The sequence below is a fragment of the Tenrec ecaudatus genome, chromosome 3, assembly GCF_050624435.1.
Source record: "Tenrec ecaudatus isolate mTenEca1 chromosome 3, mTenEca1.hap1, whole genome shotgun sequence".
Taxonomy (NCBI): domain Eukaryota; kingdom Metazoa; phylum Chordata; class Mammalia; order Afrosoricida; family Tenrecidae; genus Tenrec; species Tenrec ecaudatus.
In genome coordinates this window covers 215385635-215457104 of record NC_134532.1, presented here as the reverse complement: position 1 = coordinate 215457104, position 71470 = coordinate 215385635, and the positions used below count along the sequence as shown (strand labels likewise).

At 50.5% G+C, this 71470-nt stretch overlaps 1 protein-coding gene across 9 annotated transcripts; it reads right to left on the bottom strand.

Annotated features, from left to right (window-relative positions):
* Positions 1-28594: 28594 nt before the first annotated feature.
* ZNF518B (zinc finger protein 518B) lies at positions 28595-64334 on the bottom strand. Of its 9 annotated transcripts, XM_075544534.1 has the most exons (5): positions 64190-64334; positions 55286-55381; positions 51070-51154; positions 50890-50993; positions 28595-34483 (listed from the first exon to the last, which is right to left on the bottom strand). In XM_075544534.1, the coding sequence occupies exon 5, from the start codon at positions 34326-34328 to the stop codon at positions 31065-31067; it is 3264 nt and encodes a 1087-aa protein (XP_075400649.1). In that variant the 5' UTR covers positions 34329-34483; positions 50890-50993; positions 51070-51154; positions 55286-55381; positions 64190-64334; the 3' UTR covers positions 28595-31064. The 9 variants fall into 9 exon arrangements, with proteins under 9 accessions (XP_075400649.1, XP_075400645.1, XP_075400651.1 ...); XM_075544530.1 differs by having other exon boundaries at positions 50890-51154; XM_075544536.1 differs by lacking the exon at positions 50890-50993.
* Between the last annotated feature and the right edge of the window lie 7136 nt (positions 64335-71470).

The window sequence follows — 71470 nt, the reverse complement described above, 5'->3', positions numbered from 1 at the left end:
CAGCTTCTTCAGGGTCCAGGACAATGCTTTACTTTGAGTCAGGCTGATCATTCAGTCCGTACTTGTAAGTGCTGTCCAGTCGGTCCCAACTCATGGCAGCCTAATGTACCACAGGGCGAGCCCTGCCTGGACCGGCTCTGTCCTCTAATTGTTAGGTTGTAGCCACGGCGCCCATCCATCTCATCAAGTGCCTTCCTCTTTCTCATGCGGCCAGGAGCCAGCGTCCCCTGGGCAGTAACTGGCTGCCGAGGAGCTTCTCCAGTTCGCATCCCCCTACCCAGAGGATCTCCCCAGGGACTCGTGGTCTGTAGAAGGGAGAGGGAGGGCTACTAGAAAGGAGGGCTTCCTGCAGACCTTTGTAGTATGCTCAGACTATTGAACAGCTGTATTCTCAACCTCATCCTTTTTTTAAAAAAAAAAACCATTTATTGGAACATAATTCATCTAATAGTTCAATTATATCAAGAAGAGTTGTACAATCACTACCACAATTTTAGAACATCTTTCTTTTTAAAAGAATCACTTTATTAGGGACTCATACAACTCTTATCACAATCCATACATACATCAATTGTGTAAAGCACATTTGGACATTCATTACTGTCATCATTCTCAAAACATTTGCTCTCCACTTAAGCCCCTGACATCAGCTCCTCATTTCCCCCCTCATTCCCCGCTTCCCCCTCCCTCATAAGCCCTTAATAATTTGTAAATTATTATTTTGTCATATCTTGCACTGTCTGATGTCTCCCTTCACCCACTTTTCTGTTGTCCATCCCCCAGGGAGGACGTTATATGTAGATCCTTGTAATCAGTTCCCTTTTCCACCCCACTGTCCCTCCGCCCTCCCGTTATCACCACTCTCACCACTGGTCCAGAGGGTTTCCTTTGTCCTGGATTTCCCGTGTTTCCAGTTCCCGTCTGTACCTGTGTGTCCAGTTCCTATCTGTACCAGTGTACATCCTCTGGTCTAGCCAGATTTGTAAGGTAGAGTCGGGATCATGATAGTGGCAGGAAGGAGGGAGGGGGAGGAGGCATTTTGGAACTAGAGGAAAGTTGTATATTTAATCGTTGCTACATCACACCCTGACTGGCTCATCTCCGTGACCCTTCCGTAAGCAACCTCCTCTTTTTTCAGGATGCAGGTGACAGATAAGGAACCCAGATCAGGAGACTTGCTTTCCAAGCTTGATAGTAGGTAAGGAGACCCGGGTTATTTGTTTCCGTAAAGATCATTGATGTGAGATGCTATTGAGTCTGTTCCCACCCACAGTGACCTCATGCACAACAAGATGCAACTCGGCATGCTCCTGAGCCATCCTTACAATTGGTCCTATGTGTGCAGCCAGTGTTGCAGCCAGGAAGTCAGTCCATCTCATTCAGGGCCTGTGCATGAGGTTTTCAGTGGCCACTTTCTCTGCTCCAAGGCGCTGAGTTCTTCTTCATGTTCTTAGTCTGGAAGCTCTGTTGAAGCTGGCTCATGTTGGGTGACCCTGTTGACATTGAACTACCAGTGCATCGCTTCCAGCAGCACACAAGCCACAACAGTACGACAAACAAGGAGAAGTCCTAAAGATTACAGCCAAGAAAATGCTATGGGGCAGTTCTCCTCTGTCACTCTGTTGTCACTCTTTTGCTAGGAGTCAGAATTGACTCAATGGCACCGACAACAATAAGCATTGTTGGTGGTGCAGCTGTTAATAAATTGACTATTAAAGGAAAGAGTGGTGCTTTGTCCTTGTGATGGCTCAGTTTTATGTCAACGTGGGTAACTGGGTTAGTCTGGGTGGAATAGAGAAATTCATAGAGATACTCATATGTGTATAAGAAAGAGGTTTATATACAAGAGCAGTTGAATATTGAGAAAATGCCCCAGCCCAGTCCAGATCAAGTCCATAAGTCCAATATTAGTCCATATGTCTGACACTAATCCATAAATTCCTCTTCAGACTCATGAAACACATGCAATGATGCCAAATACAGGACGAGTGCAAGCCAGTGGGTAGAAAGTCTTTGGATCCAGTGGCATAAGCATCTCAGCGCTGGCAGGGGTTTCCACGTGGCTTCTCTGGCTTCAAGGTCTGGTTGCATCAGGGTAGGTCCATGTGGCTTCTCCAGCTCAGGCCTCTAGCATAGTTCCATGTGTCTTGTCAGCTGCAATGTGTCCCAGGGAGTGAGGAGAGAGAGAGGTGTCTTCCGCCTCTAAGAAGGAAATACTGGATTTCCCAGAATTCTCAGGAGAAGGCCATGCCCACACAGAGGCCTCATTGGCTATGATCTGATTGACAGACTAGACTCCACCCCTTCACTCATGATCCTCTCAAGTCCTAAACTGACGCCAGATTATGTAACTAGTGACCCAGGATAAAATTGAGGGAGGGGAGGTTACAATTGGGATGTGGTTTACTCTGAGTATAGATTGACTGTGGGGAAGCTAGCTTAGGGCTATTGCTGAATCTGCATCCTGCTCTGCTTCATCCACCTCCTATTTTGTCACCTGCTGATCCCAAGAGCCATCAGCAGCCTGCCGACCTTAGACTGATGCATTTGGTGCACATCAGATTCCTTCAGCTCTGCATCCACAAGTCTTTGGTCTTCTTGCTTTACCTCCCTGTTTCCTGTCCACCAGCTCCTGCATCTGCAGGATCTGAGGAAGTCTCCTGCTTGCATCTCACCCACAGTCTTGAACAGAACTGGGCTGACCCACTTCTACAACTGCATGAGCCACTTCCTTTGTTTTGTTTTGTTTGTCTTTTCTTATACATCAACCTTTCTATGTACATACGCAGACAACCTGCAACATGCCATGTGCAGATGACACAGCCTTGCTTGATGAAAGCGAGGAGGACTTGAAGCCCTTGCTCATGAAGGTCAAGGATGGTAGCCTTCAGGATGGATGACAACTCAGTGGGAGGAAGACCGAAATCATCACAACTGAATCAATGAGTTGGGCGGACACAGTGGCTGCATCAATGGGCTCAGGTCTAGGAACAATTCAGGCACAGGACTGTGCAGGGCTTCTTTCTGTTGTTCAGAGGGTCACTCTGAAAGGGAACCGAGCCAATGGCACCCAACAACGCAGCAACGACGACGTCTACACACACATGCAAGCGTCACTGGTTTTACTTCTCGAGAGAACACAGCCGAACACAGAACCCACCCCCAGCGCCCAGGAGCTCTGTGGGAGACAGACCTGGTAATGCGACTCTTCTGCAAAGATCACTGCCCAGAAAACCTCCTGGGGAGGTTCTACTGTGAAATGGGGTTCGTTTGAGTTGAAATCAATTCAGCAGCATCCAACAATATTGACAACAGTATTCAGAAGTGAATACAGTTAAATGAATTGCATCGTGTGTACCTAGCCCACCTTTTGACCTCCTTTTCCGTCTACAGCCACGGGGATCCTGGCGTTTGTGCCGCAGAGGCATCCGAGAGGCGGTGTTCGCAGGAGCTCCCTAAGTAAACAGCGGCACCGCGCCTTTGCTTTGTTGCTCCGAGCTTCATGATTGGGCTTTGCTCTTTGCTACGGTAGCCCTAGCCCTCAAGTCCTACAATCAAGGAGAAAAGGCAAAGAAAAAAGCATCTGGGGGGCTAATTGTGAAGGGAGTTTATACATGAAATGTTAGACTCTTCCCAGCAATGCAGTTATGAACATGCCGGACAGAGTTGGACCACTCTGGAGACGAATTCCTTCCTGGCAGCAGAAACAGCAGCTAGTTTGAAATACACGTCCAGATGGGTGTCTCTCACATCAGGCGTTCTTCACTCAAATGGTCTGACATTCTGATCTGGAAATAAACACACGTATGTAATATTGATCCAGGGAAAATATTTGTCCAATGACTCAATCTGCCCCAATGGATTACTCTGCTCTTCAAACATCAGACCAGGCTTCCCCCACTGGACAGTTTCCACATTTCTTCTGTGGAGAATGGGCCCCGCAACTCTGCCCTTCGTTGAGTGAATTCCCTCTTTCATACAGCCTCTCGGCACCACCTTCCCATTCACTGCCCGCTTTTATGTTGCTTTCACCTTCCTGCTTTCTCTGCACTCAACCAGAGGCAAGAAGAGGCTGCCGTCCTCTTTCTGCACATACTTTTCATGAACCTTCCCCATAGCTTACATGCACGATGGCATTTCTCTTTCCACTTGTCTCCCATAGAAACAGGTGAGCTCATCAGACCCTGCCCTTAAGCGCCCTCCAACATTCACAGCAAACAAATGAAGACAGCAGTCCCAAGGAGAGAAGACTGGAACCAACGTTTGCAGCAGTCCCGTGACCTTGAGGAAGGGCAGGCGCAGTCAGGCGTCCTTCGATTTAGGGATGGCTGCAATCCTGGTGCTCAATGACTAGAGGGGCCTCAGTACTCAGACCTGTGCAGTCACAGCTCCAGTCTAAATCCAGGGCTGAGCCGTGGAGCTGAGTGAAGGAGAAATGACACTGTCATTTAATGAGCTGGAAATCCCTCAGGAGGCGCCACAGGGATCAGCACAAAGAATGGTTTTATTTGGCAGGGCTTGTAAGGCTCTGAGAATAAGGACTACAAGCTACTCAGGTGTCTCCAAATTGGCTTTTCGCTGTAAATTTAAACACCCACCAGAACAAAACGACACTAAGTGAACTGACAGGTGAACCCATATTCACACAATGGAACCCATTTGGAAAATACCAGCGAAGAACTTTGGATCTGTCAGCTTAGGCTAAAAGAGTAGCTAAGCTGTATCACGGCCCTTGCAGACAAGTCCATCGCGTCTCAGCACAGGGCAGACAGGCTCTCGGAGGCCAAGAATGGGAAGGTATTTGTAAAGTCACACAGCTGTGACTGAGAGGTGGAGTGAAGCCCATCCTACTGAGCAAACTAAGAGGAGGGCAGAATTGCCCTAAACTGACTTCCCTGGGGGCATGGGCACAGTATCGCGAACAAGTGCACGTGATAATAGTGACTTAACAATTAACACAGAGCAGACATTTGAAATCAAATCTTCCAGGGAAGCACACCACTAACTCACCTGAACCACATGAATGAGAGAAAACGCACAGCAAACTCGGTGTGATCGTGAGGTTGTGTGTGACCGTGGCTAGGTCAGGAGTCTCAACCATGTGACGGCTGAGGCCTCCCCCTTGACGGGACCTGACAAATGTAATCAACTCCCTGATGGGATCTGCTCGGAGCAGCCAAGCGCTCCCGGGAAGATTCGGTGGAATGCTGGTGGTGTTGGTGCCGTCAAATCGAGTCTGACTCAGGGCAACCCAGTGCACAACAGAAGGAAGCCCTATCCGGCCCTGTGCCATCCTACAACTGTTCTTCTGTCGGAGCCCCTTGTTGTGGCCATCATGGCACCCATCTGGTCAAGGGCCTTCCTCTTTTTTTCTGTCCCTCTCCTTTACCATGCAGGTGTCCTGCAGGGACCGGTCTCCCCTGACAACCTGCCCAAAGTCCATGAGATTGTCTCAACATCCTTGTATAGGAGCATTCTGGCTACACTGCTGCCAGTACAGATGTGTTGTGCTCTGGGTAGCCTGTGGTACTTTCAGCCAGCACCGTAATGCAAAGCCGTCAGTTCTTCAGTCTTCCAAATTCCACGTCCATCTTCCACATGCATCTGTTTATCATGAAGTCCAGTTGTGGGGGTTTTGCTTTTCTTTCATCGGGCTACAGTCCACACTGAAGGCTACACGCCTTCATCTTCCTCAGCAAGTGCTTCAAGTCCTCCTCACTTTCAGTAGTATGGGGAGAAGATACAACCCTGACGCACACTTTTCCTGATTTTAAGGCATGCAATATGCCTCTGTTCTGTTCACATGACTGCCTCGATCCATGAACAAGTTCCAAACGAGCACATTGAAGTATTCTGGAGTTCCCATTCTTCTCAGGGTTACTCATAGTTTTTCTGATCCACACAGCAGAATGCTTTTGCATAATCAGTGAGACACAAGCCAATACATCTCTGGTATTAAAGGCTTTCAGCCAACATCCATCTGACATCAACAGTGATATCCCTTGTTCCATGTCCTCTTCTGAATCCAACCTGAGCCTCTGGCAGCTCCCTGTCCGTGTACTGCTGCAATTGGTGCTTGATGATCCCAAGCAAAATTTCACTTAAACGATATCAATGATATTCTCAAATTTGAATAAATTTTGGGTTGCCATATATACTCATATACTTGAGTATAAATCAACCCAAGTATCAGCTGAGGCTCCTAATTTTACCACAAAAACTGCATTAAAATGTGCTGAAAAACTCGACTTATACATGAATATATATGGTGTCTTTCTTTGGAAAAGGTAGGATGGGAATCTCTTACACTCAGTTGGCTGTCTTCCAAATTTCCTGCCATAACCGTGTGAGGGCGTCAAGGGCTTCGTCAGCGTGTCGAAACATCTCAGTGGATATTCCACCCATTCCTGGAGCCTTGTTTTTGGCTAATGCTTTCAAACACACAATGAGTAAGAAAAAAAGACCATCAATATTTAAAAAGCCAGGGAAGGAGTTTTTATCATGGACCAGTCAAGAGAATGGTTGGATTTCCTTGTATGTGAATCAATATTATCCCATCACAGATGACAGCATCATACTTCAAGATAGATGTTTGATGTCCTTTTTGATTCCTACAATGAATCTATTATTCCCTATGCAGTGGTAGTTGGCTATTCTGGCTCTTCTAGCCAGAGTTTCTAAGTCCTACCAAATGATCTTTTCCTGCATGGGAAGAAGGTGAGGGGAGATACTGATAGGATAGTGATAGGATTCATCTGTGAGCAATTGTGAACAGGATTCCCTGGAGGGCCATCTGCAGCGTATGAAACAAGCCCTCTTGGAAGCAGAAGAAAGGAATCTCACAAACCGCAAGAGCTGTGAGTGGAGTGAGTCCTCTGGACCTGAGGTCCCCTCTACAGTGAACCTCTTGGATCCCAAAGACATGGGTGGACCAGTAGCTGCTGTTCTGGAGGCCAGAGCAAGAGGAGTGATGACCTTCCCAACCCACAAAGCAAGTAACGCTGGGGGCTTTTGCGAGGAGGCTGGGTTGTGGAGTGGGGGGCTTCTTTCCGCTTAGTTGGGGAAATTGAGCTTGCTGCCCCTGAAAACGAAGATGGGTTCTCTTCGGCTGAGGCTTAGTGGATTAGGATGCCTCTGGGAATTTAATTTATGAAGCTGCGCGTGCTGATCCATGAAGCTTGAGCTGAATGCCTTCAGGTTGGGGCTGGCAGCAGCGTGGGCATTTATGAGCAGACCTGAAAGAACTTTGGAGCAGGTCCTGATAAACAACTCAACCCTGAGCATATCTCACTGGCATTACAGCTTGCTAACTTTCATAGTAAATCCTTTCATCGTAAGTGTGTCTATGAGTTCTGTGTAACCATTGTAAGGGACATTGGAACCTAGAGACAAAGAAAGACTGATAAGACAGCATGCCCCCAGCATAGACCATATGATTTTCTAATTAAGAAGGGCCAATATCAGTCTGTTTTAGCTCGTTCACACCAAAGGTATCCATCTTTCTGTTACTATTCCATATCTAAGGACTTTCACATTTTTAGATTCATACTCGGTGCATCTGAATTCTGTTGACTGGTGTTTACAGCAGTTTCTTCATTCTGAGTTGTGCCCCGTCAGTAGAGGAGGCTCTTCAAGGCTTTCCACATCCGTGTCATGATGGTTGACCCTACTTTGGGAAGGCAGCTCTCCCTCAGTCACATTCTGAGAGCCTTCTGACCTGAAGCACTCATCTTCTGGCACGATCTCTGACAGTGTTCTACTTCTATTCATGAGGTCTTCAGCTTCTGACAATATCTGGATGCTGTCCAAAGGTTTTCAGTCGCAGGGTCAGACCAGGCACAATTCCTGCACTGTGTCTCCAGTGCTGTCCCCTGAAGCGCTGTGGGTCAGTGAGGGGACATCAGGTCTCATGGTGGGGCTGGCCCTACTGTCCTCTCTGTGCCTTGGCTGCTCTGAGCAAGAGTGTTGCCCCTGGGGCTTGGTGGGCCAGTGTTTGGTCCACTCTCTCTCTCTTTTTCCCTCTTAGGTTGCTCCTCCCAAGGCTGTATCTTCAGTGCTGTTCTCTGCAGTGCAATTTTCTGGAGTTGGGGTCGATATAGCTGGGATTGGGGGCGGCCTGGCAGACCTCTCTATTACTTCGCTGCTTCCTGCTGGTATGTTTCTCTCAAGGCTTGGCACACCAGGTTGAAGTCTGGTCCCTCTCTCCCTTTCCTGTGGAGGCATAAACAATACCTTCCCCGTGGGTGGGTGGTTTGGTGCCCTGTTTCCCCACTACCCACATCTTCTTTTTGGGGTGGGGGCTCTCTTCTCCTCCTTTTCATTTGGCTGCCATATGCGTCCCTGGGTTGGGTCTGACCCCTGCCAGAGTGCCGGGGCCTCGCTCCAGAAATGTATGCCTTAGAGGCTTTCCCCCTAGGCCCCTTGTGCTAATTGAGCTTACTTCAGTGAACTCAGCTGTGCTTGCCCTTTTGTACTTGGCTTACTTCGCTTAGCATCATTTCCTCCAACTCTTCCCATGTGACGATGTGCTTCGTGAGCTCATCACTGCTTTTTAGGAACGTGTAGCTCTCCATTATATGTATGTACCAGAGTTTTTTAATCCATTCGTCTGTTGATGGAAATTTGGGTTGTTTCCAACTCTTTGTGATTGTGAACTGTGCCACAATGAACATTGGAGCACAGGTGTCTGACCTTGGTCTGTTTCTTACTCTTCTGGGTAGATGTCCAGTAGGGGGATTGATGGGTCATGTGGTAGATGGATTTCCATTTGTTTTAGGTATCAACAAATTGATTTCCATAATGGATGCACATACCTACAGGACCACCAGCCTGGATGAGAGTTCCTATCTCACCACACCCCCTCCAACACTTGCTTCTTTCTGATTTTTTGAACTGGGACATCTTTGAAGGTGTTAGGTGGCATCTCATAGTTGTTTTATTTGGCATTTCCTTCTGTCTAATGATTGGGAACATTTCCTCCTATGTTTATTGACCATTCAGATTTCTGCCCTTGTGAAACTTCTGTTCAGGTCCTTTGCCCACCTTCGTAATAGGCTATTATTATTATTACAGACTAGCAGAGTATTGTATATATTGGTAGTAAGGCCTTTGCATGATGCATCACTGCTAAATATGTTTTCCCAGTCTGTGGGTTCTCTTCTTACTCTCTTGGTGGCCGGGGAAAAACATGAAGGTCATACAACAAACCAGCAAGGGAACCAAAGCAACGTAGTTACCGAGGAATCCCCCAAAACAGACTTCAGACATAGAGGGCAGCACTTGGCACCTCATCAGACTCAATCGGAAAAACCTACAAAGGGTCAGCAGAAAGACCTGGAACTATTCATAGGCTTTTTTTCTTTTTTCCATGTCTATCTGTATAAGATAGGCAAGGTAAACAATCCCAAGGAGAAAACAACAGGACTCATGGTTCTGGAGCATGGAGAGGGTGGAGTGGGGCGAAGCAAATGGGGAGCCAACCAACCTAGGGACAAGGGAACAACAAGAGATCTAAATTCGATGGTGAGGAGAGTGTAGAATGCCTGGTGGGGTTCAGTCAAGGACAACGTAGCTGAAAGGAATTACTGAGAGCTGAATGAAGGTTGAATATGATAGTGGGACAGGAGGAAAGTAAAAGGAAGTAGAGGAAAGAACTAGGAGGCAAAAGACATTTATACAGATATAAATATATGCATGTACATATGTAAATCTATTAACATATAACAATAGGGACCCAGGCCCATTTACATGGTTTTTCTTGGCAAGGTAGCTGTACTTTATTGGCATACGACAGTGAGTGCTTCATCTGTTTGTAGAGACATTTCAGTTGGTATTCCATCAGTTCGTGGTGCTTTGTTTTTCACTGGTGCCCTCAGTAAAGCTGAAACTCTTCTTTCAATGCCATTGTTTTTTTCCCCTTTAAGAACCATTTTATTGGGGGCTTGTACAACTCTTATCACATCCATACATCCATCCATTGTGTCAAGCACATTTGTACATTTGTTGTCATCATTCTCAAAATATTTGCTTTCTGCTTGAGCCCTTAGTATCAGCTCTGCATTTTCCCCCTCCCTCCCTGCTCCCCTCTCCCTCAGGAACCCTTGATAATTTAGGGGGGTGGGAAACAGAAAATTGGGTGAGGGGAGACGTCGGACAGTGTAAGATACATAGTAAGTATTAAGGAAGCAGATGGACATTGGGTCTCTACTCAAGCCCTCCTTCAATATAAGAACCCTTTGTTCTAATAACCTCAACCTTTGTGATACTCACCTTCTCGACACGATCGCTGAACACAAAGCGGGTGCATAAACAAATGTGGTGAAGAAAGCTGATGGAGCCTGGCTATCAAAAGATATGGCATCTGGGGTCTTAAAGGCTGGAAGTTAAACAAGTGGCCATCTAGCTTGGAAGCAACAAAGCCCTCATGGAAGAAGCACATCAGCCTGTGTGATCACAAAGTGTCAATGGGAATCAGATATCAGGCATCAGAAGACCCCAAGAAATCATACTGATGTGAATGAGTAGGGTAGGAGTGGAGACCCAAAGCCCATCTGTAGACCATTGGACCTCCCCTCACAGAATGGTCACAAGGAAGGGCTGAGTAGGCCAGAGTGCAATAGAGCACTGATAAAACACATAACATTTCTCTGCTGCTTTAATGCTTCCTCCCTCCCCACTATCATGACCCCAGTAGTACCTTGCACACCCGGCTAGACTGGAACACGTACAATGGTACAGATAAGAGCTCCCGACACACGGAATCCAGGATACATAAACTCTCTATAAGACTAATGGGAATATCGATACCATTAGGGTATTGAGAAAGTTGGGGGAGAAAGGAGGAACTGATGGCAATGATTGACATATAAGCCCCCCTTCCCCCAAAGGGGATGAACAACAGAAACCTGGGTGGACAGAGACAGCAGACAATGTAAGATAAGAAAAAAGAATGATTTATAATTTATCAAGTGTATATGAGGGTAGGGGTGGGGGAAAGGGAAAAAAGAGGAGGTAATACCAAAGGCTCAAGTAGAAATAAAATGTTTCAAAAATGATGGCAATATATGTCCAAATGTGCATTATACAATTGATGTATGGATTGTTATAAGAACTTAAAGTATCCCCAATCAAGTGATCTTCAAAACAACAAGCCAGTTTATTGACAACAACCAAAAAAGGTTTTCCGTGGCTACTTCCTCACACGCACTGGTAGAGCGGACACAGGGTCAAGGGGATCTGATATGAAGACATTTCTAAACTTGTCATTGGTTATGATACAATAACCATTTCCTACAGTACTTACTGCCAGAGCTCTGTGGACAGTAAAAGGTTAGCCAGAAGCTAGAGACTGGTCTCTGGAAAAATCTTCCCATAAAATTCGTAAAATTGTAAGCACCAGGCTGCACACAGGACGAGGTCATGTTGTGTGCTAGGGTACATGGGATCATTATGGGTGGAAACTTACTAAAGGGACCAAAGACTAGCAATTTTCATGAGAGCAGACTGCCTCATCTCTCTGCACCGGAGCAGCTGGTGGCTTCAAACAGCTCACCTTTCTGTTACGCCCCGAGTTCCGGGGCTCCAACAAATGGGGAGTAGAATTTATCATTTCCCACAGTGGATGATGACCTCTTGGGGGTCGTTGGAAATATTGGGTGAGGGCGGGGGCAGGAAAGCAGATAGCACACTTTAACAACAGTGATTATGAGCTATGGTACACAAGTTTTTCATTGCCAGAGAGGATGCACTGGTAAACTAAGGGGGGAAGGGTGTCTGAAAAGGGGAATGTAGCTCAAATAAGTTGGGGAGTCAATAGTTTCTCAAAAAACTTTCACTACCATCAAGTCGATTCTGCTTATAGCGACCCGCTTGTCTGTCAGTCTGTCCCAGTGCGGTGGCTTGTGTGTTGCTGTGGTGCTGGAAGCCAGGTCACTGGTGTTTCAAACGCCAGCAGGGTCACCTGGAGTGAACAGGTGTCAGCAGAGCATGCAGACTAACAACAGACTACAAAGAAGGGATTGCCACCCACTTAGGGGGAAGAAGCCACAGAAAACCTTACGCGTAGCTTGGAAGCATTTTCAAATACTGAAAGCCTAAGCAAAGGAGGCTGACTTGGTCTGAGATACTGCCATCAGATGGGCCCCTCCAGGCCAAGGAGACTTGAAACGTGACTGAAGAAGAGCGGATTTCTTGGAAGGGGGTCGACGATGGGGACACGAGGCAGGTAAAGTCTGCGGGAGTGGATCCTTCGGAATCTTCATTTGCTGGCGGGACATGACTTGAGGTGAGGAGGAACCTCTGCAAAGATCTTCTAGTGATCAGAACTTGTAATGTGAAAAGTATGAATTTAGGAAAAGTGGAAGTGGTCAAAAATGATGGGGAACTCATGAAGATTGATAGCCTAGGCATTAGTGAGCTGAAATGGGCTGGTGTTAGCCATCTTGAATCAGAAAATCTTCTAATTTACTATGCCGAAATAACACAATCAATAGGAATGGCGGGGCATTCATTTTCAGAAAGGATCTCGCTAAATCCATCATGAAGTACGATGCGGTGTGTGATAGGATTACAGCTATCTGCCTTCAGGAAATCCAGTCAATGCAACTACTATTCAAATTTGTGCGCCAACCACAAAAACTAGTGATGAAGAATTTTACCAATAACTTCAGTTGGAAATCAATTAAATGTGCAATCAAAATGCATTGATAGTTATTGGTGATTAGAACACCTCCCCACTCCCACATTCATTGTTTGCTCCCCAGTTCTCCTTACCCTCTGTCCCCAATAAAATCATTTCACCGGTTAGTGTCTCTATGCGTCTACTTATTCTGTGCATCATAACCTGGGAAATTGAACAGAAACAATTGAAAAATGAAAGAGAAGAAGACAATGATAATATCAAGGTAAAAATACAGGTTAGGTCAAGAGGGAGCTCAGCTAACCAAGTATCATATTATATGATGAACCACCATAATCAAGTTTACAATAATTTGATAGTGAAGCTGTCCAGTCCCTTGCCTGTAGCCCGAGGGGATCTGCCAGAGGCTTGATCTGACTAGGTAACCTGAGATGGATTTGGGGTTCCCACTGTCTTCCCTGGCCTTCTACAAATTGGTATTCATAATTTAACCTCTGATACTTTTCTCTTGATCATATTTTCATTTTGTTATCTACATCTTTGGATCACATAGGCTGATGTGCTTCTTTTGGGTGGACTTTGTTGACACCTCACTTAGATGGCTGCTTGTTGGAATACAAGCCTTTTAAGATCCCAGACACGTTTCCAATCGATAGCCAGGCACCATCTGCTTTCTTCTCCACGCTTTGCTGTAACTCCTTGACCTTCAATGATCTCTTCAGGGCCACGTTATGAGAACTAACAGTGCTTGGATTGAGGGTAGAATTAAGCAGAAGCCTATGCATGGGTTACAAAGGACTCTGGTTTACATCAGTGGCCATTTTATGATAAAAATAAACACCACCAAAGGCAATAAAAACAAAACCCCCAAACACAAAAAGAAAGACATTGTCGGTCATCCCCCTGGGATGTAAGGCTATTGCATTGAAAGCATCAGTAATTGAATGGCATAGAATTTAAGGCACTGTTGACATGAGTTTATGTGAGTATGGTCCACTGTGAGCTGCACTCCAGGGTGTTGCTCTGTACAGATTGAGTTCTTATTTGATTGAGCTCTGTTTACATTGAGCATCGGGGTTGGTACTGGGGGGGGGGGGGATTTCCTGTAACATTCTTTACCAGGGCAGGTCATTGCCTACCAGATAGCTTCCTGTCATATGATGCAAGGGGAGCATTGAGATATTAAGTATATGGTGGTTCTGGTTCCCCTTTTATTGGACACCCACTAAACCAAAAGTCCAATGACCATGATTTCCACAGTCTTTTGCTTTCTCTCCCATTCGGGAATTTTAGTCCAAGTTCAAGGGTACAGGGCCCAGTTCATTTAGCCAGGCCTCCATGTGGAGTCCTTCTGGTGTGGTCCGCGAGGGATGCCACGGTTCCCTTCAGGCCAACATCTAAGGTTAACATAGTGCTTAGTCCATGGCATGCTTTACCAAGGGTAGAAACATTCGTCCGTAGTGTACCCAGGAACATAGGACCAGGTTAACTGTCTGTCCCCTTAGGCTCCCTGCAGTTACTGTTCTGCATACCTTCTCCGTGTGAAATTGCTCCTCCCCACTTACCCACCATATCCACCAACAGCGATATCCGTGTCTCCTCTGAGGTGTAGACGCCCTCCTTCCCGGGTTTGACTTCATTTTCCAGTGGGGCTCTCCTCTCATTCCCACGGAGGGCCTGCTGATTTGTCCCAGGTTGATGTCAGGGTTGTGGATGGTCTTTTCCCCACTCCCTGTCTGGAAGGAGTGGCCCCAGCCAATGTGAGGGCTCCTCTTTCGAGGAGGTTCTTATGAAGAGCACCTTAGGGGGGTGATGTGAGGGTCATGGCTCGGAGGCAGACTTTCTATCTCCTCGCTTGGGAATCGATCTCTCATACTTGTTTGATTGGTGTTTCTCCTTATGTTCGTGGACTCATACAACATTTGTCCTTTTGCGGTTGACTGCCCCATCCTGATGGCTCCCAGGACCTTCCTTATCATGCGGCGTTCCATGTCTCCATCCTCGGGACAACAGACGAGGCTGCAACCTCACCAGTTCAGCTTCCATCTCTTCAATTCTGCTTCTTTGTTCTTTCATAGGCGTGCGTCGTGCTGTGACTGCAGTGTTTGACTTTTTGTTGTTTCTGTTTGGAGCTTTTCTTGTAAGGCGTGTGGCGAGCTCTCCTATTGTGTCCCCTTTCCTCTCAGACTCTTCCCTCAGCTGTTACATGAGTGCAATCACCTCTTTGAGGTGCGTTGTATGGCAATTCCACCGCCTGTTTAATTTCAGGCATTTATTTCATTTAGGTCTGGTTGGTGTTCGGTTAGTTGTGTCTGTTTCTCTTGTCTTTTTTTTGGTACACCGATATCTTCTGTTGTGTTCTTGACATCTTGGTGTATCTCTTAGGCGTGTTAAGTGGGGTTCTGCGGGGATAGTTGACTCTGTTATGTGGGGCAGTCCAGGGGTGGTGGACATAATATTCACTATCTTAGGAAGTGTTGGGATAAGTGTTAGCAGGGAGACCTATGAGTGGAAGCGGAAGTGTTAGAGGAAAACGGAAACAGACATATGGAGGAAGCACATAGTGTTAACTGTTAGTTTGAAGGGAAGGAATCAGACCCCAAACATTGCCTTGTTTTGCAGTGGCGGAAGAATGACTAATACTATTTGAAAGGGAAAAAGAAAAAATCCTGCAATCGTAGTGTCGGCTTTGGCTTGATGAAGAAGAGAAGAAAGAGAAGGCTTGACAAGCAGAGAAGGAAAAGATGGGCAGAACTGGCTCTGAAGTGAAAGTGTCTATGTTAAAATCAAAGTAGGAAAGGGCCAGAGATAAAAGCATGTGCTAGACTGGGTCAACTAGAGAAACAAATCCAGAAACACTCGTATGTGTACTGTATAGGACAGAGCTTTATATCAAGAAGTAATTATGCATCAGTAAACAGCCCAGCCCAGGTCAAGGCCATATGTTCAATATTAGCCTATATGTCTGGTATTAGCACATGAATTCCTCTTCAGACTCACAAAACACGTGCAATGATGCCAAATGCAGGATGATCACAGGGCAGTGGGTGGAAAGTCCTGTGGATTCAATGGCAGGGGACGCATCTCCAGGACTTTGGCTGCCATCAGCGTGGCTCCATGTGCCCTGTCAACAGGGAGGTGTAGCCCAGAGCAAGCAATAGAGTGGTCTGTGTCTTCTGATGGCATAATTAATAGAGTTCCCAGAATCCTCATGAAAAGGCCACGCCCACTAGGAGGTCCCATCAGGCTGTGACCTGATTGACAGGCTAGATGCCCACCTTCATTCTCTGATCAAGATGCCCTGAATGTATGTAACTACCACTAAGTATTAAAAATAATCCCGGAAGATACAATAGTAAAGGAAGAAGTAGAGGAGCTGTCCAAGTCTGTTTGGACTCTCAGCTTTGTCCAGGAGCTTTGTGTCGGATGTGGGTGCTGACTTGAGGGAGGATTGATGTGTCGAGGGACTTCAGAAAACAAACAAGGAAGATTGAGAGCAACAATGTAAAACCCTATTTGTGTGCGTGTGTGCTGACATACACCAATCGATCCAGGGAAGTCCTGATAAGGATGAGTGTGCGGCTTTGTTTTAAAGAGGGGGTGGGAATATGAATGGCAGAACATGTAGCAACAACAATAGCAACAAGAGAGACCTTGTCCTGGGGGTGGGGAGGGGGGATCAGGACTGTGGGGAGCAGAGGCCCGTTGAGCAGTTGGGGACAGTGTCTAGCTCTAGTAGGATGTTGCTTTACTCCTTTATGGTCTTTCAGGATGTCAGGGTATGGCTGAGATTAAAGCTAGAGGAATGATTTCGGTGTCTAGTAGGGCTGAGTGTCTGTGTTCTTATGATTTAGGTTAATTATCTTATAAGAGCAGAGTTTTGGTGGATCAGATTGGAGGGAATGGGGTTCACTCTTGTTGGGTGATGGAGGTGACCAAGTGGGAGTGGAGGAGTGGAGGTCTATTATTGCCACCAACCCAGGTGGTCTAGGAAGGAGGGATGTAGTAACAGCCTACTCAGGTTGCCTCTCTGAGCGGCTCGGGAGGCTGACCAGGGCTGGTGCCCTGGGACAGCTGATACTTGCTCAGTCTATACAGTACCTCAGCCTGGAACAGCCTCTGGGCCCTGGGGCCTCCTCTCACACAAAAACTGCCTGTCTGTATCTCTGCTTGCATTGTTACGCTAATCCCAAGCTAATGGACCAGGTGTGGGTTGTCTGCTAACAAAGGGGCGGGGAGTGGGGGTGTTAAAGAATTTCCCTGCTTTGGGGGGGGGGGGTTGTACTTAAAAACAGTGGTACCTCAGGGGTGAGAGACTAGTTTTTGCCATGTGGGGCTAGCACTTCCCCATCTTCACTGAGTGTTAACTGACTAATTATGCCCATTCCAGGCTGCCCTGGAGCACAATCCCCACAGGGCGTGGTAAACTGTGTATCATTGCTGTTGGCAAGGTAGGGCTGCAAGGGGATCAGACCAGAGATTCTTCGGCTAGAGTTGAGGGCCAAGCCTATTTGGGCTTCTATCTGCCCTAGGCTGGTCACAGAGTTAAGTCCATGCACCTCTGTCAGGTATTAGCACATGAATTCTTCTTCAGACTTAATGCAGCACATGCAATGATGCCAAATGCAGGATGATCACAAGGCAGTGGGTGGAAAGTCCTGGGGAAATTTGGTGACGAAGGTTGGGGAGCTGTAATCTACTGGCTTCTGGCCAAGGGGAGTCTATCGGTAGGTATTGCTGCCCTTTGATTTTAATAAATTGGTGTCTATTATCATCATGCTGAGAATTTTGCTGTCTGGAAGTGTCAGCTATCCCTCTCTGTGGCCCCTCTGCACTGGTCTCTAGTAAGGTGATCAGACGTCCCGCTTTTGGTGGGACAGTCCTGATTTTTAACAATTTTCTCATGTCCCGTGGCATTTTTTAAAAGTCCCGATCTTTGGAAAGAATGCATGACAAGCTAGGGTATACGGTTTTCGGCTGCCGTGTGGCTATTTCGCCAGGATATGAGTTTTATCAATGTGTCCTGCTTTACCAGTGTTAAAATCTGGTCACTGGGAGTCCCTCCCGCATGGGCTACTTGGTAGCCACCTTCAGGACACAGCGGCCAGCAAACATCATGGACAACGGGGGTCTTCTATCAATCATGATTTCCTTTCTGAGATTTCCATGTGATGCTTCCACCAAAAAAGAATGAAGATTGGAAATAGGAGTTCCTTTCCCACTTGAAATACCATCTTTGACTGTTTAAAACATCCATCCTGGTCTCACGCTAAAGTTGGAAGAAGCAAAGTGACCTGCCGGGTTTTATGGTTTCTAAAACAAAGTGTTCTCCAAAGGCTCAAACGGCCTCTCTCCCTCAGAAAGGTTTGCAGATCAGCTCACCACGAGTACTAACAAGGAGGTGAATACATGCTTGTTTGGCCTGGGTGGGGGCTGGCGCTCGTCTGCCACCTGCTTGTCCTGGAGGCACCTGCCCACAATCCCTGGTGGTGATGATAGGCATCGGACCAGCTTAGGCTTCTTTAAGGGCCCAGCCACAGTGGACGGTTTCCATTCTTCATTAGGCATGAGATTCAAATACCCTATGTGGGTATTGGGGATGTCTGGGAACCCAGAGGGGCGAGGTGGAGCTCTCTTCACATCAGCCTTGTCTGAGTTCCTCTCAGGGATCCAGGCAGCAGGCCACTGCACGAGCACCTTCTAACGATGCAGCCATCTCTTTTGAGGCAGGCCTGAGGGATTTATGGCTGGCTGTATTGTGCTCAAGGGGAAGATTACAATGGTTTTCTGCTCAGCCTATAGACCGTGGCAGAATGGGCAGCAAGGCTCGAAAGCAATGTCTCCACAGCTGTGGCTCGCTCTGCTTTTACCGAACTAAGATTTCTGCAGGGGGCGGGGGGAGTTCCTGGACACAGCAATGCTTGGTGTCCCACTCTTGCTTTATGGAAATGCAAATCCACTGCCCTCTAGTTGATGTAGTCTCATGGGGCACCTATCTTCTTTACGAGAGCAGAACACCTCATCTTTCTGGTGAATTAGCAGCCCAATGCCCCATCCACAGCACCCCCAGGGCTCTTTATCATGATGTGCAAGGAAGGCCCCAAGAACTCTTGCCAGCCCCCCGCAATACTTTCCACAGTAAGCTGCAGCCAGCAAGCTTTCAAGTTGCAGGAGATCAGTGAGTGACACACAAACCTCTCAGAGGAGTCGGACTGGACCAGCATCTTTCCCATCCAGGCTGCCCCTCTCCAACTCTCTCAGGTGCACGCACATTTACTGGGCATCTTCCCTGCCCTCCTCTTTGTTCACCTCCCCCAGCCTTCCCTGCTGACTCATGTTACCATCAATGATAGCTTCTGGCCCTGTGGATATTGTTTTCCCTGATAGCCTCAACCCCACCGTTCCTCCCAGGGACCACAAGCACATTCCTTCCCCTGAACAAGAGCACCATTGACACCATGGCAACATCTAATCCCCAACCTTGAGGTGGGGGTGTGTGTGAACAATCAGAACAGGTGTTCCTGAGAAAGGAAACAAAAGGGTGGCCAGATGAAGGGGGGGGGGCGTGGGAGTGCAGTGTTCTAGTCAGTGCTTCCCAGAGTGCCAGATGCAGAGCAGACAAAGATGCCGATTCAGGGGCCAGAGATGGGACCAGACAGATGCCAGGTGATGCCGATGCTGTTGGTCCAAGGACCACACTTTTGTGTTGTGAGGTTATAGGCCACAGGAGGGGAGGGATTTCCCTTTGTAGCAGAAATGGTTAGATGCTGGGTGACTAGTTGACGGCTGGTGGTTCCAATGCAGGCTCAACAGAAGATGGCCTGGTGTGTGACCATCGGCTTCCAAAATGTCACAGCCTAGAACATACACTTAATAGATTATGGATTCAACACATGACCTGTTACAACTTGAATTGTAACCACCCCCCTCCCTCCCATCATCCCCCCAAATATATGTTGGAATCCAGACCCCTATACCTGTGGAAGCAATCCCACTTAGACGGAGGGATTTCCTTGTAAAGCTGGTAAAGTAAGGTCAGTATACCTGTGTCTTAAAGCTAGTCACCTCAGACCTAGCCGAGCAGATGAGGTTTAGAGAGCAGCAGGCACAAACCCGGGACGACGTGAACAAAGCGAAGCTAATCAAGGAATCCAGACATGCCGGTGCTAGAGGACCCGAGACAAGGAGCTTCTCCCAGAGCAGGGAGAAAAACGCCTTTCCCTACAGTCCGCCCTGAATTCAGATTTCTACCCAATATAACCAGAGCTCTACTTGGAAGCGAGGATGGCAAGACTTCCTCTCACATGCGTTGGAGAAGAACAGTGTGCTTGGTAAACTAGAGGGTCAAGAACAAAGAGGAAGAACCTCAGCGAGATGATTGACTTAGCAACTGCCATGTTAGGCTCAAACAACAATTGTGCGGCTGTACAGGACTGCTTACACGCTGGGCTGCAAGCCTCCAGGCCAGCAGCTCGAAACTACCCGGTACTCCTGGGGCATTCTACTCTTGTAAGCAGTTACAGTCTCAAACACTCGAAGGGGCAGTAAGGCCAACTCAATGGCAGTGATTTGGTTTTTCGTGGTATGCAGTGTCGCTGTGAATCTGAGCTGACTCAGTGCCACTCAACAAGGTAATAACAACCTGTGGGAAAATGAATTTTAATTTTTCAAAGCCAGCCACTTGTATTTAGGTTGTGGCATCAGTAGTTAACTAAGATGCTCTCTAAGAGACCCTGCTGGGTGCTTGGATGCCCTCGTCATCCTGCGAGATAGAGAACAGTCAACGTCAACAGCTAGAACGTTGAGGGTGATGCCACATGCACGAGGCACACAGGGATTTGAGTTACTTGCTCAAACTCAACCAGTTAATATGACAAAGACAGTAGTTGCTTACCAAATGCCCCCCCCCCCCACTCCCCTACATTTCTAGTCCTCCTTGCAGGTAGTGGAAGCCTTTGATGTCAGCCAATGGGCTGGGGAGAACATGGCGCGCGTCACCTCCTGACAGTGAGCCACTCCGATCCCTTTCCTCCTCCTCTGGGAAACCTGCGGCTCCCAGAGCACTGGCCAACCTGCTGCAAACGCCCCATCAAGGGACATGCAACCTCTGTTGTAGTTAAATATCTACTGCTCTGAGTTTGGTTCTTCTGATGAACATGGGTTCCTGGTTGATTTCAGACAGCCCTTTCTTTTTTTTTTTAATTTTTTTATTTTAACAATTTATTGGGGCTGATACAATTCTTTTCACAGTTCATACATATACATACATCAATTGTATAAAGCACATTTGTACAGTCTTTGCCCTAATCATTTTTTTCTCTTTTCTTCTTTTACATTTTATTAGGGACTCAAACAACTCTTACCACAATCCATACATATACATACATCAATTGTATAAAGCACATCCACACATTCCCCGCCCCAATCACTCTCAAAGCATTCGCCCTCCACTTAAGCCCCTTGCATCAGGTCCTCTTTCCCCCCCCTCCCCCATTCCCCCCTCCCTCATATGCCCTTGGTAATTTATACATCGTTATTTAGACAGCCCTTTCTATAATGGGTTTGTCTCAAACCCTACGTCCCTTACCTGTCGGTATACTCCAAATACCCCTGTGCGGACAATGGTGCAAGCCCAGTAAGGTGCTAAAGTTGTAAGACCTGACTGACCAGGGCCCTAAGAGACCTTTAAAGACACGAATGCATCAGCAAGAGCAGCAGCAGTGAGTTGTGTACCACTTAGACTAGGTTGATTCCATGGCCAGAGATTTTTGCTTGGAGAACAATTCTCTACCTGACCTGGGGCATGCTTTCAAACACTGTTGCTGTTAGGTGCTGCTGAGTTGGTTCATCATGGCCCTCTGGATAACAGAATGAAACACCGCCCAGACCTGCACCAGCCGCAGAGTCGTTAGGGTCCAGCTCGTCTTTCCAGCCACTGTGTCAACCCATCTTGTTGGAGTGCCTCCCTCTTGCTTGCTGCCTCTTCACTTTACCAAGCACGAGACTCATGTGACAACATGTCCAGAGTCCACTTCCAAGGAGTCGTCTGGTTATACTTCTTCCAAGGCAGGTTGCTTGCTCTTTCGGCAATCCATGGCACTTCAGTGTTCTTCTCCAGCACCCCATGCAAATGCATCCATTCTTTCCCAGCCTTCCGTAGCCAATGTCAAGCTTTCACATGTATATGAAGAGATTGATGCTATCATGGCTTTCGTTGGGCACATCTTCATCCTCAAAGCAACATCCCTGTTTTTCGACACTCATAGAGGTCTTTGGGCCGCAGATTTACCCAACGCGACGCATCCTTTGATTGTTTGCCACTGCTTCCATGGGCATCAATTGTGGATCTAAGCAAGATGAAATCGTGGACAGCGTCAACCTTTTCTCCATGTATCATGATCTTACCTGCTGGTCAAGTTGTGAAGACGTTGATCTTCTTGACACTGAGTCATAATCCCTATCGAAGGCTGTAATCCTTGACCTTCATCAGCAAGTGCTTCCAGAACCTCTCACTTTCAGCAAGCAAGGTGTGTCTTCTGCGTGTCACAGGTTGTTAATAAGCCTTCTTCCCATTCTAAGGCTGCATTATTTTTTTTCATGTAGTCCAGTTTCTCACACTTTTTGCTTAGCATACAGGTTGGAGAAATATGGTGAGAGGATACACCCTAACACACATCTTGATTAAGCCATATGGTATTTCCTTGTTCTGTTTACAAAACTGCCTTTTGATCCATGTACGGGTTCTGCATACGCACAAGGGAGTGGTCTGGAGTTCCCGCTCTTCTCAAGTTGAATGTCTTTGCAAAGTTAAGAAAACACAAGTGAACGTCTTTCTGGTAGTCTCTGCTTTCAGCAGTGCTGTGACAAAGGGGTCAGGCATAGTGACCGTTTTGCGGCTGGTGCAGGACTGGAGTATTTTGTTCCATTGTGCATTGGCTCGCTGAGGGTTGCCTCTGACTCCACGAGACCCAACAACAACATCTGCCTTCAACCAAGATCAATCTGACGTCGGCAATGATATCCCTTGTTCCACATTGTCTTCTGAATCCAGCCTGAATTTCTAACAGCCCCTGTCAATGTACTTACTGCAGCAATGGTTATTAAATGATCTTCAGCAAAATTGTACTTGCATGTGATATCAATGATACTGATCTATAATGTATGCATTCTATTGGGTCATCTTTTTTGTTTTTTTCGGAACTGGTATAGCTAGAGATCTTTTTCAGTCAGTTGGCCAGGTAGCTGTCTTCCAAGTTTCTCGGCACAGATGAGTGAGTGTGTCCAGTGCTTTATCAGCGTGTTGTAACATTTCAGTTGGTTTTGTCAATTCCTGGCGAGTTGCTTTTTCTAACACCCTCAGTATTAGAACTTATTCCTTCAGCACCACCGGCTCTTGAGCACTTGCTACTTTTGAAATGGTTGGATGTTGACTACTTAGTTGTTTCTGGTGCAGTGACTCTTAATATTCTTTCCATATTCTTTGGCTGTTTCCTGCTTCTTTCAATAGTTTACCCAGTAATGAAACTCTAGGCTTGAATTTTCTTCCCTTTGGTTCATTTTGAGATATGTTGAGTGTGTTCTTTCTTTTTGGTTTTCTAAGTCAATGTCAAGAAGACCAAATCTTCCTATTAGACCGACAGGTAAAGGAGAAAATCCCTCATGACCGATGGAGACAAGATCACATTTGCCAAGTGTTTCATCTTGCTTCACAATCAGCCTTCATGGGAAGCACATTGAGAACAACAAATGCTGCACTGTGTTGGGTTAATCTGCACAAGAGCTCTTTCAAGAACTGACGAGCAGAGGTCTTTGAGGGCTAGCGTGTGCCTGGTCCATGCCGTGGCATTCGGGCATTGAGTGAGGGGCACAGAAGACCCGTTCTATTTGAATGGTGGTGCTGGTGAAGAATATTGAACCACAAGGTCTATCTTGGGAGAAGAGCAGCCAGAATGGCATTGCAAGGGGAGATGGCAAGACTTTGTGTCGTGTAGTTTGGACGTGTTGTAACACGAGAGACCGGCCCTTGAAAAAGACGTCTTGCCTGGTAAAGCAGCGAGTCAGTGAACAAGAGGAAGCTACTCAATGAGATGGATTGACACACTGGGTGTAACAAGGGCTCAGACATAACCATAACTGAGGACAGTGCGGGGCCACGCAGTGTTTCCTTTGTTGTGCATAAGGGCACTATGAGTTGAAACTAATTTGATAGCACCTCACAACCACCAGATCTCTTAGAAGTGGACAGCTGTTCATTCTTCATAGTCTATTCTTAGCCTGGAAGCTGTACTGAAACCTGTTTACCTTGCTTGACCCTGCTGGTATTAAAATACTGGTGATATGCTTTCTAGTATTACAGCAACATACAAGATACCACAGTATGACATACTAACAAGGAGTGGCCAGTAGGCCCTGACCCCTTAGCAATCATCTTGCTTAATCAGCCTAGCTTTTGTCCCAGGCCAATCCAGAAGCAGCTTTTCTCCCCTCAGCTGCAGGATATCATTTCATACATTCCTTTCAGCTGTTAGGAACCAAAGGAACCATCAAAAAATCAAGTGTTACTTCACATATCCCTTTCTTCTTTCTCTTACAAAAGCTCATGAGCCTGGAGCCATTGCAATTAATCCCATACTCCTGACACCAACCGAGTCTGACCAGACCACGAGGTTAGTTAAAAAGTACATATAACATCAATAAATATAGTTTAGGGGTGAAAAACACAATGATCATGTAACATCAAAATATAAGGCAATTTCCTTAAGCTGAAAAACAAAACCGACAACAAAAAATGTCTTCCAAAACCCTATGGCAAAAACCATGGTGCAATTCTCAGAAGTCTTTTCTTTTTCTTTATTGCATCTTTTAAAAATAATGCTGATCTCTTGCCCACATAGAAAATGTAGAGGCTCATCTATAGCTTTTATTTTACACTTGTTACAAATGTCCTGAAAATGCTGCATGGAAGAGGTGACTGGAGCTACTTCCATTCCTGATGCACAGAACTCACCTGGCATTAAAAATACAGAGATTGCATTTTTGTTTATCAATCTTTCTGAATTCTCTCCTTGCAAGTATACAATTCCCGTCCCTTCTTCGTGGTTTTAGTTGATTATAGGCCCATGGTTCTCATTGCTATCTTAAAGGAAATCTTCACAGAGTAAAGGAAACGAATGGTCAAATGTTTGTTGTTGGTCCAGAGTAAAGTTATTTCTATTTCATTTTCAGACAAAATGGGAAAGTAAATGGTGATGGCATGTTCCCATCAGTGACCATTCCCCTAGAATCGATCTATAATTTCAACTCTTTCCCAATCAGAATCTTAACATTGCTTGACAAGCTTGCTTTAAAATACTTATCAGAAGAGCAGGGTCAAAAATAGCCAAGACAATCAAGATAGGTGTATGATATCTGAAAGGGCAAGTCTCCCTACTCTGTATTTGCCTATGCTCAAAGCAAGCTGTCTCATCAGGTCTTAATTGTGAAGAAGCATCACAGTAAACAGTGGACCAGCGCTGAGCCGCAAGCATGGATCCATGCAAGTATGGGCGCTGGATGGGGACAGTGCTTGCTATATATCAGGGCGCACAAGAGAAGAACTTTTCAGTAGTGCGTGCTGGGAAAAGCGAGTGAGTCATGCACTGCACCTGAATTTTGAAAGATTGTGGGCCTAATAATGGCATCCAAATTCAGTTTCAATGTCTCACTCAGTCGCCTCAACATTCCTTACCGGAGAGCCCATCTTTGATGTATCCTGATTTACAACACTACCTTCAATGTCCACATTTGTAATGGATCTAAGCCTGGGCCTTGGGGTTGGTCCACTGCATTATTTATTGTATGTACTTCTCAACATATGTAAAGAATCTGAGTCTAGATCCTTTCTTGAGGGGAATTGGGAAGTCGTTAACAACCTGTAATTTTTGACTGTCCATTTTTGTATGGAAAGCAGGGATAATTATTTTTATATTGTTTTATATTGACTTGGTATTATTTTTATGTGAACTTAGAAATGCACTTTTTGTTTTCTGGTCCCCAAGGTAGGAAAGGAAGAATTTCTAAGATAAAGCAAAGGCACACAAAACCTTGCGGTTGTCTTATACATTTTGAGCGTCAACAGTTTCTTCTGTAAGTTTAAACAATTCAACAGCCAAATGAGCCAAGCCTATGACTGGTGCACACACAGAAAATCCCCATGTTCAGTGAGTGATGCCCAGGAAACAATCTCACTAGTAATCCAGACAATGAGAAGGAAAACAAAGCATTGCTCCTTCTCAAGATGCGGGATCCCATTTCTCATGTCACCAACTCTTAACAGATGGGCAAGTTGCTCCCCACAGAGGCGACCGTCATGTATAGTCCTCCAGCACGCAGCCCGGGACCCACTTCATCCGTGTTCACGTGCACATGGACAGCAGTGCTTCTGAGAGTGGGAGGTCATGTGACTGGTTCTGAGCTAGGGGCTGTGTGTCGTTTCCCAAAGAGCACCTCACTGCCTGCACACGGTCTTCCCTTCTCAATCGTTCCCTGTCCAGGTGAGGGCGAAAGCCAGTGATCCCTGCTGGGCCAGCTAGAGGTGGGACCTCCACTAGTTCAGGTCCCGGATGGACTGTGCTGAGCCCCTCCCTGACCCCCCGGTGGGCAAGCAGGGCAAAGCAGAAGTTCTTGTCTGGTTTGCTTTCATGACAGCGACTGAAGCAGAGAACCAAACCAAGCCCACGGCTACCTGCTGGATTCTAACTCAGCGCTGCGCCCCCAGGTTTCCAAGGCAGAGTCTTTACAGGTTCACACAGCCCGTCTCACTCGCTGCAGCAGAGGGAGAACTCAGGGGGGTTAGTTGCAGAGCCTAGTCGGCCTGCCCTAGATTTTTTAATAAAACGTTTTACTTGAATTAGGTGAAGGTTGACAGCAGTTCACAGTTGCACCTTCTGCCCTCTATCCACACTCTGATTCAACGCATCCATTGCAACCCCCTGTGGGAACCACTGCATTCCTGCTTCTTCCTGGTGTTTCCTGTTTCCATTCCCCCCCCCCCCCCTCTGAACTTCGTCCTTGGGTAACTGCTGCCCTTGTGACCTCCAAAGGAGGCGAGTTCAGTTCCAGACCTGAAGGGTAAGGGCCATAGTCATTTTGTTTGTTTTTAATAGTTTTATTAGGGGCTCATACAACTCTTAATCACAATCCATACATACATCAATTGTGTAAAGCACCTTTGTACATTCATTGAAGGGCCATAGTCTTGGGGATTCCAGCCTACCCTTGTTTTTGAGGGACACAAAATCCACCTCTTCCCTCAAGCTCAGACAGGTGAACTCAGACGCACCAAGCGCGAGGCTTTTCCATCTCCCATGTTGCCCAGGGCAGGAGTCGCAGCCTAATTTGCCAGCGAGCAGAATCACGTTTAACATTGAAGGGGAACTGAAGCACTTCCAATGAAACACAATTTCATTGTTTGCGTAGTTCACTGTCATATAATTATTGAAAAGTTACCACCCATTGAAACTTGCCGTGTCAAATATGCACCCAGTTTTTCTTACAAAGTTTTCAAAAACCGGGTTTCTATTTTGGATCTACTAGATCCTCGTGAGGATTTCTTTATGGTGGCATCATAGTTTCCATCCAAGTCTCTGGTCCTCTTACCAGTGGTGGCTTATGTTCACTACAACCCCAGCGCAGGTTCCCACTGCCTAGCTTGATCCCGACTTACCCTTCCATCAACCACTGTGAAAATACAATATGTCCCTGGTTTGTGTAGCGTTCTAGAGAACACTGAGATAAAAAAGATGAACCAGACAAACAGCTGAGTTTAAGCAACTCACACCACTTCATCTGCCTCCCCTCCAAGGGTCTCCAGTGTTCAATTCCCTTATCTTCCTCTTTGGATCCTGGGGTCTTGGGTGTGAGGTGCGGGGTCAGACTCAGTCTCCATACCCTTCCCTCCCAGGTGGGTGAGTCAAGTGTCCATGGGCAAGGGGGGGTGGAGTACTCACACGATGAGTCATATGGCCCAATAGGCCCATAGATTGCTTGGGGGATCTTCCAGCCAGGGCTCCCCTCCCCCCACTTGAGGCAAGCCAGCAGGGCAGGCTAGGGGCCAGTCTAACTCCTCTCCGGAAAGGCTTCATCATAATAGAACTGCCAGCAACTCCGGCGGAGATAGCCAAACAGAAAGCATGTGGCCTTAGGTTGGACCACCAGCGTGCCCAACTCAAAATGCACCCCAGTGGGTTTCCAACCAGCTGTTGTGCAGATAAGATGTCTTTGTGGGGCTCAGAAATACACACCTGGCAGGCTGGGCACTAAACTCGCCAACTTGCTCCACACTGGAAATGAGAGGGCAGAGGCCGGTGCACATTTTATTGAACAAAGTTCACGGCAGCATCTCCATCGATGCACACACGCCTGCTTCGAAACCAAAGCAGCATGCACACACACAACTGCCAACACGGGGCTTTGAGACTCCGAATGGGTGAAGCAGGGTTTTGCTTTCTGCTCGGGGTGTCAGCCCAGGGGCCAGGCAGCAAGACTTCTTCCCTGGGATCGTTTAGTCACGCCTCGAATCTAGAGGACGGATGCCACCCTGTGCAAGGTCAGTGCACTCTGGGCTCCCTCATAGCCTTTGAGGACTGGCTGCAGCCATGTGTAGTGATGTTTTCCCCTTGAACATTTTCAATCTGTGGCAGCTGTATGTGAGGATGTGGAACTGGCACCGGGAGCACCTGGCTGAACATCCTGGAGGCCAGGGATGGCTCTTCACAGAGCTAAGTGTGTATTCGGTTCAGTTGAGTTTAACATCTGCTTGGCTCGAAGCAGGGGCTCATAAATGTCTGGGCTGAGAATAAGAGGTCATGTATTAAACTGTTACTTTTACTTTTTTTACGCTACTTGTGTGCCAGAAATATAACAAGACCACCTCATTTCTGGTCCCCCCCAAAAGGAAGAAAATCTACTTTCAAAAGCCAAGTTTAAGTAATTTTATTAACTATTCTTAATAACACATGCCAAGTGAAGAGCCTTCAGGACAGAGGCTGCACAAATGCTCCGCACAGTTGGGACCCCACGTCTTCCTTCTGTGGCACCTCGCAGTTCATCAGCATGCTCTTGTCCCAGAACTCCCTATAATGTGAGGAAGCAGACATTGTTTTGCTTCCCTGATTGTTAAATGACTTCAGGTAGACCTCCTTCAAAAAGTTCCAAGAATTCCCCCAAAGAGCACAACCCAGGTCAAAACGCTGTGCTACATGTTCTGAAAAACAGGCGATGCTGCAAATTCCCAACACGGATCTGAAGCTGAACCAACTCCCCGCTGGCCTTCTGCGAGATGCTGCTGCGGGGCTGGGGGGGAGGGACGTGTTGTGTGTGTGTGTGGGGGGGGTACAGAGCTAGAGAGAGAGAGATTTAATCGCAGCCTCTACTCGCCACCTCTCGGGAGTCCGCCTTCTGGCCAGAGGACACGGTTTTCGATGTGGCTAACACTTTGGGATGCAGTTTTATGTAGCGCAGTGCACCCCAGGACCGTTTCCTAGAAAGTGCCAGCTGAAGGCAGAGACGACGGTGTTAGGAGATGACCCACAGCGCCCTCCCACTCCCGTTTGTGCAGAAAAACTCACTCCATCCCACACTGTGCTTTCGTGGCCTGAAAAATGAGATCAGACTATTACAAAAATGTACTTCCAAAATAAATTATTTCTAGAATATAAAAAAAGGTTTACATTTGTCTTCAGCCCCTCAGATCATTAGAAAATAGGAAATCAGAAAATTGGCTACTGCTATTTTCATGTGGTAAAAAATATTTCTATACACACACACCCCTCAAAGATCAATACAGCCAAGTTTTAAATTTCAATAGAAATAAGCTAATTCATCAACTTCATGAGCAGGTACAGAACCGTGAACGAGGAGTGTTGATTTTCTGTCAAGCGAACCAACTACAATTACAATCCTACCTGTCAGAGAACTGGAGCTGCCCCTGTGTTTAGAGGGAAAGATGAGGAAGGCGTCTCCAACTGCACACCACCATGACAAAGACTCACCAATGTGGTTTACCAGATGCAAGAGCTCCCGGGTGCACTCGCTGTCCCTGGAAGAACTCCTCCCTCCTCAGGAACAAGGCCTGATGGGAAACAGAGCCCCAAGTGGAGGCTGCTCTGTATCCTTTGATTCCAAGGAAGGTGTCCAGCTTAAGTGGACAGGCAAGGACGACCTCCCAACTAGAGGAGGGTGGGCTTTTCTGCAATTTATGCAAAAGGTTCTGATTGGAGGTTGGAGCAATGCTGCCTTCAGCTGGTGGGGCAGGGGTTGGCGCCCTGGAAACCAGGGGTGGCCACGGTCTGAGCAGACAGCAGGAGATCTCTATTCCGTCGATTCCCACAAGCACACTAGGGGAGGGACCAGGGGTGAGCTGGACAGCTGTCCTGTCCCAATGGTTGGTGATGACCTTGGGGAGCCATGTCCCTGATCCAAGTGACCAAGGACAAACAGTGCTCACCAGATGGCCTGGAAGAAACTGCAGTTTCCACTTTGTGAGACAGAACACCACATAGAGCCCCCGCCACCATGGCCCATACAGCCCCTACCGAGAATGGTCTTCTCTAAAGCCCCCCGTCTGGCCACTGATGTATGTGGGAGCGTTGGGGACAAAGGAGGGCATCATGTGTCAGATCCTTCTCACGGTTACGTTTCTGAGTTTGCAAAAGGCACGTTTACTCTTCCGGTATCACACAGCAGGCTGCTTACAGGAAAGCGCACACTAAGTGCTTGAACGACCTTCTCTTCCATCCTCCGACGCCTGCTCATGAAGGGGGAGGTCGAGGCATACCTTGGCACCTCTTCTAAACAACGGCTAACAAGGGCACAACTACTGTGTTACACAAAACCCTTTCCAAAGGGTACAGGCGGGGAGGGGACTGAGAAGAATCCCACCCCCACTCCCCAAACCGAAGGTCGCGACACGGAAGACGTTTGACGATATGTCTGTAACCTGCTGGGCCGCGTCCAGGCACAGCTCTAGGACCAGGGTGCAGACACTCAAGTTCACTTCTGCAACTGCGGCACGCAGTCGTCTCATTCTGAACATGTCCCTCTCCGTGGATGATGAACGGGGCTCGGTCTTGGCAGAAAAAGGGATACGGGAAAAGGGGAGGGCTCAGGTCTCACCGGTCATTGACTCAAAACGGTTCCCCACGCTCTCTGTAAGACGCACGGACACTCGTTCGTGGGTATAACTCAAGGGGAGGAGACCTTCGGGTGCCTTCTTCAGAGGCTCAGTCACAGAGCTCAGGCTGAGGCCGCTGGCGTCCAATGTCCCCAGGGGAGACCACTTCTACCCCAGCACACCTCCTCTCCAGAGAGGGCAGGGAGGGGAGTCAAACCAGCCCAAATCAAAAGTAACCATTTTCTTCGGACCTCATTTTTTCTTCTTCCCCCAAAGCTATGTGCCCTTGGAAGAAAGGATATCCCAATCTCGAGTTGCTTCTATCAAGTGCCGTTGGCCGTGGCTCATCCACTCCTCCTGGTCTTCGTACTGCCGCCCACAGAACCAGCACTTGAAGATGCACTGCGCCGCGTCCTCGGCCAGGGAGTCCACCACCTGGTAGTTGTCCTTGTGAACCTTTTTCAGCTTCATCTTCAGCATCGTCTGCCTTTTGACCCGGCTGGCGCCCCCCTCGTCCTGGTAGGTGAGGCGCACTTGGTGGCGCCGGATGCACAGCTGGCACCGGGTCCTCTCGGATAAGACCACTTTGAGGACGTTGCCCTTGTACTTGTTTATGACCTTCATCACGTTGGCCACCTCCGGCGAGTCCACGTCGGGATGGTTCAGCACGATGACCGGCTGGTTGCGGCGCGGGCATTTAATCAACTGGTCCGGTTTGAGGGCTATGAGTCGAAGCTGCCTGGCCACTTGGAAGATGGACGGATCTCTGAGGCAGAGGGGGCCGTCGGCCTGGCTTCTGCTTTTCCTCTTGGATGAGCTCGCCTGCTTGCTTTTGCTTCGGCTCATGGCGAGGTTCCGGGAGAGCAGTCTCCTTGGCTTGCCCCACTTCCTGCTGCCCTGCTGTCCGTGCGGGGGGGCGGATTTTCTGGAAGGGGCGCTGCCGCCCACGGCACTGTCCTTTTTGGGCTTTGGCCGAGAGGGAGGCTCGAGGTTTGGGGGTGCATCTACTGGCCCCCTCTCCTGGGCCTGGTCCTGACCGTCCGAGTCTGTCTGGCTCCGCGGGCAGAGTGGGGCGGCTTTTACCAACTGTGCTTCACTGCAGGGCGGACGGACAGGTGCCTCGCACGTGGCCTCGATCCCGTGGGCGTCCTCAGAGGAGTCGAGAACCCGCACCACCGCCCCTTTGGGGATCAACACGGGGGCGGCCACGGGAGCCGTCCCGGCCGGGCTGCTCTCGGCCTCTGCAGCACTGCAGTCCCGGGCCGGCTCCCGGTTGAGTCCACAACGGCCGCCGGCGTCATCCTGGGAGCCTGGAAGGGCGCCTGCGGGAACGCCAGGCCCCGGGAGCGACACGCTGATTTCCCGGGCGGCTTCGGAGGCGGCGCCCGAAGCTTCCTTTTCGGGCCGGGCCACGCGCTGGCGAGGGGCGCCGCTGGCGGCCATGGACGGAGGCCGGCCGCACGACTCGATGAGCTGGGCTATCTTCTGGCGCAGCAGCTCGAGCGACTTGACTTTGGACGTGGAGCTGGTCCACCTGATGCTCTCGGGGACATTCTGGGCGCCGGCGCTCAGAGAAAACACGGAGGAGATGACGGGCCCGTCCGCAGCGCAGAGGCTGCCGCTCCTTTGGGCGCGCTTGGGCTCCGCGGGTGTCTCCCTGGGCGCCTGTGGCCTGGGCCTGTCCTCTCCGGGGACGCCCAGGTGTGAGTGCTCGCTTTTCGGAGCAGAGGCCGAGTGACCCGCCTTGGACGCGGCCTCTGCCTGGCCGTCCTTCGGCTTCCGGTGCGAGGAACCCATCTTGAGAGGCATGCCGATGGCCCCTCTGGGCTCCGGGCCGGCGTCGCTTCTGGGCGGCTGGGCCCTCTCCCCGCGCAGGCAGAGCGCTGCGGGCGGGCCGGCCGGGGGAGGGAAGGCGGGCTGCAGGTCACCGGGTAGCCTCCAGCCGTCCTTAGGGAAGCCCGTGGCAGGCTGATAAGGAAAGGCGTTGGGTGCAGCGCCCGGGCCACACAGGGCACTGGCTGTGAGGGGCGGCGGCGGTGGGCAATGGCCTTTCAGGGCCGTGGGAGGAGGTAGTGTGGGTCTGTGTGCATACGGGGGACCGCTCTCCTGCGGAGGCGGAGCTCTGCTGGGGCCCAGGAGGGATTCTCCCGTGGGGGGCCCCCGGGGGCTCGGCGCGAGGAAATCATACGGCTTGACCCACTTCAGGCTTCTGAGGGGATGGCGGCCCGCCGGCCGAGGGCCATCGAGGCCCAGGAGGGTGCCCAGGGTCTCCTCCATGGTCGGTGGCCTCGCTCGCTCTGGAGAGCAGGCTCTTTCCGGGGTCTTGGAGCCCGTCTCCTTCGTCAGAGCCTCAGGGGGGCCGTCTCCGTTGCTGCTGCCGCCGCCCGCCTTGGGGCCTCCGTTTTCTTCCAGCGGAAACAGCTTCAGAACGAGCTGCTGCGTCCCGTTGACCACCTTCACGTCCATCAACTGCGCCAGGCAGTTGGCAGGGACGACAAGCTCGGCGGGGGCCACCACCGTGAGCGGCATGCCCGGCTGGACGGGCTCCTTGGTGGGGGACAGCACTTCCACCTCCACGCTCTTGTTCTCAAAGCCCGTGGCCTCGCCGGGCTCCAAGGCCGGCGCCGCTCTGCTCGGGACGCACACGACGTCTTTCTGGCGCTCCTTGGCCTCTGGCATCAGCGTGGCGCCGGGCAGCCCGTCTTTCCGAGTGGGCAGGGGGAACCTGGCCGGCGGATCGGGCAGCCTGTCCTGGAAGAGAGCTTTCGGGGCGGGGCCTGCGGACAGCTCGGGGCTTGGCTTGGACGGGCTGCTCCCCTTCAGCTCCAGCTTGGCCACGGCTTTGGGCGACCGCTTGCCGCTGCCCGCGGCCTTCTCGTGCACCCGCTTCCTGTGCTTGACGATGTAGTCGTTCCGGATGGCGCCGTAGTCGCAGTACTCGCACTGGTAGGGGAATATGCCCGTGTGCTTCACCAGGTGCCGCTGGAACTCCCCCTTGGTGTAGGAGATGTGGCTGCAGTGGGAGCAAATGAACTTGATCTCCTCGTGCTGCAGGGTGTGCTTCCGGTACTGCAGCGCGTCCTTCGTGGAAAACCGGCACTTGTCGCAGTAGTACTTGCCGGGCTTGAAGTTCCTCACCTTGAACTTATTGGGGATGGGGCCAGGGAGGGCATCGGCACCGTTGCCAAAGTGGGTGGGCCCGAGGCTGTGGCTCACAAAGTGGAAGCGGTGGGGAGGTACCCCCAGGCTGCACTTGAAGCAGATGAACGGGTCTTCCCTTTGGCCCTGCCCGGCGCCCAGGAGGAAGTCCTGCAGGGGAACCCTGTGGATGCTTTTGCACTTGGTACACGTAGCAATGGTCATCAGGGCGGCTTCCCTCCCGGGGTCCTGGCACAAGAGGGCGTGGCCTTCTCGTCCATCAGCTCGAGCCACGCTGTTGGCGTGGGGCTGCTTCGGTGACATGGTCAAGGAGCCGGGCCTGTCGTTCACCTGTGGCGTGTACAGAGGCTGCCCTACGTCCTTCATCATCTTTATCTGCATTTCAAGAGAGGGATTCGGAGAGGCTTCACGGGAGACAGTTCTCAGCAGGAAAGCAGCTTCTCCCGGAGAGCAGGCTCAAGGATCTGACTCGATCCACAGCAAGTGTGTGATCCCAAAGCACGATCGCTTCCAACTCCCTCGTAGTCCAGGCAACACTAAAGGGAAGGAAAAGGAGGAAAAACAAGCAAAAACGTAAGGAATGATTGGTTTGTGAACCTCAGGCTGTGTGAAGCGAAGACTCAACGCCTCCGTATTGTTACGGCTTGGGGACTTTGATGCTGAATCCCAACATTATTGGAGATGCATGTTGACGATAGCATGCAGCACCACCGAGCAGGCACTAACGGAGCTCAGGTAAGCACGTTTGCAAAGGACCGTCCCTCAGTTACCCCTGTGGACCCACCCTGAACCCAGGTATGCCTGCAGCTAGAGGGCTGCGGCGAGGGCTCGGAGTTGGTCCCTGGTGCTCAGGAGCACAGGCTGGGAACTCTTGCGACTGCTCCTTGCCCTCCCTGGGCCTTGTGCAGGGAATCCTGCCCCTTTCAAGGCAAGAGAAGGCAGGTGGGCTCCCATGCCGGCATTCTCGGTGCTGGGCCCCAGTCGCGCTGGCCACGTTGGCCAGACCACACCTGCAGCATGGGATCTTGTATCTCGGAGGTGCTGGTGATCATGCTTACTGCTGTGGGGAGTCAACAAAATCGGTCCCTACCATCCTTGTGAGCTTCTCATCCAGTGCGAAGAAGACCAAAATCATCATGAATGGATCAAGAGGTCACCCCGTGATAAATGGAGAAAAGGATTGGGGTGAGAATAGCAGAGGCTGGCAGGGGGTGAAGGAGTGTGTGCGAGATGAGGCTCTAGGGCTGGGGAGTTGAGGCGAGGAGAGGTCTTACAAGACACAAGTATTTGTGCTGAGAGCTGATGGCAGCCAGGGAGAGGGCAAGGTGGCTATGTAGGAAAACGGTGTTTCAAGCAGAGAAGCAAGGCATTGTGGGAAGTGGGCCTGCCCATGTGGGAAGCAGCCAGGAGGCTCTGGGGCCAGAGGGCAAGTCACCTCAGGGAGATGTGCTCCCAGAAGACTCTAGAACACAATTGATTAGGACAAGGCCTTTGCTCTACATCAGTGGTTCTCAACCTTCCTAACGCCACGACCCTTTCATACAGTTCATGTGATGGTGACCCCCCAACCATAAAATTATTCTCAGTGCTACTTCATCACTGTCATTTTGCTACTGTTACGAATCGGGTGACCCCGGTGAAAGGGTCTTTTGAAACCCAAAAGGGTCGCGACCCACAGGTTGAGAACCGCTGCTCCACATGAACCGGGACACCAGAGGACAGGACAGGCAGTAGTTAAGATAGGACCTGGCTGGTCTTTCAGACAACAGTCTGGCTGCTAGCAAGAGAGAGGTACTGACACAGTGACCGCAGACGTGGGCTGAGGGGAGAGACGATGGGGGCCTGGCCAGACTCACACACTCCCCACTCAGCCCACTCCCCTTGAGTTGAATCTGACTCCGAGCAACCCTGCGGACCGAGCAGAGCTGCCCCGAGATGGTCACTCTCTATGGGAGCAGGGCGCCTCCTCTTTTCTCCCCGGGGCAGCTGGCTGTGCTGGCCCGCAGAGCTGACACTTAACCCAGGACTGTTCCAGCTCTCCTCGGTGACAACAGCTCCGGGCCATCAGTCCATACAGGCTCACAGTGACCCCCCCCCCCCCCCCGAGGGCTTCTGAGACTACGGCTGTTTCCGGGAGTGGGAAGTCCTGTCTGTCTCCTGCAGAGCTGCTGGTGGTTTCGAACTGCCGCCCAGGTGGATCGCAGCCCAACTCGTAACCAGGACACCACCAGGGCTCTCTGCTCGGGTGACAGATGTTATCTGAATCACGTACACCAACATCCACCCAGAACGTGCTGGGTGAAAGAGTCACTGGGATTTTGGATTTTTTAAGCAAACAGTCCGATGATCTTGAAAAGCAGGGACCCTCCCGGCTGAGCCCCAGGACACAGAGTGCACCCAGCCAAACACAGCCCCTCCCAGTGGGGCTGGCCCAACAGCTCTCTCTTCTCTGGCCTTAAAGAAGCTGCTTCACCTTCTGGAACCTCAAGTTCTCCCTGTGACCATCAGCAGTTAGGGTGCTTATCCAACCTGCCCCAATCCCTGCCCCCTAGTAGTTTTGAAGGCGGAAATGCTAACAATCCGTTTAACGAGCGCTGAAAACTTTAGGAAGTTTACTTGCTGCTCCAAGTGCTGAGAGGCCTGGTAGGAGCTGGCTGTTTGTTCACTAATAGGCAGGATGGTGGTAGGGACTTAGCTGCTTCCTCCTGGCCCTGCTGGCACATCAAGTGGCATGCAAAGTCAGCCAGGGAGACTGGGCAGGGTCAGGAGAAACTCCTGCCTGCCTAGCTAGAGCCTGAAGGGGAGCGCCTCCCTGGAAAAGCGGCTCCGAAAGCCCCCTACATGCACGTTATGTTTGAGGGCCAGCCTCGGTTTCTGGCTGCCTTTCTCCATTCCACGTGCGTAAAACATAGACTTCATCCTTCTAAAGTGGCTCCCAGCGGGCAGCTAAGCCCCGAGGGGAGGCCTCTGGGTGCCAGACAAAACGGGCCTCACTGCCTAGGAGGGGCATGCAGAACACCGAGCTGCCAACAGCCAGGAAGAGGCTGTGGGTGTGAGGTGCCCTCTCTGCCAAAGACCTGCCTCCGAGAGGAGAGGGATTCCTGGTGTGCAGGTGTGTGGTGGGGGGGGGGTTCCAGAGGCATCTGGAGACAGGCCCCCACCTCTTTCGCATCTGTGCACTGGCTACAGGGAGCAGAGGAGGAAGTGATGTCTGGAAAACGCCTGCTGTTCACCGGAGGGCCGCTAGCCAGCCTGCTCTGCCAGGAAATGATGGCTCCATCCATCACCCCAAGTCTGGTCCAGCATGCTCACGGGGGCAGCTGTGGGGTGCTCACTGCTATAGCAAAGGGAGTCGCTGAGGCAGCCAAGCCCCAAGAGGGCAGAGGCTCTCGAGGAGAAGGTCAAGGGCACCTCGCCCCACCATCCAGGAGAGCCCACCTGCCATCTGCTGTTCACCCCCAAGCCAGCAAGCAAAGCCTCTTGGCTGCTAGGGTTGAGGCCCGGCAGGTGACCCCAACAAAGGCCAGACTGGGAACCACCGGTGAGGCTGCCTGCTGGCTGCCCTGAAACCATTCACAGGCTCTTCCCGGGTGCAGATGATGGGTCAATCCCGAACTGGGCTCGCTCAGACAACACCGTCCCCTGGGTGGCTGGCTCTCCTTCTACAGGGTTTACTCTCCGGGGCGGGAACATCAGCCTCCCTGGGACCAGCTTTCTTCTAGCCTGGCTGCTGCAAAAAGCAGGGACACCGTCCACCTTTGCACCTGATGCCAATGAGCCCACCACTTGCTGGGCACAGCTGGCTTATTCTCAAGTGCTGCGACATCACCTCTTACATGCGGGGGCGGGGGAGGTGGGGGCCTTCAAAAGGGCTGTGGGGAGATAAGAAACGGAATGGAAAGGTAATGGGAATTTTTTTCATGGGCTTTTTAAGCACCCTATGGGTCGCCCTACCACCTGCCTGTCGGTTTGTCTCGTGGTGGCGGCTTGTGTGTGTGTTGCTGTGATGCTGGAACGCCGTCACTGGTGTTTCAGAGCGGACAGGGTTGGGCACAGCTTCCAGACGAACAAAAATGGGAGAGGCTGTCCACTTCAGAGACACTGTCGGAGCCCGAAGGCCTCCTGAACAGAAGCAGACCTCAGTCAGAGACCATGCTGGAGGATGAGACCTCCCCCCCGCAGGACAGAAGGTGCTCAACCTAAGACTGAGGAGGCACTGCCTTCTCAAAGTGGAGCTGACCCTGGCGCTGCAGGCTGAGGGCGGTCTGTGGGAGGTTCACTGGCCGATGGGGTGCGAAGCAAGATGAGAAGAAACAGCTGCGAATATCAAATGCCCCGAACATGGGAGGCACAAAGCACGGACCATGAGAAACAAAGTCGTCAAACGTGAAGCAGAACACATGAAGTTTGATGTTCTAGACACGAGTGGGCCGAAATGAACTGGTAATTGCCATTTTGAATCAGAAAATCTTATGGCTGACTACGCGGGGGAATAAGAAGTTCAAGGGGAATGGTGAGCATTTCATTGTCAAAAAGAAAATATCACCTTATTACTAACATCTACAATACTGTGCAAGCTTACAGTAAGGAAAAACTAACTGCCCACTAAGGAGGTGGGCAGAGGACCTGAACAGAAGTTTCACAAGGGCAGAAACCCAAATGGCCAATAAACTTATTAGAAAATGTTTCCAATCATTAGCCATTCGAGAAATGCAAATTAAAAAACAACTACGAGATACCACCTAACACCCTCAAAGATAGCCCAGTTCAGAAAATCAGAAAGTAACAAGTGTTGGAGGGGCTGTGGGGAGACAGGAACTCTCATCCACTGCTGGTGGACCTGTAGGTATGTACAGCCATTATGGGAATTGATCTGGCGATATCTAAAACAGATGGAAATCGACCTACCATATGACCCAGCAGTCCCCCTACTGGGCATACACCCAAAAGAGGCAAGAAATAAACCATAGCCAGACATCTGTGCTCCAGCGTTCATCATGGCACAGTTCACAATTACAAGGAGTTGGAAACAACCCAAATTTCTATCATCAGACGAATGGATCAAAAAACAATGGAGCACTACATATCTCTAAAATGCAGTGAACACACGACGTACATCGCCACATGGAAAGAACTGGAGGAAATCATGCTAAGTGGAGGAAATCAAGCATAAAAGCACAAGTACAATCTAAGTCCAGTGAGGTATGCTTAAAAAAAAAAACCACAGGGCACAGGGGAAAAGCTACTATATACACACATCCCTGGGGCGAGGTCCAGCACCTATGGCAGGGGACAAACCCACTCCAGGGTTACATACGGCAGCCAGCTAAAGAGGTTAAGAAAAGGAGGGAAAAAAATACATGGCTAGTGGGAAGCAGGGCACTAACCTACCCAAGAGGAGGGCATTGTTTATATCTCCACAGGAGAGGGAAGGAGAGATCAGGCTTCAACCTTATGTGCCAAGACGTGTATACAACGTACCACATGTACCAGGGAACCAATGGAGAGGTCTGTGCAGCCAACCCCAATCCTGACTGTGTGGACACCCCACCACCCCCCTCAGAAGAATGCACTTGAGAGGACAGCACTGGGGCTACATCTGGGGGAGAGGGGTGCATTGGATTAGAGCTCACCGGAGAAACGCAAAGGGATGGAGAGGGAGGAGAGGACATCCTGGCGCACCAAGCCCCGAGGACCATGTTCCTGCTCTGAGCAGACAATGCACGGGGGCACCATAGGCCTGGCCCAATGGGACACAGGGTCCCTCACTGAACCATGGCGCTGCAGGGGACAGCACTGGAGACAGGGTGGGGATAGGGCATGGTCTGGCTCCATCACACTGGGGCGAGGCACTGGGGGCACGCAGCAGAGCAGCAAAGAACCCCCTGGGGACAACAGAAATAGACTTTGGTGACAGAGTGTAGCAAACACCCATGTAAGCCACCACACAGACTTTTCTGTCAGGGCTTCCTTTTGTTATTGTTGTTTTGTCTTTGATATTTGTTATTGTTTTGTTGGTTTTGACTTCCTTTGTTGTTTTATTTGACTTTGCCTGTTTTTTGCACTTATCAATGTCTCCGCATGTCTATCTAGATAAGATAGGCGGATAAATAACTCGGAGATGAAAACAACGGGACCAGTGGTTCCAGGGAGATACAGAAAAGTGGGTGAGGGGCAATGGAGGATGATATAAGATATGAAAATAATAATCTATAACTTATTAAGGGCGGCGAGGGAGGGCCAGAGAGGGGGAGGGTGAAAAAATGGGTAGCTGATATCGGGCTCAAGTGCAAAGAGAAGGCTTTGACAATGATGGTGGCATCAATGCAAGTGTGCTTGACACACTGGATGAATGTATGGATTGTGATAGGAGATTAAGAGCCTCCCATAAAAGTATTAAAAAAAAAAAGAAAATGTCAAGATCTGCCTGGAAGTAGAATGCTGTCTGCGATGGAAGACTACCTATGAAATCCAATCAATACAACTATCATCCACATTTATGCGCCAACCACTAGTGACCAAGAAAGTGAAGAATTTCACCAGTGACTTCAGTCAGAAACTGAGCAAACATGCAACCAAGATGCATTGACAGCTATGAGCAATTGGAATGCAAAAGCCAGAATCAACAGGGATCGACATGTGACCTCCTCCCTGGGGAACGGACAACAGAAAAGTAGGTGAAGGGAGACATCGGACAGTGTAAAGTATGACAAAATAATAATTTATAAATTATCAGGGGTTCATAAGGGAGGGGGAAGCAGGGAGGGAGGGGAAAATGAGGCACTGATGCCAGGGGTTTAAGTGGAGAGCAACTGTTTTGAGAATGATGAGGCAACGGATGTACAAATGTGTTTGCTACAATTGATGTATGTCTGGATTGTGAAGAGTTGTATGAGCCCTCAATAAAATGATTTTTAAAAATCCAGAATCAAAGAGGAAGAAACAGTAGTTGGAAATATGGTTTTGATGATAAAAATGAAGCTGGAGATCTCAGGATAGCCTTTTGCAAGACCACAAACTGGGTCTTCGCAGCACCTTTTCCAACACAAAAGCAGCTCGCTCTACATGTGGCCTCCTCCAGATGGAACACCCAGAATTCAGACTGCCTACATGTGTGGGAAGACACGATGGGGAAGCTCACTACCAGCCGCTAAAACTGGGAGCTGACCGTGGGACAGGCCATCAATCGCTCAGACACGAGTTCAGGATAAAACCGAAACAAATTAAAGCAACAAGTCCACAAGATCCAAAATCCGACCCACCTAAATTTCATGAACCTCTGAAGCACAGATGTGAGGCGCTGCACAGTAAGACCAGAAGAACTGATGCGCGGGGGGCGGGCATCCAGAACATCACGCGTGAGGAAACCAAAAGGCCATTAAAAAGGCAGGGAAAAGAGAAAGCATCAAAGTGGATGTCGGAAGAGGCCAAAACTTGCATCAAGTATGGAGTAGCCCGGGTAATTGGGAGAGATGAGTCAAAGAGCTGAACAGAACATTCCCAAGGGCAACTTGAGAGACAAAGTCAACTATTACAACCAGATGTGCCAAGGCCTAAGGTTAGGAAAACTAGGAGCGCACTCAGCATCCCCGAAACTGCAAGAACCCAGGGAAAAACTTCAAGCCTCGAGTTGCAGGGTTGAAAGATTCCGTGGGCAAAATATGGAATCGTGCAGGCAGCATCCCAAACAGATAGGAAGAATACATACCGTCACTGTACCAAAAGAACTAGTCGGCATCCCACCATTTCAGGAGGCAGAATATGAGCAAGAACCAGTGGTGCTGAAAGAAGTTCAAACTACACTGAATGCATGAGGCCAAGAACAAGAACAAGATTTGATGGACCACCAACTGAAATGTTTCAACAAGCTGATGGAAGACTGGAAGCACTCACTTGCCTATGCAGGAAATCTGGGAAACAGCTACCTGGCCAACTGACTCACAAAGACATCCCTATTTGGCAATACGGACAAAATAAGGTGACCCCCAGCTGAATGCTCAAACCAGAACAGTGTCTCGGATACCACGTGCAAGTAAAATTTCTACTGAAGATCATCCACCAGCTGCAGGAGGACACTGACAGCGAGCTGCTCCCCGCAGATTCAGACGAGGATGTGGAACAAAGGATATCCGTCACTGCTGCTTTGCTCTCCGATGGACCTTGACTGAACGCTGAGACTATTGGAAAGATGTTTGTGTTTTATTGACCATGCAAAGACACTCTACCTTGTGGATCGTGAAAAACTATGGCTAACCCCGAGAAGAGCGTGAATCCCAGAACACACACTGTGCTCGTGCAGAGTTTGCACAGGGCTCAACAAAGAGGCGGGTGTCTGATGAGAGCGCGGGAACACTGCGCGGTGTAAAATCAGGAAAGGTGTACATCGGGGCTGTGTCCTCCCACCACGCTATTCAAGCTGTGTGCCGAGCCAATCAGCAGAGAAGCTGGATGACACAGGAAAACGTGGCATCAGGACTGGAGGGAGGTCTATCAACAACCTTTGATGTGCGGATGACATAACCTTGCTTGCTGAAAGTGAGGAAGGCTTGGAGCATCTGCCGATGAAGGTCAAGGATGACAGCCTTCAAGGTGGATTCACCCAATGTCAAGAACAACATTCTCAAAAGTGGACCAAATAGGTACTATCGTGATAAGTGGGGGAAAGATGGACGTTGTCGAGGATTCTGTCTTGCTAGGATCCACAATCAATGCTCTTGAAGCAGCAAAATAGAGATGCAAAGATGGTATTCCATTGGGTGAATCTGTTGCACATGACCTCTTTGAAGTATTGAAAGGCAAGGTGGTCCCTTTGAGGACTAACGTTCCAGAGCCAAGCCAGTTTTTCCAATGGCCTCATATGCATGTCAAAGTCACACACTGAATAAGGACCACAGAAGAGGAATGGGCATTTGTATGATGATGCTGGAGAAGGACACTGAGAGCTCTGTGGACTGCCAAGAGGACAAAGCCTTACCTCAGTACTGTCACTTTCCTCCTGTGCAGGTCAAAGCCAGACGCCGAGCAGGACAGACAGGAGCATGGTGCATTTGTTACGTGGGTGCTGGCGAAAATACTGACAGTATCATGACTGCAAGTCTGCCAGCAGCCAGAATCCTCCGTAAAGACAAGATGGTTACACGTTGTGGACGTGTTGTCAGGAGACCAGTCCCTGGGGAAGGGCATCACGCTTGCTAAAGCGGAGGGGCGGCGAACACGAGGAAGGCCCTCGACAAGATGGACGGCGGCTGCAAGGCGAGGATGGTGCGGGACCAGGCGTGCTGTGTTCCGCTGTACCTCTCTGCTGCAGAGGGTGGCTTTGAGGCGGAACCGACTCCACGGTACCTAACAAAACAGGGCCGCTGGGAGTCCAAATCGCCTTGAAGGCTGTTGAGTGTGAGTCTGCACAGTTATCCTACAGCCTCCAACCACAACACATGTGAGGAGGTCCTGCTACGTGCAGCACCCTGCGGCCAGGGTGCCACTGAACACGCGCCCTTTTCCAGGCCCGTCAGCTGGTGATTTCCCCCAATTCTTTTACAATGGGAGGGCTCCATGCCTTCCACTAAACTGAAGCCTTTTGCTCGGAGACTGGGCTGCCGATGGGAAAAGCAGCAGAGCTTACACCGGGGGCAGGTTGTGGAGAACAAGCATTCTGAAAGGGCCAAGTCCCAGGGGAGCCACCCACACCCAGTGCAGACTCCTGCAGATGAGCTGCTGCTGCTGCAAGTCACTCTCGGGACCCTCTGTGCATTCCGACCTGCAGGGACATCGCCAGCGTGACAGCTCAGCTTGCACGGCGGGTTAGCGGAGGCGGCCGTAACCACATGACGTCACCCTCTTGAACCTCTCTTGTTGGCTCCTACCCTCCAGCCTCAAAGCAAGGCACTGGTCCTGCACTGGCATGTCACGGCTTCTCCCCCTCCGGGTGTAAATGATGTCAGGCGTCTTCAGAATGAGCAGGCAGAGTTCTCTTTGCAATGTGCATGGCGAAGAGGTAAACTGAGGCAGCTGGCCGGAAAGATGAATGGGTTTGACGCTGGTATGCATGTCAACTCCAGAGGTGTCGAAGTAAGAGGCCCCCAAGTCCCTTTTCTTTCCGTGTACAGTTTCTTCCATCTGCTTCAAGTCCAGGTACAACCATAGGTGCCCGGCGGGTCTTCCTGGTGAGGTACTGCCCGACAGGCCAACGATGGAGGTACTGTAGAGAAATGCCTGGGCCTGGGTCTGATGCTGAATACAGTGAGCAAATGTTACCCACAGACTCCCTGGTCGGAGCTCACCTGCCTTCCAAACTCAAGAGCTGTCTTCAGACCACACTGTTCCTGGCCTCTCAGGACCAGGAAAATTACCTCCCTTTCTTCCAGGTTAGCTTACAAGGGCTCTCAGAAAAAGAGCATTTTTATTTGTAACTCTTGGGCACAGGAAACAAGGCGTTCACACAGACGTCTGCCCCCATGACGTCGCCCTGTGAAACAGGATGTTCCGCTCTGTGCCCGGCATGGCAAGTGGTCACGTCACTGCTGACCTGCGTCCACTGTGTAACAAGCTCTTCTTTCATCTCCGAAGTGAAGCTTCTCAGCCACTGGCCGTTGCGATCACCAGGACCGGTTCTGCCGCGCCTGGGAGCCATGCCGCACTTGGAATTGAACGGAGCCAATACGCCAGTGCACACTCTGGAGATGTGGCCTGCTCTAGACGGTGTGCTGCCGTCCCCGAGTCCAAGCACACACTGTGACTTGGTAAGCCTTCTAGATCGCTCTGTATGCTGCATACCCACGCCAGGAATGTTAGTCCATGACATATACAAATGAGGGGGCCTCAGACAATTCAGGGGCAAAACTCCATTCCATTTGCCCATGACCTTTGTGAAGCCCCCCCATCGTCTAGGTTGTACATGGTACCGCACCCACTCTGCTCCCGGAAGCGCCGTGACTTTGCAACAAAGAGACACGACGACCGGAGTTGTGTGCGGGAAACTCCTGCATCGGCTGTGTCCGGTAAGGCGAGTCTTGTCTTTTCTGGGTGGAACGCCTGTATGCATTCTCTGCTGGCAAGGGTTTCTTCCTGGCTTTTCAGTTATTTGTTGGGGTTTCCTGAAGGCTTGTTAGGAGGACACGTGATGAGAGAACTGAACCAGGGAGCTCAAAGAATTCAGTGACACTGCGGGCCACACAAAACACAAGACCCAACTAGCCACCCTCTAAATACTGGAGTCTGACCATGCCCGGGAGAATTCAGAAAGAACGAAGCGGCAGAACAGGCTCTGGAATCAGATTCTACAGTGTAGTCACTCTCCAAGTGTCACGTCGGGAGACTGCTGAACCTCAGCGCCCGGTCCTTTGCCTGCGAAGCTAAGAGTACCTGCCCCACGGGGCTGTCCCAGGGGGTCACTGTGACAGTGTGAGTGCACACATCTTTAGAAGCCATGAGCACCTCGCAAGCAGGCAGTATCCATGAGATGAGAAAGGTAGATGCTGAACCACATCCTCATGCCTGGACCAATCGCCCACGGGGTGATACAGGGAGCAAAGAATGCAGTTTCCAAGGATTTCACCTTGCCTGGATGCAGTCAGTCACCGCTCCTGGAGGCGGCCGTCAAGAGACCTCTTTAACATGTTACAGAGCAAGGATGTCACTGGGAGGGATAAGGTGGCATTTTAAAAATTATTATTTAAATCATTTTATCGGGGGCTCGTACACCTCGAACCATAACTGAGGTGACATTTTTCATCGCCTCCTATGTGCGCGTGAAAGTTGGTCCATGAATCAAGGCAGCAGAAGAGGAGACGCATCTCAACTGTCATGCTGGTGAAGCCTCTTCAAAGACTCCTGGACTGCCGCAGAACAAGCAAATCCATCTTGGAAAAAGTACAGCCAGAGCGTTCCCTGGAAGCAAGGATGGCAAGACTATCTCACCTCCTTTGGCCATGCTCCCAGGAGAGATCAACGTGGGGAAAAGACACCACATATGGCAGAGTTGGGGGCAACAGAGAGAGGAAGACCTTCGATGAGATGCACTGACACAGCGGCTGCAAGGGACTCGAGCAGGAAATCAGTGGGAGGGTGGCACAGGGTCGGGCGGTGTTTGCTCTTGTTGTGCACAGGGTCAACTAGGAGCCAGCGCCAACTTGGCGGCCCCTGGCCCTGCCACACTTCTTAAATGAAGGAAACAAAAGAAAGCATGCCTGTCACCTATCAGTAACTGCAGGGGCTCAGTAAAATACAGGCAACTGCTTTTTCTAGAACTTGCACCAAATCTCATTTTATAATCTTCACCCTATTTGCCTGGTACGGCCCAAAAGGTAATACATCTCAACGACACACCTCGACAGGAAGCAAATGAAATCACTCACACCTGGACCAACAAAGCCACACCACGGGGCACATAAAGTAGCCAAGGACTTCACGTTATGTGGACCTACAATCGCTACCCAAGGAAGCGGCAGTCAGGAAGTCAAATAAAAGACGTCCTGGGGCAATTCTGCGAAAGACCAATCAAGAGCGAAGATGTTGCTTTGAGGACTAAGGTACTCTGCTCCGGGCCACTACGGTACACGCATGGGAAAGCGGTGCAACAGTTAAAGAAGAAAGAATGCCTTTGAATTACAGTGACGGCCAAGAACATGAAACAGATCACCGACTGTCACAACAAATAAACCTGTCTTGTGGGAAGTACAGCCAGACGGCTGCTTAGCCACGAGGATGGGAGATTTTGCCTCACCCCCTTCAGACACTTTGGCAAGAGGACATCGTGCTTGGTTAAGCACAATGTCAGAAAAAGAAGCAGCCCCTCGTGGAGGTGGGTTGTCACGGTGGCTGCCCATGAGCTCAAGTATACACATGGGAGGGCGGTGCATGCCTGGGCAGGTTTCCTTCTGTGAGCCACGAGGTTGCTATGAATCACACCCAATTGGTTGGCACCTAGCAACCATCCGGGCACCCACTCCCCTCTTCTTCACCGCCAAGCAGCGAGGTGTCTCTTCTAATCACCCAGGAAAAGCTGTCCTAACTAAAAGTGCTCACAACATTTCAGACTGATACTTAAATACACTCTTCTTAGCCACTTCTTGCCCGGCACAACCATGATCCTAGCCCGCGAGAGAGTCTGCAGGCTCGGTGTTGGCGTGGGAAGTAAGCACAGCAGCTGGCCAAGGAAGCCGTCTGCTGGTTGTGTGGACCATCACTTGTCTTGCCTCTGGGAGATGCCAGTCAACTCAACGACTGGTGACAAGAGGAAGGTTTCAGAAGGTCTTTCCAGCAGTGCTGACCTAGGACGCCTCCTCCCGCTGGGGCTTCTAGAACATTCACTGCTGTCACAGTGAAGAGCAGGGGCAATGGAGTTCAGTCCCGATCCTTGCTGTGGCCTGGTGGCACAGTGGCTACTCACTGGCTACTCAGTGGCTACTCGGCAAGGCCAGCAGTTCAAAACCACCAGTAGCTCTGAAGGAGCGAGGCAGGGCTGTCAACGCCCATCATTAGTGGAAACCCACCTGGACAGCTCTACCCTGTCCTATAGGGTCTGAATTGACTTGATGTTATTTACAGTGTTTGGGTTTTGGGGTTTCAGGCAAGGGATTGCTCTTGATCCGGCCGCTGGCAGGCCAGCAAACGAGCCTCACTGGCACTTTCAAACTTCGAGGGATTTAGAAGGCAGTGTACACTAAGCACCAGGACACATTGCTGTCCTTTCTACTCCCCACAGCCAAACGCCCCATCAACTACAGTTCCACCCAGTGCCTCGTGGCCTGCAGACCAGGCCTGCCTGGGGAAGTGGCCTCAGACGTGCAAATGACTCACCTGTTTCCTTACCTCCCCCCTGCCCCCCCCCACCTCCCCCTGGGTGACATTCAGGTAGAAATCACTGCCTCCCAAGAGCTGACTCCTAGTCCAGAGCCAGAATGGAACTGCACTGGTAGAGACCTGCACATGGGAAAAGAGCCGTGAAGCAACGTCTCCTTTGTTGAAACTGCCCTGCGAGCACTCAGAGGGCCTCCTCCAGGGGGTCGGCACACGCACCACCTGCGTGCTGGCTTTTCCTTCTGGGAGGGCTGGCTGGCTTCAGCACAGAAGGGGCAGGATAGAGGCCAGTCAGACCTTCTATGTGAAGGGCAGAAAGGACAATGACAGAGAACAAAGGTCCACACCGGGTCAGGGTCTTGCTGGCTGTGTGATTTCAGACCCGGGGCTTTGCCTCCGTGTCACGTTTCCTCACTCTCAAAAACCACGACCAAAACAAACCTGTGGGCATGACTCTGGCTCAGAGACCCCAGCCCTTTGCAGGGCCCAGGAGATGCACTGCCCAGAGGGTTCCCTGGCTGTCGCCTTTAGGGAAGCTCATTGCCCCAGGGTCCTGAGGAGACACTAGGGGGGACTGAACTGCCCCCTCTCTAGCACCTGACTGCTATGCCACAACGCTCCCTTGCTTGTGAAAAGGGGCTAAGGTGGTCTGATTCGCATAGCTGACATGAGAAAACCTAGCCATTTTGCTGATAAAAGAAGACAAGGTTCAAGTTGTTAGGATTTCGTCTTGCTCGGCTCCACAATCCATCAATGCTCCTGGAGACGGCAGTCAAGAGATCCTAAGACGAAATGCATTTCGTAAAACTCTTTAGGGTGTTGAAAAGCAAGGATGTTTGAGGCCTAAGGTGCACCGGACCCAAGCGGCGGGAGGATTCTCCATTGCCTCACGTGCAGGTGAAAGTTGGACACTGAACATGGAGGACTGAAGAACTGATGCCTTTGGACTGCTAACGTACAAACATGTTTCCGAAAGCCAGGCCAGCATGCTCTTTAGAGGCCAGGGGGCAACACTTGATCTCGCCCACTTTGGACGTGTTGTCAGGAGAGAACAGGCCCTGGAGACGGACGTCAGGCTTGAGAAAGCGAAGGAGCAGCAGCAAAAAAGGAAGGACACTGGTGGCTGCATCAATGGCACAGGAATAACTGCGAGGACGGCGCGGGGCCGCCTGGGGTGTCGTCACCATGGGGTGGGATCATTTTGATGGCACCCAACCCCAAGAGGTATTTGGTGAATACATAGCATGTGTGTCTTTCCGTGAGCCTTCCGAGGTCCGAGAGGGCTGCTGTGCGTCAGAACCGACACCGTGTCAGCGCGTTTGGGTTGGTCTGGTCTTTGGTCCTTCAGATGCAAGCTCCACCAACATCCAGAGAAGCAGAATGACCCCACCCCCCCGGGGGATGAAGAAAGGGCAAGGCAGATGGACTCCCTCCCCCGCCCCGTTCCCCATGAAGGAGATCGTGGGGGATCAACTGGACACGAGTGATTGCACCCACTGGGAGGCCACTGCAGAGATTTCTCTCAACATCATTCTGTGGATGGAATGTGTATGGGGGGGGGTAGCTGGGAGGGGGTGCTAACAAGCCCGTGGAGAGACTGCCAGTACCTCGGACTCCTACTTTCCATGGAATTTTGAAGCCCATTCACGGTTCCACTGGGGGGCTGCTGTCAAAGTGGAAACCTGTTCTTATCAGTATAAAGAACAAAAGACTCTTGGTAACAAAAGAGGTCAGAGTCCCACCCACAGAGTTAATGCCCACCCACAGTGACCCTACAGGGCAGGGCACACCTGCTTGGGGGGGTTTCCAGAGTCACTCTGTTCAGGAGTAGAAAGTCCCATCCTGCCCCTCCTAGTGGTTTGAGTCTTGTTTCGAGCCCACCAAGCAGCCCCTGGACGACCGGGGCTCCTAAGGAGGTGCTGCAACATGGCTAGCTGGCAGGCCACGTGACTGGGGAGGGGCCTCAGGAGGGGTCACAGGGCACACACGTGTGGCACATAACCTCGTCCCTCCTGTTTTCTTGCGCTCAAGAGAAACCACAATTTGGCAGAGGTGTTGGATCTAGAAGCTTGTAGAAGTCCTCTCAAAACTAGGCACACACTTTCACAGGTAGATTCTCACAACAGGGCTCACTGGTCCCCCTGTGCCCACAAGTTCCTGGTCCTCAAATGGGGCATTGGAGGGTTGGTCCCCCTGTTGGCTGCTGCAAGCCTAGTGCTGCCAGAGTAAGCCCTGGCCCCGGGGGCAGGGTGTTTGTAAGACCAGGGCGCAGGGAGTGTTTGAAGCTCCCCAGGGGGTTCTAAGCCAAGGCTGAGGGCCACATCAGGCAGAGACAAGCACAGAGATGCTGAGAAAGTAATGCCTCTCCCTTCACACCCAGCCCATGCCCTGGGAGTGTCGGGGGCGTGTGATTAGGTCTCTGAGAAGCCCCACCACCGCCTAGTTCTGTGACCTCACAGGCGCCCCAGAAGCTCTGGGATGGGCAAGTCCGGCACCTACCTACTCCATGGGCTTCTAGGAACTTGGAGGCACAGGGCCCCAAGGCACTGGCTGCTGCTTCAAGGGTATGCAGGGGCCGAACGGGACCGTAACGAGGTGGTCAGGGCCACATCGGGGAAGCCACTGGTGGCCGGGACGCTTGTCCATCTTGGCGCACCTTGGCCTGAGTCTGGGGGAGGGGCACCTGCAGAAGCAGGTTCACACGGGACCGCCACTCCTCAGAGCCAGGCTTGACTAGCCGCACCTGATGCCCCCCAGGACGCCCCTGCGGGGAGAAACTGGAGTTTGCTTTTCTACCAGTATCCATCCGGTGTCTCATCGGGGTGGTGGCCCTGGCACCCCACCTTCCTCCAAAGTCATATTCACATGTGGCTGTCGTGCACGAAACCTAGCGCACTGCCACCGAGTCAGTGCCGACTCGCGGTGACCTGCAGGACAGGGTGGAACTGCCCCCTCTGGGTTCCAGAAACTCACTTTGCATGGGAGTAGAATGCGCACATCTTTCCACGGCAGAGAGGCTGGTGGTTTTGAACTGCCGACCCTGCACTTACCAGCCCGGCATGTGATCATGGGTAGCCCGTGGCTTATCAGTGATCAGCATGGGGGATGGGACAGGTCACACCCCTTCACTGGCTGGTCAAATTACCTCCTGGGTTGGCCAGGTGCCCCGGTCCTAGAGATGCCACATCCGAATACCTCGCCGGGTCTTGCCGGGGTGGGGGGGCCGGTTTGGGTTCTTGCTGCCTGGAACTGGTGAACTGGGGTTGTGGATACAAAGAAGCACAGCTGGTCCCGCAGGCGCTCCTGCCTCCCACAGGCCTCTCACCTCAGGCTTCAAGTCCGTGTGGTCTCACAGCCTCTGGCCTCGCCCTTGGCACCCAGGGTGGCAGCAGGGAACGGCCCACGGAGACCTGCAACCAAAGCCACAGGATCGGGTTTTAGTCTGGGGCCTGCAGCCCGTCCCGATAATGAAGCACAGTAATGTTCTCAAGTCGGCGGAGGGGAACAGAGCTTCCCGAAAAGCGTAATGACACTGCCTATAGGACCCAGCGCCCTTCTCCTTGGGCGGACCTCTGCATGGGGTTGACAAGTCTGCCCAGGTGGCTCTGATAGCTCGCCATCTCCCGCCACTCAGGAGAATGGGCTGGAGCAGATGGTCTGGCCACCTCCTCAGCAAGGATAATGTGCGGTCCCTGCAGTGCTGGGACAGTTTGTGGAGAACCCTGGGGCTGGGCAGCCAGCACTCAATGTGGAGTGAATGCCTGACCTGGACTGGCTAGGACAAAGGCCAGCTTCCCTTAGGGACAATCAGAGAAACATGTCTTTGTTCTTCCTCTTGAACAAAGACTGGCCCACAATCCCTTACTTCCGGGAAAGGAGGCTGAGCGAGGAGGGGGAGGGGTAATTTTTTTCACTGCCATCATTTAAAAAATACACACTGCTTTTCCAGCACACACGACCCACAACTAAAAACTGAACACACTGCCACAGAGTTGATTCTGATTCACAGGGACCCTACAGCGCAGGAAGGATCTGCCCCAGTGGGTTTCTGGGACCCTGTCTTTATGGAAATAGAAAGCCTCATCTTCTCCACCCCCATCCCAAACTCACTCTGATGAGCAGCTTGGTGGGTTTGAACTGCTGACCTTGCAGTTAGCAGCCCAAAGCTGACTCCTCCTTTAAGGCCACCAAGGCTGCTTCACATGGGGGAGGGGGCAACATGACAGAAAGCCCTCCCCCACCCCCTCCGGCTTGCATTCCAAAGTGGCTTGAATGAATGTTCTCTGGACAGCAGAGCTGGATCCCTACAAAAATGTCATTTTTAAAGCCATCTGAAATCCAAGGTAACTCTCTTTTTAAAAAAACAAAACAAGAACCTCTGGGATGGTGACTTAAGAGACACATCGCACAATGTTGGCTTCCAAATCCACCTCTTCCTCTGTCTGCTCAGACACCGCAGCCCCTGCTGGAGTGGACTCTGCACTTGTGACTCAGCAAGATAAAGAGTTACCTTCCTCATGTCTGTCTGTCTCTCCTACCCCTTCCACAGGGGAAGTGGGAGGCACGTAGAAGTTGCTGGAAGCCTGGTCTCCTCGCCCCTGAAAGTGATTTTGATCTTAAACCTCAGGGCTACTGCTGATGGGGCTTCTAGTTTGGAGATGACAGTTCACCAGTGTAATCTGTCCTTTTTAAAGAGTCCCCGGGTTTCAATTTTTATTTTGGAATGTGAGCTTGGCAAACCACGCCCACAGCCACCATATTGAGCCTGGCTTATAGCGACCCAATAAGACAGCCCAGAACTGTCCTTTGGGGTTTTTCGATCTTTCCAACCTTTTCGTAAGCACAAAAAGCCTCTTCTCCCAAAGAGCGCCTGGTGGGGTCGAATAGGCCTGCCTTAGGGTTAGCAGGCCAATGCATAACCCCCTCGCCACCAGGGCTCCTTAAGAGGGTTGGTCTTTCCCAGTTAAGAAGTTGCCAGTGGTGTGTGCGATCGGGGATTGGAAATGGATTATTAAATTCTAAGTACACTCAGGATCCTATTTTTCCGATTTTCTGGTTTTGACTTACGCCTGCCGCAATGAAGCTTGGGTTCCTGGGCCTTCCGCCACCCACCAACCCCGAAGGCAACCAAGTGAAAAGGGCTGGCTGCCGCAGCGGGTGCCCACAAAAAAGTGGCCTCAGCATTGGGGGCCATCCAAACCACCATGAAGACCCATGTCCCTTCCTACACATCCACGCGCACCCGGAAAGATGCTCGGGGTAGGGGGGTGGTAGGTGTATGGGTAGGGGGGCATGGCCAACCCCATGGCTGGGTACATTCTCGAAAATTCCAAGGAACGAAGATGCCAGTCGGGTTTCCAAGTTTGATGGTTGGGGCAAGCTAACCTACCAATGTGTCCAAACGCCTCTCGCAATGTGGGGCTCGGCAGGAAACGGAGGCGCGGGGGGCCAGGGGCCACGGGGCCGCATCTTGGGGTGGCCCGGGGCCGTCTTCCAAGGGGCTGGACATCCAAACGCGTCAACCCTTCAGCTCCGAGGGCTACTGGAGGCTTTAAAAATGGCCTCCTGACGCCACTTCCTGCCCGGCCGCCGAGCGGTAGGTGAGCGAGCGAGCGAGCTGCTGGAGAGGCATCGCTTCAAAGCGAGGAGGGGACAGGCACGCCCGCAGGGCAGGGGCGCGGCGCACAAAGGCGCCAGGGCGCGGCCGCACTGCTCCTCCGGCCCGGCCCGGCCGGCCCTCGCCACCACGCTGGCCTCCGGCTTGAGCACGCGGGGCCGGGCCGTGCCGCCAGGCCCCCCAGTCAGTCCCTGTCCCCCCGGCCCTGCGCGCACAGCCCGGCCACCGCCTCCCGCCCGGACACTCACCGCTCCCCGCTCGGAGCCCGAGCGCGTCCCGCCGCCACGGCCACTAGCGCCCGCGCTGCCACCGCCGCCGCCGCCGCTGTAGGTCCCTACTGGGGGGCGGGGCCAGCGGCGCGCGTGCGCACTGCCGGGGCCACTGCGCTGGCCACGGGGCGGGCGCCCTCGGTCCCTAAGGCCGCGCCCCGCCCCCACCTCGCAGCCTGGGTTTCGGGACTGCGCCCGCCGCATGCATTTCGGATCCGAGACCCCTGGGGTGGCCCCCTCTCGCACAGTCCCCAGGCTTGGCAAACGGAGCCAAGGTCTGCCTTGACGGAGCGCTTGCAAGATGCACCCTGCAGGGGACCTGGGGGAGACGGGGAACGAGGAAGGGGGGGCGGATCGGGGTCCTACCCTTATGGCACTTGAAGCCCCAAAGGTGGGAGCGACACAAGGGGGCTCAGTCAGGCTTCTAAAGGACTCCGCTTTCTGAAAATCGCAGTGGGTGGCTGAGTTGGCCCCCAAGACACGGGTTCGAATGTCGCCTCTGATGCTCTCAAGGTCTCCCTGCAAACACTTGGGCCAGGAAGACCCTTCACCTTCACCGTAGATAAGGCAGAGATTGTGAGCGATGGGGGGGGGGACGGACGGTACGCTCCTATCCCATCAAAGTTTTGACCCCGTTTGCGGGGACCTCCCTCCCCCTTGCACCCACTTGCTCATCCCTGATCTACACCCCTCTAGAGACGCTTTCCTGTTCGTGGTCTACGTGCAGCGTGCAGCAGGACGGACGCGATGCAGACCTGGGAAACTGGACACGAAGGTGGCAGCCACTGGACGCCTGTAAACCACCTTGAGACAGATCTGCCCCAAAGGATCCTGCTCTGCGCTTCCCCTTCCCTGTGCTGCTGCCCTCTGGACCTGGAGGGGCTGGGTCTCTCTCTCTCCCGGGGCTTAGGGGAAGGAATGTGCTTCACAGGAAAATGCAGACCCTATGTCTGTATAGGTATGCTCAGCAGAGCAAGGCCTCCCCAAGCTGGCTGGGCGCTTGGGGAATGGGAGGTGGGCAGGGAGCATCTCAAGACAACAGGAGTGCAGTCATAGAAACCATCGTTCTAAGGATCGGGGTTGCTCCTTGCTGTCCTGCAGTCAGCTGCCAAGGGGGTGACCGTGCATCACAGGATAAATGCCATCCTCGCCATGGTTGGCATGCTTCAGCCATGTGTCAGCCCACCTGTTGGTGTGGCGTGCTCACCACAGTGTCTGTTTCTAGCTGTTGCTGTTTCCTGACGACCGGTCACAAGTTGGCAACACGAAGCTCTCGCCGTCCGCACTACAAAGAAGTGTTCTAAGTACCAGAGGAAAAGTTCCAATATAGCCCGAATTGTTGCCCTTCCCTGCAGCGTCCACTTCCAGGTCACGCAGGGTCACCCTCGAGTCAGCTACTGTTGACAAAACGTCCCCCTGGGCTTCCTGGAGGTTTCTCTGGAGTCTGGGGATCTCGGGAGAGCTTGGGATGCTATTTGTGCCAAACTAGATGGGGAAAACCCCATAGCGTGGAATGCCACTCCACGACACCCACGGGGACATCACTGATAGGCAACTGGATCCCACGCTGGTCCTGGGAAGCTGCGATGGTCTGTTCCCTAACTTGTCTGGGACTCTGTTTCTTTGGGGAAACTTGGGTGAATAACAGGACTTACCTCACAGGAGAGTCATCAGCATGACACGGGAGATCGGTCACGTGTGGCAGAGAGGAAAAGTCCAATCACAATTGCTGCCTTTATATCTCTCAGGAGCTACAATTCAGGAAGATAAAAGAGTTTGGAAATGGGGTGTTTGAATCCTAGAAAATGGCGGGGCAAAGATGTAAGGAAAACAAACACTCCTGAAGGACCCTTTAAGGTCGAAATGTCCCCCGATGTCTTCTGAGATGGGGAGTGTTCAAAAGAAATGTCTACAGACCCGTAGGCAGTCTACACTTCTCCAATGTCTATCTTCTTCCCTCACCCCGCCCCTAGCCCCGTGGTCGTCAGGTACCCGTGCGTAGCAACTGCACACACCCAGCAGAGGGAAACACCGCCTGGTCCCGTGTCCTTCCATTCTTTCTACTTGATTGTGGATCACCTCTTTGGGAAAACTGCCTACGTCATAGGAGGGAGGAGGCAATCATGTGATGAAGCCATTGAGGGTGGAGAGTCTCCACTCCTTCACTTATTTCCTGAACATGTATGGCTTACCTTGTTAGTTAGGGCAAGCGCCTGGGCCGAGGATAGACCGGTGGACTATTGGGCAGCGAAAGGACGACTTATCTCAAGGTGTTTTTGTTAGGTGTGGAGTTGGCACGCAACTCAGAGGTCTTCGATACTGCCTAGCCACACAGTCTTTGCTGTCTGAGCCCACTGTTGCAGCCAACTGACGCCATCTCACTGCAGGTCTTCCTCCTCGTTCACTAACCCCTTAGCCCTCTGCTTTACCAAATACGCTGGCCTTCTCCTGATAACATGTCCACGGGAGGTGAGATGGACTCTCGCCATCCTGCATTCTAAGGAAACTTCTGGCATGTTGGGGATTAAATTATGACCCACCCCTCCCCCACCAAAATCTAAATGGTAAATTCTAGCCTCTAAAACCTGTGGTTATAATCTAATAGTTTTGGAATTGGATATTGGGTAAAAACTGGAAGAGTTTTAGGGTGACTGTCCTGAATTGAATTGTGTCTTTCCTCTCTGCACCCAGCCCCATATGGGTCAGCTTGGCTGGGTCATCGGAAAGTTTGGCAGTTCTGTCATGATGTGAGCTGGCAGTTAGGTAATGTCACCCATAATAGGATCTGATGGAATAAGGCGAACAGTTGTACAGACATAAGGTATAAAACAACCTCCTTAGTCCTTTCATAGCCTGATCCGATGGAAAGAGGGTTCCCCTTGGGTAAGCCTGCAATACCTGTGCTTTCAGAGGAGATGGAGAGAGAGAGACACGTGGGTAGAGAAAGGGGACCCATTGAAACAGCATGGGAAGCGCAGCTTCCTATTTGGATCCACGGTCCCTGCACTGACCATCTCTAAATCCATGCCAAGATCCATGGGGATCTACAAGGAATGTCAAGGCAACAGATCCTAAAGGAGTCAAGGATCTTCCTGCGGAACTGTGAGCCAAAAGAGAAAGGAGGTCTTCCCATGGAACCGTGCATTCCAGCTTGAAGGCCTGCATTCCCATGCCCTAACACCACCCATGTGTGGTATGTAAGGCACTCTAGCAGCACTCCGGAATGAAGGCCGTGGCTAACAGCAAATGCCTGGGTTGCCGCAGAGAGACTGTTGGTAGAATCAAGGTCATACAAGGCCATTTTAGTGAGAGCTCTGAAGGAAAGGAGGAAAGTTACAAAGTTTAGCTTAGAACAGCAGTTCTCAACCTGTGGGTCGTGACCCCCTTGGATTCCCCAATTTATAACAGTAGCAGAATTAAAGTTATGAATTAGCAACGGAAATAATTTTATGGTTGGGGCATTACCACAACCTGAGGAACTGTATTAAAGGGTCACGGCACCAAGAAGGTTGAGAACCACTGTCTTGGAGAATACACAGTGCCCGCAAGAGATTGTTGCTAGCGATACATATGGGTGTTAAACGTTCCTCTGCTGAGGCTTTCACAGAAAGTGATGAATATGTCATTGGACAGTGGGGGGAAGGCGATACTTTTCATACAGTGGCAAAGAACTTGTCTGAATTATAGTCCAATATTTGGTGGGAGGTGGAACCTGTAAGTTCTGGACCTGAAGAGTTCTCAGCGGGGCGGCAGTTTCACTTTGCCCCGACAGTGAAATGCAAGAGGAACAGGATGGGCTTAAAGATGAACTGTGCAAAATGGAAACAAAACTTGAAAGATTTGTTGTATCGACTAAGGATACGCTGGCCGAGCGTTTTCCCAGGGATGTGACTGGACTATCTTTTGTTGCGGCGATCACAGTCTCTCGTGCAATGTGTCCAAATCGCATCGATAAAACCAGTGGCGTCGCATGGGAGACACATGTGTGAAGGGGGTGGCACATGATTTTCCCACGTGTACTATGCTGTATCATGCACAAAGCTGCCTATAACGTAAGCAGCCTTTGGTCAAGAAAGGTAGAAGTCTGTGCGTACCCCACGACCACAACTTGAACAGAAATAAGGAAAGGAAAGAAGCCTGCCTGCCTCTGACATTCTGGGGCAGGAACTGCACCCCGGGGCTCCCAGACCATCTGTGGAGCTGCTCAGCCTGGAGGTCAGCAGAGCTGTGGAGAGGAGCCCCCAGGCAGAGTCTACTCAGCTTCAAGGGTACAGCCACAGTCCCTTGCATCTCAAAGGGTGGGGTCCCAGCTTCCTGGGTTTGAGAAAGAGGGATCTTTATCAGCTTTGTTTGGGGGTTGGGAGCTGCTGTTAAGGTGTGGCCAGAGGGATGGCTCCAGGGGACCATGGCCCAAAGTTTAGGGGATGCAGTTGCTATGTTGCTATGGCCAAGGGGCAGACAGGGGCCTGCTGCTTCAGTGGAATAGGACAGTGGGTCCACCTCAAGTGGGTGGAGGAGTCACCATCCCAGAGGGCCTAGATAGAAGGTGACCTGAAACTTGGGCCCAGAAGGCAAGGTCAACATCTAGAGTCTGAAGGGCAGAACCCAGCTCATTTGGTCTCGGAGAACATAGGTTATTTTCAAAGCTTGAGAGTGAATGCAATTTGTTCTGCTGGGCTTCGGACTTCCTTGGTTTCTTGGGTCACTTCTCTCCTCAAATTCATACAGTTTGTAATGGAAATGGCGACTTGGGGCTGTTCTTGGAGTTGGGAAGCAGTGATTTGCATTCTAGATTCCACAAATGAAGTGGAATGTTGCCTGAGGACAGAAGCCGCCTGAAGTCTCATCCATATTTCATTTAGATGATTCAGAAGATAAGTTACCAGATTTTGGAGTTGGTTGAAGATGGGGGGGGGATGATGTGCTTTGGTGTGGAGTCCTGGTGGTGGCACAGTGTTGATGTCTCAGGCTGCTACCTGCTAGGTCAGCAGTTTGAAACCACTAGCTGCTCTGTGAGAGAAAGATGAGGCTCCAACTCCACTAAAGGGCTCCGTGAGTTTGGTTTTCTTGGTTTTGGAGTGATTGGGTGACTGCATTTTCCAGGTAGCAAGGACATGAATGTGGGAGGGGATGGGGGCACAGGTGGAAGGTTATGGATCAAATTGTGCCCCCTCAGCAATCAGTGTTGTCAATCCCAACATCTCCACCTAGGCCACACATAGTTCCATCTGGGAATGTGTTGTCTTTGTTATGTTAATGGGGCGGGGGGCAGGGGCAGCAGCAGGGACAGAGTAGTTTGAGTCAATCTCTCCCTGTGTAAGACATCAAACAGAAAGCTCACTCCCACTGAGTCCGTGCTGACTCACAAGGGCCATGGAGGAACAAGGTAGAACTGCCCCTGTGGGTTTCTAAGACTAACTCTACAGGAATAAAGCCCCTTCTTTCTCACAGGGAACAGCTGGTGGTTTTGAACTGCTGACCTTGCGGTTAGCAGCCCAGTGCATAACCACTAGACAACTAGAACCCCATCGAGAAAGTTTCCGAAGCCCCAATCATGGGCTTGTCGTTCCAAGAGCATTCCCCATTGCCAAGTCTCTAAGCGCCCATGGGAATGTAAAGCCCCCCCCCCCCTTTTTCCTTTTTGGTTCCAGGTTTTCCCAGCCTCTTCAAAGATCCCGCCAGGAAAGACAGCTTTGGATCCCTGTCTTCCGACTAGGACATTTGTTTTAGTGGGACAAAATAGACCCGCATCTCGAATCTAATTTAAAGACGTTTATTAAGTCACAGACATATTGTCCGGACGAGGGAGACCACCACCTGGAGGTGGAAGTGAGCAGAGAGAGTGCTGGGCTGAGAGGGACCCTAAGACACACGGGGTTCTCCAAGCAAGCAGGAAGCAGGACCTTTGTCCGGATGGCGCAGGGAGAGAAAGCCAGCCTTCCCTGGGCCAGCACTCCGAAGGAGGGCTCCTGGCCTCCTCCATACACTGTGCCGCTCCGTCTCTCTTGTGAAAGGTGCCCACTTGTACTTCAGTGACAGCGGCACTAGAGAATGAAGACGGGTCTGCCCTTCCTTCAAGCGAGATTTATCCCTCCCTCTGGAAGCCCGTGATGTATGCAATATTCTATGCCAACGCCATAATTAAAACACGCCGTTTTCCTTTGGTCTGATTTATTGTCCAGCGTTTGCATGTACATGAAGTGATTGGGGGGGGGACAACACGACTTAGGCCACGCCGTGGTTAATAGGAGCCACCACGTCAGTTCTGACTCGGAGCGATTGCCAGGCTGCCAGGTCCCCTGCCATCTGCCCAGCGGTTGCCATGGCTGAGCCCATTGTGGCTGCCGCCGTGTCACCCCACCTGTGGAGGGCCTTTCTCTTTTTCGTTACCCCTCTCCTTACGCCACGGTGAACCGGATTCAATCTACCACAGACTGTCCGCAGCGTGAATGAATCTGCCTCGAAAGAAGTACAGCCCGGGCCCGCTAAAAGCCCCAATGGGCAGCCTTTGTCGCTCACACATACAGAGTGGCAGAAGGGGCCAGTCCCTGGAGGACATCTTGGTAACTTAGCGGGTCAGTGCAGAAGAGGAAGGTCCTCCAGATGAAGTGATACAGCGGTCGCAACAATGGGCTCAGGCACAGGAACCATGACGGAATGGGCTTGCCTGGGCAGCACAGTTTCAGTGTGTCGTCTCTCTGAGTCATGGCTCGCTTCCGGTGAGGGCACCCAACAAGAACAAAGACCCAGGGCGTTAAATGGCTAACACTGCACTGATAACACAAAGGTGAATGGGTCATCTTGAGGCACCTTGAAGAAAAGCCTGGGATCCACCTCTGTGGGAAACCACCCTCTAAACCCCTGTGGAGCGCAGGTCTGCTCTGTTACCCGCGAGGGCATGAGGAGGCTGAGTCAACAGGGCAGCATCTGGTTTCCATTTCTTAAAGGTCAATGAGATGGCGTGTGTGTGTGAACAACACAAATGGAAGAGGTGACTTTCAAGAGGAGACCTAAGAAGGGATCGCTCCAGGAAGATGAAAAGCAGGGTCTGTATGGAGGGCATGGGATGCGCAAAAGCCCTGGGGTGGGAAGGAGACGAGCATAATTGAGGCAGACAAGGCAGTGCACACCTCAATCAATCGCGCCAGGTCCTGTGGAAGAAGAGGCCTGGCGATCTTCTTCCATCAAGATCACAGGCAAGCAAACTGACCCCCTTTCTGCAGGTGTGCTACAGCCTGCCTGCTGTGACCACACGGAAGCAAACCAAGAAGGAAGAAGAGAGCGTGAGGGACTAGACCCCATACTGTCACACCAAGCCCCAGGAGCCATCCCTGCACGGAGCTGCTAAGGTGCAGAGAGGACGGTGGGGCTGACAACAGCTAGAGACATGATTGCCCCTCACTGGAGCAGACCACACAGAGGACAATACTGGGGACACACAGCTGGGAGTGAGGCCAGTCTGACAGCGCCCCCCCCCCCCCCAGTGGGGAAAACCAAGAAGAGAACCTAACAGATCAGCAATGGGTGCAAAGCCAAGCCACAAAGACCCGGAGGAGCCCCCAAAATAGGCTTCAAGAGGGGCAGTTCACAGAACCCCTACCCCTACCCCAGGACCAGTGGGGAGATAAAGGTCAGTGGACAGACCTGGAATTACATATGCTTTTTCGTTTTTTTCTTGTTTTGTTTTGTCTCCGTTATTGTTGTTTTGTCTACCTATACCAGATAGGCAAGGGAAGCAAGCCTGAGGAGAAGGGACCAATGATCAAGGGTTCCTGAGGGACTTGAGGGGAGGAGGCAGTTGGTGTATGGGGGGGGGGCGGGGCGGGGGGAGCAGTGTGAACAAAAAACACCACAGACAGGGGAACCACTGGGGAATTAAAATCAACAATGATAAGGACGTAGAGATCCTGTTGGTGTTTGAACAGCAATTAGCTGAGAGGAATTACTAAGGGCAAGTGTGCTGGTGGGGCAGGAGGAAGGTAAAAGGAAACAGGGGAAAGATCTAGGAAGCAACGCTATGGATAGAGGTATAAACATAGGTGTGTACATATGTAAATATATTAATTCATAAAAATAGAGGTAGTGGCCTATGTACATATGTTTATATGGCAATATATTGAGGAAGTATACAGAGTTTGGGTCTCTGTTCAAACTCTCCCTTAATGGAAGAACACTTTGTTCTAACAACCTGGCATTCTGTGATGCCTGCCCTCCCAGCATGATCACTGAAGACAAAAAAGATGCATAAGCAAATGTGGTGAAAAAAGCTGATGGTGCTGGGCTATCAAAGATGTAGCATCTGGGGTCTTAAAGGCTTGACGTTAAATAAGCAGCCATCTAGCTGAGAAGCAACAAGCCCACAAGGTGTTGACAGGGTCAGATAACAGGCATCAGAAGACACAAAACAAAACATATTGTTGAGAACCAGAAGGATCGAGCAGAGACTCAAAACCCACTTGTAAACAATAGGACATCCCCTCACAGAAAGGTCACAAGGGAGGGATGAGTCAGCCAGGGTGGAACAGAGCACCAATGAAACACACACTATTCTTCTGGTTCTTTGAGACTTTCTCGCCCCCACTATCATGACCCCAGTCCTACCTTTTAGTTCTGGATAGACCGGAGCATGTGCGCTGGTACAGATAAGAGCTCAGGACACAGGGAATCCAGGTCAGATAAACCTCTCATGTACAGAAATGGAAGTAAGCAATACCAGGATCGTAAGGGGAAGGTTGGGGGTAGAGGGGAGGAAGGGGGAACCAATTGAAATAATCGACACATAACCCCTTCCCCCCAAGGGGGCAGACAGCATAAAACGTGGGTGAAGGGAGACAGCGGTCGGTGTACCATATGAAATGATAATTTATAATTTATCGAGGGTTCATGAGGGTGGGAGAAGGAGGGAAACTAGCTGACACCAAGGGCTCAAATAGAAAGTAAATGTTTAGAAAAGGATGATGGCAACATGTATAAATGTGCTTGACACAATTGATGTATGGATTGTTCTAAGAGCCCCAGTAAAATGATCTTTTAAAAAAAAATCAGAGGCCAGAAGATCCTAAGGAGCAGTTTTCTTCTGTCACACACTGGTCACAGTGAGCTGCAACTGACCACGCAATGGTAGCTAACAACTACCCAAACCTGTTGCTATGCAGCTGATTCTGATGCACGTCAACCCTGTAGGGCATGGTGAACTGCTCCGCGGGGTTTCTGAGACTGTAATTCTTTTACCAGAAGGAGCAGGCAGATGAATGGAATTCCTTTGGGAGGGGGGGGGAGGCAGTGAGTTCCAACCACTGATTTAGAGTTAGTAGCCCCAAAGCTTAATCCAAGATACTCGCCTGACAATAGGGAACCTGTGGGGTGGAGGAGGGTACTTACCTAAAATCACCCCGAGTGTGGGAACAATGGCCAGGTCTGTAACGCCCACCTCAGAACCCTGCCCCCTGCTGTTCAGGGGCACAGGCATGCATAGATCGCGCAGCAAGACCTCCTGAATTAGCAGGGGATCCAAAGAAGGGGCTTTTCTCTTTTGAGACTATTCCGAAGTGTCCGGTAACTTTCTTGATCTGAATGTGCTCCTCTGTAAAAGAGGGCTTACGGTGCCCTGGTACCTGTGGTTATGCAGCGGAATTTGATCCACAGGGTCAGCAGTTTGAAACCGCTCAGAGAGGGAAAGACGGGGCTCTCTACTCCTGTAAGCAGTTACAATTTCAACAATTCTGAGGGGGCAGTTCTAGCCTGTCCGATCTGGATGTCACTGAGGTTTGAACCAACATAAGAAGGAGTTTTGAATCAGCATAAATTAAACCTCTTTGAAGCGTCCGGATACTCAGAAGCAGTTCTCCACCCAGTCCTGGGGTGCAGTGAGTAGCCCACAAAGAATCCAAACCCTCATCCCATTGCTCATGTTTCTAACCTGTCTGAGATGATGCTCCCAACCTGGGGGAACCCGAGAACCCTTTCCCCATCCAGGTCATCAAGGCAGATACCAGCGCTTGTAGCTATCACCAAAGACCAAAGAGTACAGAAAACCAAAATCCGCATAAACGGAGAAGCCTGAATTGTGCAGTCCTTCATTTTGCTTGGATCCTCCATCAATGCTCGGGCAAGCAGCCGTCAAATCAAACGACACACCGCTGTGGGCAAATCTGCAGCAGCAGAACATTGACAGCGTTCAAGTGCCCAGATGTCACTCTGAGGACTGAGATACCGTGGCGTTTTTTTAACCCCCCTCCCCCCCCCCACTGCATGTGAGAGCGGCACACTCCACAAGGAAGCCTCGCGTAGAACTGGCGGGTTTGTATTAGGGTGCAGGCAAAGAATAGTGGGTACGCATTACCAGAAAAATACCCAGACGTGTCTTGGAAGAAGTACAACCAGAAAGCACCTTAGAAAGCAAGATGGTGACATTTCACCTTAGAAATTTTGGACAGGTTACCAGGAATCGCCACCATGCTCCGTCAGCACCAAAGAGGACGCCCCGCAAGGCGACGGGTTGACCCAGTGGCCGCGACAATGCGCTCAAGCCGAAACACAACGGGGAGGGTGGGGCGGACCTGGCAGTGCTCGCTCCAGCGGTCCAGAGGGTCTCTTTGGGTCATCCGAGTGTAGGGCACTCAACACCAGCGGCAGCAGCAAGGACCACACCCCGGCCTCCTTTCTCCTGCCCAATCCCGTGGCTTTCTGGCCCGAGCTGGGCGAGCAGCGGTTTGCAGCGGGACGCCGGCGCTCCACGCGCACGCGCCCTGAGCCTCGCCCCCGGGCTTTTCGGGCCCGCGGGGTGGGGCTGGCGCGGCGAGCATGCGCCTTTGGCCGGTAGACCAGCGGCGGGAGCGCCGCGGCCTGCAGTACCGCTGGCTGCCAGCAGCGTCGCTGCGCGGCCTGCCTCTCGGGACCGCAACGCGGTTGCGCGAGTAGAGCTCTACCTAGCTGGGAGGCTGCACCTGGGAAACCGGCTCGCCCGGGCTAACCAGGGGCTGCCACCTGCCGAGTACCCTAACCGCCCTCCCCCGCGCCCTTCCATTCAGCCACAGAGGATGCTATGCTTCGCTTTTGCTTTGCTAATGCCTCGGGACCGGAGCCCTGGTGGTTCAAAGGGTTAGGTGCTTGGCTGCTCACCAAAGGTTTGGCTGTTGGAACTGGCGCTACTGGAGAAAGAGCTGCCGATGACTTCCGTCAAGATTGCAGCCATGAAAACCCTCCTTTGTCACTCAGGAGTCGCTACAGATCCGGCGGCACCCCACAACTATCATTCCTGGAGCACAGGCGCGTTGGGAGCTGGGTGAGAGCGGTGCTTGTGCGCCAAGAAGGGACAAGTCAGTGTCTGCACCGGACGCAACAGGTCCCCTGGAGCATCCTGAAGAGGCAGCATCGAAGGCATTTCGGATGAGTCTGCAGCCCCCTCTCAATCAGCACCCCTCACCAGCCCCTCCCGAAACACACTGCCAGGGAGACCGGAGCTGAACTGCCCTTGTGGGTTTCCATGGCTGTCTCCCGTGACGCGAGCAGAACGCCGCATGGTTCCATCCCGGGGGGAAGCGTGCGTGAGCCAACCTTCACCTTTCCTTTCGTTCAGCGGCGGTGTGCTTTCACCAGTGTAACACCAGGTCTCCTGTGCACCATGACATCAGCTCAGAACGCCAACTCAAGCGTGCGCATCATAAATTAAAAACAGAAAATTTAGATTTAGGTGCAGCTTCACCGAGCAGTTCATTGGTTTGAACGATTTGGACACATCTTTTGACCCATATTCCGACTCCTTCAGCTGAAGCTATTGCTCTTTCCTGAAGCTATTGCTCTTTCTTTCCCAGTCTCTGTCCTTAGGTAACGACTGCTCTTTCAATCGTGAAATGGTTGATCATTCTAACACAGGAGCTCTGGTGGTACAGAGCTTTCCATTGGGCTCCGATCAAAACTGCAGTCGCTTCGGGGGCGATATAGGAGGCGTTCCCCTCCCAGACAGAGGGACAGTCTCGGGAAGGCCAGGAGCAGTGCCCCCTGTTCTTAGAGGGTCGCCAGAGGTCAGCATCAACTGGATGGCAGTGGAGTTTTTATTCAAACACAGCTCTGACCATAAACATCACCGTGCTTTGACTTAACACAGGATGGCACCACATGAAAAATGACTTCTGCGCCTTCCTTCCCCTGAGGATTTGGCTACCCCCACCCCCTGCACCCCCCCACCTCTGTATATACTTATCTACCCACAGATCCTCACGGCTCAATTCCCATGTTGTAGAACACGGCCCCTGCTGTGTTCCTATTTCCGGCAGTCCACGATCTATTCCATCTCCTTCGTCAGTTCCTCATCTGCCTCCCGTTTTTATTGTCCATCTTTCGAGGTCTCTGAAAGGTTCTTTTATTACCATTATTTTTACCGGATTCCTCCATGGGAGCAAGAGGGGCAAGGCTTGAGTTAAGGGCTTATCTATGAGTTTAAGGTTTGACTTTTATTTAAAATGGACATTGGGTGAAATTTTAGGTAGAAACTACTTTTCCAGTGTAAATCAATGAATACATCACGTGTCATTGACTTCATCGTGTGCAGTTGAAAGTCTCTGGTTGTGTAGTTTGCTTGCTTTTCCAATTTCATTAGAGAATGATGATATGTGATCCATGTATTTCCTGTGATTCTGTAGCTAGCATGCCTTTCTGCCTATTGAGTTTTTCGGGTTATTTGTTTATTTTCATTCTCAGGAAAGGGCACTACCATGCCCTTGCCTCCCAGAAATCCGAGAGTTCTACAGAACACAACCTCTCTTCACCAATGAATGAGAAAGATCAGCAAGCTTCCTCTAAGGCGTGGTCTTCACTGCTAGACCTGCTTTCTTCCCTCCAGGCTCCCCCAAGCCGCCGACTCCGACTCTTTCATTTGTTGGTGTCAGTGGGATTAGTTTCTCTCTTTGATGATCGTAGACCAGTGACTCTGCTAGAAGCACCATCCTCCCTTTATCCAGCTCCCTGATAGCATTCTGTAGTTTTACCCCATATCCTATTAGTTTTCTTTTTTAGCTGAAAGCATTAGGAATTCATTCTCTCATGTCCTGGAGGCCAGATATTTGAAATCAGAGTGTTGGCAGGACCACGCTCTCTCTTCAGGTTCTGTGGGAGAACCCTGTCTTAACTTCTGGACCCTCTTGGTCATCCTTGGTCATCCTTGGAATTAGCCTCAGCCTCCATCTTCATAGGTTAAGGTTTGACCCGTTGCAAGAAATTCACAGAATGTTCTCCCCTTGAAGGTTGTTGATGTGCTGTTGTTAAGGGGCACAGATGGAAAAACTGTCTGATCCTGTACCATCCTTACCATTGTTACGTTTGGGCCCATCACTGCAGCCACCGTTAATCCATGTCTTCCAGGGTCGTCTTGGGTTCTGCTGCCCCTCTGCCGGATCAAGCATGATGTCCTTTTCCAGGCTCTACTCTCTTCTGACAACACGCCCAAAGCGTGGGAGGCAAACGAAGACCATCTTCAATTCTAAAGAGCATCCTGTCTGTTCTTCCTCCAAGACAGATTTGTTTGTTCTTTTGGCAGTCCATGATACTTTCAGTGTTCTTCATCAACCCTGTAATTCAAATGAATCCAGTCTTCCCTGACCTTCCTTATTCATGGCTCAGCTTTCACATACATTCAAGACGATTGAAGAGATCATAGCTTGGGTCGGGCACACTGTAGCCCTTGTGATGGTTAGGTTTTGTGACGACTTGGCCGGGTCAGGATTCTCAGTGCTTTGGTAAATAAGACATAGTAATCCACCATAGGTGTGAGGTAACACAATATAGTCAACTACATAATAGGATCTGCAGTGAACAGTCAATCAGTCAACAGTAAGATTAGGGTGGAAATGCAGACCCTTACTTAGATCACAGTCCTAATGCAATCAAAAGGAAGTTTTCCCAGGAGTGTCACCTACTTATGAGTATTTTTGTAAATAGATGCTGTTGAAAATGATTGCTTGCTTCTTTCTGAGTCTGAAGTCTGCCACTGGCTTATAGACTCACCATTCTTTGGACATCTGCTTAGAGCTGGCCATATTGCCTGCCTGTCCCTGGAGACATCACTGGCCTGCCATCTGGCCTGTGACCTTGGACTCACATTCATAGTTACCAGCCTGTCACTCCTGGGCATCTTGGGTTTACTGTGTGTGTTAATCTGGGTTGACTAGAGAAACAAATCCAGAGGCAATCAAATATGTGTATAAGAAAGAGATTTATATATAAGAACAATTGAATATTGGGAAAACATTCCAGCCCAGTCCAGATCAAGTTCATAAGTCTGATATTAGCCCATATGTCCTAAACCAATCTGTAAAGTCCTCTTCAGACTACTGAAATACATGCAATGATGCTGAATACAGGAAGATCATAAACCACTAGGTACAAAGTCTTGTGGATCCAGTGGTGGTAGAAACATTTCAGAGTGCTGGCAGGGGTTTCCACGTGGCTCCTCCAGTTCCCAAGGCCCTGGGTCTATCAGCGTAGTTGATGAGAGCACCATAGAACTTCCTTGCAAGACGTTGAGCCATCTCAAAAGAAACAAACACAAGAAACTCCACTTTAGAGAAGAAATAAAGTGTGACATTAGGGCCCAGCCAAGAAGTTGGACCATCACCAAGAATCAACAGCTGATCCAAATGTGAGCCACCTGGTGCTTATCAACAGCAAAAACTGTATACTTAAGGAGCCTCAAAGACATCCACACACTAAGTCCAACTGGCAGATGGGAGTTGTGGAAGGAAAGTGTCGCTGTGAGTCACTGAGTTAATTCTGACTCATAGGACCAAATAGGAGAGGGTAGAACTGTCTTCAATGGATTTCTAGGCTGTGAATTTTATGGAATTAGATCAACAGGTCTTTTCTCCCTCTGGACCTATGGGCAGCCTTGAACCATCAACCTACGGGTTAGTACAGAAGCCCTTTGACCATTTCACTGCCAGTGCTCCTTAAACAAAGTGCAGGGTCCTGGTAATTAAATAACCTGATGCTGCGACAGCAGGAAGACCTGGGTCTGAATTCAAGATCCTTGTGGAAGTTACATAATTTCATGTCAAATTGATAAATACAGTGAAGGGGTGGAGTTTAGCCAGCCAGTCAGGTCACAGCCTGATGATGCCTCCTGGTGGGTGGGACCTTCTCATGAGGATTCTGGGAACTTCTCCTCTTTCTCCCTGGAGGAGGTCCACACTCTGCTTCGCCTTCCTGTTGAGGAGCCACGTGGAGAGGCTTGCCAGCGTTGAGATGCAGATGCTTCCACTGCCACTGGATTCATGAGCCTTCTCACCCACCACTGTGATTTTCCTGCATTTGGCATCATTGGATGGGCTATGTGAGTCCGAAGGGGAATTTATAGACTTGTTGTGGACTGAAGGGCTAATATCAGACTTAAGGACTTGATCTGGACTGGGCTGGAATGTTTTCTCAATATGCAATTGCGCTATGATATAAAACACCCTCTTACACATATATAAGAGTCGCTGGATTTGTTTCTCTAGTCTACACAGACTAACACAATCCCTTATGTAAATGTCATAGTTATTGGAGAAGTCAACATCCCAGAATCTCAAGTCTTGTTTTGATTTAATCTGTGAAAGAGGTGGTGTTAGTGTAATACTACCGAGTAAGAGGAAATCTGTACAAAACAGCTGGCTGGAGACCTCTGGCATTTGTTCTGGAAGCACTGATTCTTGAGTGGCCATTCTGACTTCTCCCTCCCCAACTCTTAACTCAGATGGAAGCTTATGGATTTCTCAGAAAGCGATTGGTGGGGACTGAGTTGGGCTCTTTGGCTCTTAGATCTAGAAGTGCAAGCATACTGAGGCGATGTTGTGGGTTGGGTTCCAGACTACAACTCCAAAGCCATAAGCAAAGTCAGTGGCATGATTGTTTTACTTTCCCAGCACATATTAAAATTGTATATACTCGAGTAGAAGCTGGCCAGAAAATTTCAAAATAAAATTTTGGGTTGTGTTTCATCATATCTACCAACTGCAAGCTAAAGGTTCACTGGAGAAGGCAATTTATCTGCTACTATAGGATACGTAGTGTGTTTGTGGACTCAGGTGGACTAATTTTAGAGTCTGGCTTTACCACATACCATCTGTGTGACCTGAGACAGGTCTGCTCACGGTAGGCCTCAGTGTCTGTCCACGCAGTGATGGTGCTATGAGGACCTGTGATGGAACATCACTGTGATGACCTAGCACTGGGCAGACAGATGGGTGCCTAGTTATCCATAAATGTCAATCATTAGTCCTACCTCAAATGTATGGGTTTGTCAAGTACATGAGGCCACAAACAAGGAACCAGAGAAGTTTCTAGAAGTGGTAAGCCTTTATGAAGAAAGACCCTGTTGATATTTCTCTTGCAGTTATAATCTGTTATCGGTTGAATTTTATTCACTTCAAAATATGTGTTGTCAACCTCAACCTCTATCCCTATGGGAATAATCCCATTTAGGAGTAGATTATTGGCACTGACTATCAGGAGCCGTCAGTGCCTGGAAACAGACATCATGCTTGGTAAAGTAGAAACCAAACTCACTGGCATCGATGTTGACTCACAGTGACACTACAGGACAGAGTAGAACTGCCCCCGTGAGTTTCTGAGATTATAACTCCTTACGGAGGTAGAAAGCCCTGTCTTCCGCACTTGGAGAGGCTGGTGGTTTCAAACTATCGACCTTGCAAAGCAGCATGTAACCACTACTCCACCAAGGAGGGCAACTAAAAAGAAGGCCCCTAACATGATGGATTGGCACAGCAGCTGCAACAATCAGCGCAAACAGAATGGCAGCTAGGAGGTTGCTGCAGGTCCTGGAGGGGTAAATCAAGGTCACTCCACATTGGAGGGCACTAGATGGCACTAGCAACAACACAAATGGATATTCCTTTCTTGTGTTAATGAGGCACCAAGAGAGAGGTTGCCAGGGAGAAGGATCTGTTGCCTTAACTCTGTAGAGATTACAGTCAGGACGCTCTTTATTTTTTTCTTTTAAAAATCATTTTATTGGGGGCTCGTACAACTCTGATCACAAATCCATCCATCCATCCACTGTATCAAGCACATTGGTACATTTGTTGCCATCATCATTCTCAAAACATTTTCTTTCTACTTGAGCCCTTGGTATCAGATCCTTATTTTTTCCCCTCCCTTCCCGCTGCCCCCTCCGTTATGAACCCTTGATAATTTATAAATTATTATTATTATTTTGTCATGTCTTACACTGTCCAACATCTCCCTTCACTCACTTTTCTGTCCCCCAGGGAGGGGGTTATATGTAGATCCTTGTGATCCTTGTGCTTGGTTTCCCCTTTCTACCCCACCTTCCCCTTCCCCTTCTAGTATCGCTACTTTCATTATTGGTCCAGAAGGGTTTATCTGTCTTGGATTCCCTGTGTTTCCAGTTCCTATCTGTACCAGTGTACATCCTCTGGTCTAGCCAGATTTGTAAGGTAGAATTGGGATCGTGATAGTGGGAGGGAGGAAGCATTAAAGAACTAGAGGAAAGTTGTATGTTCCATTGTTGCTATATTTCACCCTGACTGGCTCATCAGGCTCCTCCCCAAGACCCTTCTTCAAGGGGCTGTCCAGTTGCCTACAGATGGGCTTTGGGTCTCCACTCTGCACTCCCCATCCTTCACAATGATAAGATTTTTTGTTCTTTGAAGTCAGGACACGCTTATAGCAGTTCTACTCTGCTACACGGGTTGAAACTAACTTGATGGCCTTTAATAAAAACTACTTGGAAGTTTGGGACATCAGAAAGACCTAGTTGGAATTGAAAATCACAACTTGCTTGCTTACTGGATTTGGAAAATTGAACATCACAATTGTCAAGGTTA

What these genes read in the sequence shown, in the direction of transcription:
- ZNF518B (XM_075544530.1), bottom strand. Translation starts at nt 34,328, where the DNA reads ATGCAGATAAAGATGATGAAGGACGTAGGGCAGCCTCTGTACACGCCA.